Here is a 72,089-nt window from a genome sequence, read left to right on the forward strand (position 1 = left end):
AAATGAACCCTTATTTTGGCCCCTATAAACAGACCCAGAAAATGTCAAAACGTAAGCACGAATATGTCAAAGATTCAAATCGGTGTTGTATTATGACCGGATCCAATAAATGAAAAAGGAGCTTCGAAAGCGTATTAGCTGTTAATGCTGGAACCGGTGTTGACCAGTGAAATTTGATGGAATTGAAATTTCTTCCCCAATAAGGAATAAGAATTCACGGCAGAAAGCTGACAAAAGAATTTAAAAATTGGGAATATTATATAACTTTCTTTCCGCTTCTTTTCTTTATCTAAAAAAGAGAAATCACGATTGGATACTCTGTTTTGGTAAAGAATTGAGAGGAAAGGATGACCCTAATTCCTCTGTTCCATGGCAGGAAGGAAGAAGGAAAGGGGGCAGACGGTTTAGGTCTTCCTTTCTTCTTCTTCTTCTTTTTCGAAAATTTTTAATTATTGATCGACAATTCATCTCATCTCTGTTAATTTTTTTTGTTCTTTTTTAGTACTAATAATAAAATTAGTATTATCATATAAATGGCAAGTTAACAAATAATTATTTTCAATTATGTTAAGTTTATGCCCCTCCCACACTATCAACTATGTCCTACTTACCGGTAAATTAGATTCATACCTAGGGTTCTGAATAAATCGAGTCATGGTTCAATCAAAGCTGATTACATTCGGCTCGATTAATAAATGACTCGTGTTTGAACACGATAAAATTCGGTTTGAAAGTTCGCAAGCAAGTTCGATAAGTTTATGAACTAGATCGATTATAATATTCATTAACACGCTATTAAATAAATTTAGTTTGATTTTTTTTAATAATAATATTTCTATAAAGTTAAATAAAAAACCTAGTTTTTTAGGTTTTAAAATTATTTGGTTTTATATTAAATAAATTTTAAATGAATATATTTAATTAGTTCTTCGTAAGTGAAGTTCATAAATATAATTAACGAGCTGCTTGCGAGCAAACTCGTGAACAAATTCGCGAGTAGTTCACAAACAAGATATTAAGCTCGAGCTCGAGTTAAAACTCGTCAATTTTTTTTAACAAGCCGAACATGGACATATCAAAGTTTGGTTCGGCTCGGCTTGATGACAATCCTATCTATAACCTATTACCTTACTTTCTTAAACTCATTAACTTCAAAATCTCTAAACTTTATCTTTTATTAATATAAAAATATATCGATGGTATTCACCTTGTTAGTGACTGTCAAAATGAATTTGATTAGTCACGGTTAGATATATATTTATTAGAATTTTAGTAGTGTTCAAAGAATTGGTCTAGACGATGATTTTTAGAACGTCATTCGGGTTCCTCAAGTCAAGTGATATAAATCATTTTATCAATATTTGGCAGTTTGGTCGGTCCTATGTGGCCCTAGACGGCTCCAGGTGGCCTCGAGCGGTTCTCAGACGGATCCAAACGACTCTGTTAACTGGCTTTTGAATTTTGTATCAATTTTTTTTTTTTTAAATTTGAAATGAAATAGTAAATAACCAAAAACTAAAAAAGAAAAGATTTAAAACTATCAAATATTTTAATGTTATTTTATTGATACATTTTATTATAAATATTATTTTTTTGACACATTTTTTTAGGAATTTCTATAACCTGATTAAAAGGAAGAAAATACTTTAATAAAACAAAATCATTTTTCCACATTGATTAAGTTAGGATTAATAACTTTTCACCGAGAAAAGAGAGTCATTTCTTTTGTTTGAGATAAAGAATCACAAGTGGTAGTTCCTCTACACCACACACACACGCATAGACACCAACTAGAACACCTGATGTGCTAACACTATAACCGGTACAATTATGTTTATCTGATGAAGCACAAGTTTGAAACCCTCCAAAAGTTCAAGGACTTTAAAAACGAATTTGAGAACAAACTTGGTAAGAAAATAAAGACACTCCGATGAGACAAATGGGGTGAATATCTAAGCCAAGAGTTTGAAGTATTTTTAAGAGAGTGTGGGATAGTATCCCAATTCGCTCCTTTCGGGACTCCCCAATGGAATGGAGTATCCAAAAGGAGAAATAGAATCCTGCTCGACATGGTTCGATAAATAATGAGTCAAGTTTGTCTCCCTATATCCTTCTAGGGATATGCTTTGGAAACTGCTGCTTTCATAATAAATAATACACCAAGCAAGGTATTTGAAGATACACCATATGAATTGTGGACCGAGCGAAAGCCTAATGTATCCTTTATGAAGATTTGGGGTTGTGAGGCACACGTTAAGAAATTGATGGGTGGCAAGCTAGAGTCCAGATCTGTCAAATGCCACTTTATGGGCTACCCTAAGAAAACTAAGAGTTATTACTTCTACAACTCGGCTGAGAGTAAAATATTAGTAGCCATAAGGGGTGTTTTCTTAGAGAAGGAATTCCTTTCCAAAGAAGAAAGTGGGAGCAATTTTGAACTCGTATAAGTTCAAAGCTCACAAACTCCTGCAGTTGAAACTAAGGATGCTACGGGAACCGAACCAGATCCACAAGAAATTGAGGAGGATGTACCGATTGCGTAGGACCTTAGAAGGTATGATAGAACACGTCAATTACTTGAGAGGTATGGATTCCTCGTTAGTGATTAAGGGGATCTTATGGTCGTCGATCAAGAAGAACCCCAAACCTATCAGGAGGCTATTAAGAGCCCACAACCAGATCAATGGCACAAAGCCATGGATACTAAAATGCAATCTATGCACGATAACCAAGTCTGGTGCTTGTTGGATCCACCTCCGAGTGCTAAGGTGATAGATTGCAGGTGGTGCTTCAAGTTAAAAGCTGATAACACTTTTAAGGGCTGACTGGTTGTAAAAGGTTATAGGCAAATTCAAAGAATTGACTATGATGAAACTTTTTCACCAGTAGCAATGCTCAAATCCATAAGGATAGTTCTAGCCATATCGGCATGGTATGACTATGAGATATGGAAGATGGACGTTAAAGCTACTTTCCTGAATGGAAAGTTACTCGAGGATGGCTACATGACACAGCCATAGGGTTTTATCGACCCGAAGTATCCTAACTGAGTATGCAAGCTTCAAAGATCCATTTATAGGCTAAAGCAAGCATATAGGTCTTGGAATCAAAGCTTTAACAAAGCCATCACAGAATATGGATTCGTGCAGAATCTCGATGAGCCTATGTGTATATGAAAGTTAGTGGGAGCGTACGAACTTTCCTAGTGTTGTATGTTGATGACATACTTCTAGAGACATTCGTCCTAAAGTTGGGTCTATTGATCCTTCCATAAGACTCCTAGAGACATTCGTCCTAAAGTTTTCTAGATTTCTCATTAAGGTAATAACGGTATGTTATCACCATAATATTGTTTGAAGGCAATTATCCCAAACAAACAGGGTATATGCTACATTTCTTGTAATGTCAAATCATGATATCATCTTCCTCCAAGTTTAATGTCGTCACAATATTATCAGAATCTAACCAGACATCAAACCGAATTTATAGTTGGGTCACAAGATATTTGGTTGAAGCGGATGACTCGAATTAGTCGGATCAGATGACGTAATAAATAAATAATATTATATATACATAATTAATTTAAAATTATTTTTGTAAACTATATATTAACAAAAATTATAAACAAATTTTGGTTTGTTATTTTTTTTTATTAATTTGAGGCTCAAATATATAATGTATAAATGAAGTTTAGAATACTGTAACTTGAAATAAGTCGATGTATTCTATCTCATAAGATATTTTTGACAGTATATTATAAGTTCAAAACAGACAAATGATGAATGAGAAATTGATGTTCAAAGTGAACCATTTGAAATGGTTTTCAAGAGGGTAGAATGAAATTAACCTTTATCATCCGACCCAGTAAAAATACGAGAATCTCCACTAGCTTTTAAATAAAAGGCTTTTACAAGCTTTTAACAAATCACTAGAACAAAAACTCTCACACGTATAGGATGCAATCGAAACACTACCAGATTAGGAGTACACCTGCACGACATGCGTGATGCGAATCCCACATTGAAATTGAAGCCTTTGGACTGACCTACTTTTGTAGCCGATTCCAATCCAGACTGAAGATCCAGCGGATTCTTAGTTCAACCGATTGAATCAGCTGGTCGGGTCCGAAATTTAAAACCCCCTACTACATTAAACATTTTAGAAGTAAATAATTGTTGGAAGAAAATAGAGGTGTGGTTCTCACCTAGTTTAAAGAATTATTGTCTTTTAGCATTATATCTAGACCAACCTGAAAAATAAAAGAAACTATTTTCAACTCGTCCACACCAAATTTACGCTTAGCACGTTTATGAAGTTCCATTATCATCATTAATTAATCATTAAGAAATACTTTCTTAATTCCCATCTTCCAAAAATAACTTTTCTTCCCATCATAATGCTTTACTTTTCGCAAAATAAAAGCAGCCCTTCGTGTTGTTTATCATTCAACAAATAATTTATGATTTTTTTTGTTAAAATTAATTTAAAAATATTAGCGGATCCACCGATCGTTTCATTCATCTTTATTCAATATTTTAATCTAATTAAATTGTAGCATCTGGTCAAGTGTCTCAAAAAAATTTTTTTTTTTTTGAAGAAAGAACTTTATGAAGATAGACGAAAACATTTGTCCAACACACCTTGTGGTTTCAGAATAAAAAAAATATATATGTATTTTTAAAGATAACGACCGTAGATTAAGACATTCAAAAGCCATTACATTCATTTCGTCCCCAAACTAAAACTTTAAATTCAATTAGGATTCATTTAAACTGAGTAAAATTTATCAATTGAATCCTCATCTAATCCTAAAATCAGAAATTGTAGCTATTTGATGCGAACTGTAATAATCTCTGCGTTGGTTCATAATGGGTTTAGGAAATAGAGTCTGAAACTGTTCAACCGAATGATTTTGGATGAAACCCCAATAGATGAATTTTGTTTAAAATGATGACTCAATTGATGATTTTTGGTTAATTCAGGGACATGATTGATGATTGGGAAAATTACAAACTAGATCAAATGGGAAGTCCATTTACATATTTAACCCATTTACTCAACCTACTAAATATCTAGACTGATTTTGTGTGACTTTTCCATAATGCCCCTAACCTTCCCACTTCCCTTTACGCGAACGTTCTCTCCCCTCTTCTCCTTGGGTGCATGAAACGGCTGTTGGCTCCTCCATTAATGATTCCAAGACTTTTGATCTTCCTATCTTCCTTTAAATTGCATGAAATCTGCACTATTTCTTCAAATCACAATGAATTTCTCTTTTTCCTCTCTTCATCTATTGATTCTGCAATTTCTTAATCCTAGAAAACGAAGCCATGGTTCTTCATCTTCCTGTTTCTGCTCGTTACTTGGTTTCTTTCTTCTTGTTACCATCAAAGAAATGGTTATTCTACGTTATTTCCATCGTTTTCCCAGTTTATCATATTGTTATTGTCGCTTTTAAGGGTGAAAGCCGCGAAAAATGTAAGTATCTGATATTTTTTCTGCATTTTTCCATGAAATCACTTCGCGTAGTCGATAATTTCGCGAAGATCTGCGAAGAGAAAGAGCCTGAAACATGACGATCTACTTCGCGAATCGATTAGTTCGCGAAGTCTACGAGTAGAAAAGTTCATGATTTCCCCCGCAGACTTCGCGAAAGCATCAATATGCGACGTAGATCGTCACATTTCAGACCTCGCATACCTCGCGAAAACATCGATTAGCGAAGTAAAATCATCTCTTTCCCTGCACATTTACATTCGCATACTTCGCTAATCCTCATTTCGCGAAGCCAAAATCGTCTTTTTCCCTGCCTAACACGATTAATTTTTCCTGAAGGTGGTTGATTACATAACATCCCTTTCTAGAAGGCGGCGTATTGGGCTGCAGGGGAGATGACTTTCCTTCCTATATAGGGAGAAATTTCCCTCAAGATTGGCATATTCGCTTTAAAATGATTGGTTAGGAGAGATTGTGCCAATCTTGGTGTGCACCATAAGACACGTCCATCCCAAAAAGTCTGGAATTCCATTTCTCATCCTAAAAGGTTTGGACTTCCTGTAGAGAGAGAAATTTTCGTCCATATTAGTCAGGTTCACTTTGAAGTGATTTATTAGGAGTTTATTGTGGCAATTTTGTTGTAAATTTTGATAATGTTATAATTTTAATGTTGTTATTGTGGCAATCTTGTTGTAAATTTTGATAATGTTATGATTTTAATGTTAGAATCCGTTGTTGTTTGACATTTTTTGTTATATACTACTTCGCGAATTAGCTTCAAAACATATCTAGGCTTCGCATATGCTAATTAAATTCATCAAGTAAACCAAACATTAGCTTCGCAGGCTTCACATATGCTAATTAAATTCATCAAGTAGACCCAAACATTAGCTTCGCATGCTTCACATAATATCGAATCTGCGAAGTTAGACGGGAGGGAGACAGACGCGCGTAAATATTGAGGGTATTATGGGAAAGTCACACAAAATCAGTCTAGATATGTAGTATGTTGAGTAAATGAGTTAAATATGTAAATAGACTTTCCATTTGACCAATTTTTATAAATTTTCCTTGATGATTTTGATAATTTAAGGTTGTAATTAATTTTGAAGCTTTAGTTTAAGCAACCAAATGGGTATCATGCCTATTCAAAAATATAACACATTTTATTATAAATGATTCTTCAATAAAAAAAAATGTATAACTTTTTCGATTTTTTTTTTTTTTAAGATTAAACCAAATTGTAACTTCAGGCCTTGTTTGTTTGGTAAAAGGTTTTTTTTTTTTTTTTTTTTTTTTGTAAAATTAGGGGTTTAAGTCATTTAGAGGTTTTGACTAGTCAAACCTTTAATAATGGTGTTTGGTGAACAGAGGTTTAAAAGAACTTATTGGGTCCAAAAAGCTAATTTAAAAAAAACTAGTTTTAGGAGTTTTTCAATTAGCTTATTGCTCATTTGATGAACATTTTTACCCCTAATGACTACCCTTTAAACTCCAAATAGAATATAGTCATAAAATAACAATGCACTAACAACTATTAGTAATCGGCTAAGTTTTACTACACAAGTTTATACAATCAGCTAGTCAAATCCGTTAGACAATTCATCTAACTAAAAAGGTAATCAACTAAGAACTGCTAATATAATAAGTTATCAGCTAACAGCTATTTGCCAAATATAGACTTAGAATACGTACAATTGTTGAGATTTTCAAATTATCCTTATTACTGAATAAATCGAATCAATGATACAACTGTTTGCTGTTAGAAAAAACTATTTTTCCAAAAATCATTTTGTAAAAAACTACTTTTCATTAGGGGTGGGCACGGTTCGGTTAACCGGTCTATTATGAAAAAAAATAACCGAACCATTATCAACAGTTTTTTAACCATCCAAACTGAAACCGGCCCATATCAATCGGTTAACCATTAATTTCGGTTAGGTTTTTTGGTTAACGGTTTTTAACCAATTCTCACTAATTAACCAAAAATCAACGGTTAACCATAATTTTTACCCAAACCTAAATTTTTAAACAATATTAAAATACATATAATTTCAAAAATTCAAATGAAACGAATTCATATAAAATTTCAGAATTTAAACATAAGTACCGAACTAAAAAACAATCCATCAAGTTTACATTTAAGTTTCATAGTTGGTTCTAGTGATAATTAAAGGAATCTCTACATCTACTTGGTCCTATGTTCAAATCTTCATCTCTTTACTTTTCGAATAAAGTTTACGTGAAGGATTTACTTTATGGAAATTGTTACCTGAATCCCATGGCCGCCGCCTCCTCTCCGGTGACCGGCGAAGCGCCGTTCGCCATCGCACATCTCTTTGGAAGAGAAGCCTTTACTCGTTTTTCTTCTAAAGCTCACAATACCAAAACGAAACCTTTAAAAGCCTCTCCAACCTTTGCGGAAGCACTAAAGAAAGCCATCCCGGCTACAGCAATTCCGGCACCGACAACGCCAATGATATCTGAAGAGGGCGGATTTATGGCGGTTAAAATCCCACAGGAAATCTATGAAGAGAGAATCAAATCGGTTCAGCACTCAGTGATTGGAAGGATCACGTTAAGCAAAGGAGAACGTCCCTGGAAACACGCAGAGCTTAAACAGAAGCTGAATCAGGTATGGAAGAGGGACATGGACTGGAAGCTGATATCGCTTGGGAAGGGATTTTACCAAATAATCATGCCAGATGATGGAGCGATCCAGACGATATGGGGTCTGGGTGCCATTTCGATGAAGCCGGGGATAATGAGATTCTCTCCCTGGACCCCTGGTTTCAACCCAGATCAACACAAATCCACCTCGGCTCAGGTCTGGGTACGGATGTACAACCTACAGTGGGAATTCTGGGACACAAGAATTATAGCCAATATTGCTAAAGCCGTCGGGGTCCCTCTGAGATTTGATCGTAATATGGTCAACGTTGAATTTGGTCACTATGCAAGGGTGCTCGTTGATGTTGAGCTTACCCATGAGATTCAGTACAGGCTTCGTATTGACATAGACAATAATAAGCAATGGATACTACTGGAATACGAAAACTTACCAACGCTATGAAGTATCTGTTCGGCAATTGGACATTCATTTGCACAATGCCGCAAAAGGGAGATTGCGTATCCTCAGGGGCAAAAAAGCAAACAGCAAGGACTCAGAGCTGGGCGTAAGACGAATGAGGCTGAGAGGAAAGCGGACAGAGATCAAGCAAATGACAACCCGGAGAAGGTTGTTGAGGGCAAGAGTAATGACGATTCACTACAGCTGGTGGTGACCGAAACTAATATCCAAAAGAACTCCATTGCGGAGGAAATGGATAAGCAAACCGGATGGGCGGAAGGTAGCGAGGGCATCAATCGCACAGAATCAGATTCAGAGGGATCAGAATATATTGCAAACACCACAGAGGAGGTAAATTTCTTAACTGAATCTCCTGAATGGGCAAAACATGTGCGTAGAACTGAGAATAGAGTTGCTAATACTGAGAATGAATACGCTGCTGAAGGCAGTGCTTGGATTACAAACAGAAAGAAGTCGAGGGCCAGGAAAAATAAATCTCGCCTAGCGGAGCGAGGGGGTACTAATAACACTTGTTAATGATCGTTATATTTTGGAATTGCCGGGGGATACACAACCAGGGTACCCAACGGTCTCTTAGGCTTCTCTGTAAGGATAATTATCCCGATCTTCTTTGTATAACTGAACCTATGGTTAATTTTTATAAGGTGCCTGAAGCCTTCTGGACATCTATTGGGTTGTAATTGATTTCTCAAAACGCAAATAACTCTATCTGGATTTTCTCCAAACTGGGAAATACCAACAAAAGTGCCGTTATTATCAACCACGAACAGCATATCACCATCAAATACACCTTGAATTCTGACTCCTATCAAATTACTTTTGTTTATGGCAGCAACAGTGCTATTAGAAGAAGGCTCCTCTGGGATTCAATTCTAGAAACTAGAGATTGTGTGAAGAGACTGGTCTTAGGGGATTTTAATGCTGTCACCGGTGCACATGAGAAAACCGGAAGAAGCCCGTCCACAAGCAGCTGCAGAGATTTCAGGAGCTTCATTACAAATGCTAATCTGACGGAGGTGGATTGTATGGGGTTACAGTTCACATGGTCGAATGGGAGAATGGGGCCTGATCATGTAGAGTGCAGATTAGACAGAGCCCTGGTAAATGATGATTTCCTGGATTCGTGGGACAAAGTTAGCTGTTTGGTTCTCCCTCGAAACAAGTCTGATCACAGTCCGATTGTTCTCTCTTGCTCTACTGGCTCTTCGAGAATAGGAAGGTTCAGATTTCTCTCAATGTGGACAACGCACAGCTCTCTGCACAAAATGATCTCTGATCACTGGACCTCCTGCAACATCTCCCTCCCACCTGCCCAACTGTTAACCCACAAGCTGAAAATGCTAAGAACGAAGCTACGCACTTGGAATAAGGAGGTATTTGGCAGAGTTGAAAGCAACATCACAATTGCTATGTCCAGACTTGAATCAGTTCAGGCTGGAATATCCAGGGAGGGCCAGAACGACATCCTATCTAATCAAGAAATGGAAGCACAGCAAGACCTTGATCTTCAATTGTACAGGCAGGAGTTACTACTCAGAGAACAGAGCAGAGAGAAGTGGCTAAAGGCAGGGGACAGAAATTCAAGATTCTTTCACAGGTCAGTGAAATTGATGAAAATTCAATCTTCCTGGACAGCCTCTTAATTAATGACACGATTGTGAGAGATGAAAACACTATATCACAGCATGTAGTTCAGTATTATGAGACTCTTTTTACCAGCAGTCCAAGGCGAGTCGATTATGCAGCGATTAATGAGGTAATTCCACACTGCGTGAATGAGCTAGACAACAACTTACTGACTGAGCGGCCTTCGGAAGCTGAGATCAAGAACGCTGTGTTTGATATGAACAAAGAAAGCTCTCCTGGACCGGATGGGTTTGGAGGAGTTTTCTACCAGCATTACTGGGACATCGTCAGATCGGACGCCTGCCAGATGGTGTTCAGCTTCTTCGATTCTGGCTGTATGCTCCCCGGATTAAATTCAAGCCTCATTGCTCTTATCCCAAAATCTGATGGGGCGAACGAACTTCACCAATTCCGCCCTGTAGCAATGGGGAATTTCAATTACAAGATAATATCAAAAATTCTCTCCACCAGGCTGACCCCTATTGCAGCTAAGATAGTTTCTGACAATCAATTTGGCTTCTTGGCAGGCAGAAGTAGTCACCACTGTATAACCGCGGCTTCAGAAGGGGTTAACATGCTAAAAAAGAAGTGCTTTGGAGGAAATATGGCTGTGAAAATCGACATCAGAAAGGCTTTTGACACTTTGGATTGGGAATTCTTACTTGCAGTTCTGGAAGCCTTCGGATTTTCTTTGCAATTCAGAAATTGGATTCTTGAAATTCTGAGATCGGCTAGAATCTCAATTGCCTTAAGTGGTGGAATAAAAGGTTTCTTCAGATGCTCCTGTGGGGTTCGACAAGGGGACCCACTTTCCTCCACGCTCTTTGGAATTGCGAAAGACTTCCTTGGCCGGCTGATAACGAAACAGGTTAGAGAAGGCAATCTGGATCCTATGATCTACACTGGCAACAAAGCCTTCCCATCTCACCTTCTTTATGCTGATGACTTGATAGTATTCTGTCGTGCCTCTCTAAAAAACATGAATTGCATCAAAAAGCTTTTTGGAGACTATGAAGCCTGTTCCGGTCAAGCGGTGAATTGGGATAAATCTCAAGCAATCTATGGGAACTTCGTAACATCAGCTCGTAAGACAGGCTATCTGACATCCTGGGAATTAAAACGGCCTCGCTCCCCATGAGCTATCTTGGGGTTCCTCTGTTTCAAGGAGCGTCCAGGACTAGATTTATCCAACCAATTGCTGACAAGTTTCTTAGGAAATTCAGTCACTGGCGCGGGAAGTCCCTGTCATTTGCTGGATGACTCACTTTAATCAAATCCTCTCTTACAGGTGCGCTAGTCCACTCCTTCTTAATTTATAAATGGCCTGCAGCTATTATTGACAAAATCAACAAGGCGGTTAGGAACTTCCTCTGGACTGGGGATATTGACAGGAGAAAATTGATTACTGTTTCTTGGAGAACTTGCTGTCAGAGCACCGCGCAGGGGGGTCTTGGAATCAAAGATTTCAGTTTATTCAACAAAGCCCTCATTGCCAAATTCTGCTGGGAGCTCCTGCAGGGAACAAGCCATATAGCCTCTCTATTAAGGCTTCGATTCCTCGACGCCTCTGGGCTGGCGAAAAGGTTCCTTTCTACCTCCTCCATCTGGTCCTCTGTGAAGATGATTTATGAACAGATCAGGCAAGAGACGTTTTGGTGGTTTGGGGAGGGGTCTAAATTAAACTTTTGGACTGATAGGTGGATTAGCCCTGTGATTGCGGACCAGCTCAACATACCGAGGAAGCTACAATCAAATCTGTTAGATCCTATCCATGAATTCAGAGAAAATGGATCCTGGATCAACCTAGATGCCCTTCTTGATAGGGTGCAAAATGCAATTCGCGGAATTACAGCTCTAGACGATAGAGACTGCTGCATTTGGCGTCCGTCTCCCTCGGGAAAGTTGACGGCTAAAGTGTTTTACACTGACAAGCAACACGGTACTGATGTGAGCTGGGCAAGGCTCATCTGGACGCCTTTCATCCCTCCTAGTCGGGCGGTGGTCTACTGGAAGCTGCTTCATGGTAAAGTTGCAGTTCAAGAGCAGCTCCAATATAAGGGAATTTGTCTTGTGCAGAGATGTGAGCTCTACAAGGAAGACGGAGAAACGCTTGGCCACCTTTTCGTAAAGTGCAGGTTTGCCAAAGAGCTTTGGAGGCAGATTTTGAAATATATAATGTGCAGATTATTTATCCTGATGACTTCGAAACCTTCTTTAATGCAATCAGAGGGATTCGAGTGAGGAAAAGAATGAGAAACCGATGGTGGTACTCAATGGTGACTTGCTGTTGGTATATCTGGTTCAGACGGAACAAAGCCATCTTCGATGGCGAACTCCCTTCAATCCAAAAAATGAAAAATGAATTGCTGCACTTTGTATCTGAATTTGACAGATTTATTGCAGAGCGTGATCGGCCGCCTCCTGAGCCGGATTACATAATCGTGAGATGGGTGGCGCCTCCGAGCGGATGGATCAAAGTGAATACCGACGGGGCAGCGGACAGCTTTTGCAACGCAGGGGCGGGAGGAGTCTTTCGAAATTGCAGAGGATTTGTTGTGGGAAGTTTCACTTTCCCCATTCATAACTCACAAGCACATGTGGCTGAGATGAAGGCTATCATTCATGCAGTGCAGATGGCATGGGAACGAGATTGGAGATACCTTTGGATTGAGTCGGACTCTAGCTATGCTGTGCAATTACTAAAAAACAGAGTGAAAGAGGTTCCTTGGAAAATAAAAAAAGAGTGGCTGGACTGCCTCAACAAGCTCAACGGTATAACCTGGACAGTCACCCATATTTATCGTGAGGGTAATCAGGCGGCTGATCGGCTAGCTAGCTATGGGCAAGCGGCAACCGATAATTGTTGGTGGAGCTCTGCCCTGCACTTCTGTCAGGCATTCTTGTTTGAAGATCTCTGCAACGTAGCTCATGTTCGTTTTTTGTAATTCTTTAATTCTTTTCTTTACTTTTCTCCTTCTGTTTTCCTCGTGTACTCTCTATTCTTTTTATTTTATTTAATAATATTCGGGTTGTCGGCTTAGCCGGGGGTGCCAACCTAGTTGGGATGCCCGGTCCGCCTTCGCGTCCCAAAATTCATTCAAAAAAACATAAAGAAATGTAAATAATATTTCGTCAAAGTACTTATGTTTAAAAGAGAGCATATATATTTTTTTTAAATGTAAAGCAGGATAATTTATTTTTATATATTTATATTAATATATGCTATAATCTATGTTAAGGACTTTGTTTAATCTTATAATATAATCTATGTTATATAATATATTAATTTTTAAAAAAAATTATATTTATTAAATGGTTCGGTTAACCGTTAACCGCGGGTTTTGAACACTCTAACCCGAAACCGAAACCGAAATCGGCACCTATCTATTTTTTTAACCATTAAGAAAACCATCGGTTCAGTTAATCGTGTTTTCCGGTTCGGTTACCGGTTTGACCGGTTTTTTTGCCCACCCCTACTTTTCATGTATAAGAGCATCTCCAAAAGTCTCTTAGTTTTGCTCTAAGTTAAAATTTGAGAAGGGAGAGTTAAAAATCAGCTTCAACAGTCTCTTAGTGGTTCCTCAAATCACTAAGAGCCTCTCAATCATCTCTATTAATAGAGAGCATCTCTCCACCTCTTAGTACATGTTTAATTCATTTTTTTATTAATAATTTTTTATTGATGAGTCTCTCTCCTGCCACTATTGGTAAATATAACATAATTAACAATTTTAATGATAAAATAATAAATAAGGAGTCAATATAAGGAGTATGGTTGGAGATGATATGTATTAGTCACTCTTACATCACTAAGAGTCAATTATTTCTATTATTTAGGGAGTGCACTAAGAGTCTGTTGGAGATTCTCTAAGAGACAAATAGCAAGGGTTTTTTAGTTCTCCAATTTTGTCAAGAATTGGTTACGCCCGAGCAACGGTTTCGTTAAGTGTAATATGGGCGGAGCCTTGTTTCCAGAGCCGGATGCGGGAGGGACTGGAGCGGTGGTGCGAGACGAATTTGGTAACCTCCTATGGTACAGAAGTCGAGTTATCACCGGAAAATTCACCCCCCAAATGATAGAGGCGTTAGCCTTGAGGGGACAGCTTGTCATGGGCAACAGCCAACCAGTGGGAGAGAGCAGAGTTCGAGTCAGACGTGAGAAACGTGGTAAATGCTATAAATTCCCAATCTATTGATTTATCCGATTTTGCGTCTGTTATTCAAGATTGTAGGTCATTGTTATCAAAGTAACCGAAAGTATTTAGTGAATTATGTTTCTAGATTAGCGAATGGGGCTGCCCATCTTGTTGCACGATATTTTCGCTCCAATGCTAATCTCTTCTGTTCAAATATAAAGCGAATCTAGTTAACATCTGTTTTGGAACAGGACATTTTATCCTGTTAGATTTAATGAAAGGCTTATTTATCTTAAAAAAAAAAAAAAAAGCAAAAATTACTCCTAAATCTATTATATACTTTTACAAATTCATCATTGTACATTTAGGATTAATAGATTATATATAATGGATATTAAGGTGAAAATAGAAAATTAAATTATTGTGAATTTAAGAATTATTGGGTTTTGTTTAGGAGAAAGAAACATGTATAGCTTTGGAAAGTAGTCTGGTGTACTGTTTTTTCTTAAAGAAAGATATGGCGTAATGTGTTTTGTATCCTTGGGGTTTTCACTAGTCTGTTGGGCCTGCCCTTTAATAATTAAGTGGACTTGATCCATGAAACCATATTCTTCATATCTTTAGTAATCCTTTCATCACAAACAAACTTTCCAGAAAGGAATATTGCAGTATATAGTATTTAATGTAATTACATTAAATACTATATACTGCAATATTCCTTTCACACATATTTATCCTATTACTGTTACGATTAATCATTTCCTCCACTAAATTAATCGGTTACTATTAAAAAATACGTTCAAGTTTAATCATCAACTATTTTATTGATCATCTATCCTGGAAGTCTACTGCATATAATATAGTATATGGAATGGATCCATCAATTGAAAATAATTAATATATACATAGTACTGCATAAAGTACTTATTGTTAAAAATAAAAGATATACAAATCATAATTTGTTAATGGTAGGATCTAATACCTAAAATATTATAAAATTTTGTTGGAAACTCTTGAGAGCTAAATCTAACTTAAATGAATTTTGGGATATCATTCATCCTTCGCTAGCCAAGACCTTGGCCATCTGTAAAGCCCTTAATTGGATTAAATCACATGGCTACAATCAAGTCAAGTGGAAGTTCACTAAGACTATCTCTTTATTGATTATGTCATTCAACGAAATTCACTTTTCTTATCACAATCATGAAATGGGGTAAGTCTTTCCTTGCCAATTTATTTGACAAAAGACCGTTCCTAAAACTCGAACCTATGACCTTTTGGTCACACGATAACAACGTTTACCGTTGCGCCAAGGCTCGCCCTCACTCCTAATACAGAAAATAGTAAAATTTTATTATCAATATTCATACCATGGAGCAATTTTGAGTAAGTCTAACCATAGTCACCTTTTCATTAGATTGGAGTAAAAAAAAATCCAACTCCTACGTGTTGGACTTCAAAAAAACTTTATATCCTTATCCAAATAAAAACAAACTCATATAAGCGGTTGTTCTTAATGGTTGGAGGTGCGTTCGTATCTTATACCTTTTGTATTTCCGTTAGCCATTGAAATTCAAGTAAGAGTTTTGGTACAATAAATCTAAAATTGTTTGGTGTGTCATTATATGGTCTAAAATTAGATCAAATAAAAGGTATTGCTATTTACCGTCTCCTTTTTACTTATTACCGTCCTCCATTTGACAATTTCATCATCCTCATTTTTTTTATCAAAAACTGAAAATTCTCTCTTTCCCTAGCAAAACTGAGATTCTAAAAAAGTGGACCTGAGAATTCCGGAAATAAATGATTTCAAAGATGAGGAAAATGGACGATTTAGAATTTTTTTATACTCGTATTTGGTCTCGGCGGGAGATTCATCTGCCTAGTAGGCGGATGACGAGTCCGTCTCTAAATTCGGAGACAGAACTCGTGTTTTCGATGGAAATTTTAAAAAAATGTAACTTTCCAATAATATGTTGTAATTTCCCGCTATAATTTTCGTGTAGGGGTTTGTGATTTTTGAATAGATTAGAAAGAGAATAAAAAGTTTTGATTGAGAAAAATGAAAATAGCAAAAACATCAAATGATAAATAAAAACGAACGGTGAAATTCACACGTAAAGAACAAACTTTTATAGAAAGTATATTTTACCGTTCCCAAAAACATTATGCAGATTTGCATCCCATCCCATGAATTTATTAATTTAATAAATGGCTCTATATAATTATAATTTCTACACTAAAATGGAAAAAAAATGTCTTCATCAAATAAAGATTGAAACGGGAGACAAATTATAGTGGATATTGAAAAAACGTGTGGGTAGTAGGAAAAGTTGGAGCTGATTCTAATTTAAAAAGAAAAAGAGTTTTGAGTGGGCATACGTGCTTGTCATACTTTGTCACTGTTCAACTCAACTCATCACAAAAATATTCCATCTTACTTTAAATCCCTGCAAATATCCTAAACGAATTTATTCTTTTCCTTTACTAAAGCAATCTTTCTTTTTCCACACTATATAACCCTTTACACTCCCAAATTTCCCACCACCACTTAGACTCAATTCTCCAAAATGGCAACTTGCAGACTACTTGAAATTCAAGTAGAAGATCACCATCCACCCAATAAATGGAGTGTTTCTTTGACAGAACAAGTTTTCAAGACGTTTCTAGCACTCCCACATCCCATTCTCCATAAAGTTTTTGGCGACGGATCTTTCTTCAGTCCTTTGTTATTTGGGAAGTTTTTTGATCCTTCTGATGCTTTTCCCCTTTGGGACTTCGAATCTGATGTTTTGTTGTCCAATCTACGAAGCTCTTCCAAGACTAACCTTGATTGGTCTGAAACTAATGATGCTTATCTACTCAAATCAGAATTGCCAGGTATGTTTTATTTCTCAAACAATTGTGAATTTCATGAATTTTTGGGTGAATTTTGTGTACAAATGAAGTGAATTTTGAGCAGGGATTGGAATGAGCACAGTGGGAATTGGAGTTAATGGTGAAAAGGGGAAGATAATGGAAATAAGTGGGCAGTGGAAGCAGCAGCAAAGAGAAAGGGAAGGAGATTGGAGAAGTGGGAATTGGTGGGAAAATGGGTATGTTAGAAGGATTGAGGTTCCTCAAGATGGTGATTGGAAGAAAATAGAAGCACATCTTATTAATGATGTTTTTCTAGAAGTAAGAATTCCTAAAACTACTGCATCATCTGATTCTGTGTAAACTACTACTACATCATCTGCCTTTTCTCATATTGATGAAATCTCTTACATATCATGAATTATATCATGCTTCTTACCAAGGTAATTAAGTACCCCCTTTTTTTTTTTTTAGAGAAAATAAGTACCCAATTTTTATTTTTTCTAATTATATATGAACATACTTTATTTTGTTCAATTGAGAATTTTTATAAATTTTAAAACTAGTACAGTTAAAATATTTATAAGTTTTTGATTGGACAAAATTGAAATTTATCGAATTTAACTATCTATTTTTATTTATTTTTTTTTATTTTTTTCTTTAAAAAAACTATCTATTTTATTAGGCCTAATACACGAATTTAACTACTGTATTAAACTATAGTGATTCCAAGTTTCCAACTATAGTTTAGCACACAATTGCAGGTACAGTTTGGACTAGTTAGACACTATTCATCAAATACTATTAGTTGAAGTGGTAAGAAGTCCATTCCCTGAAAAAGGCCCAACTTGAGATTTCAGAGTTTTAGAGATGAAATAGCAAACCAGGGTTTCAATAAATAAATAACTATAAGTTAAAATATATATATATATATATATATATAAAAGTAAAGAATAAAGTAGAAAAATCAATTATATAAAAAAATTGGTAAAGTAGAAAATATATATATATATATATGATTTGCTTCATTTGTAAACACAGTCTTGTAGTTTAAAACATTACGAATAAAAATCTGAGGTTTACGAAGTTTGCAGTTACAGTATTTATAAGTCAATTTTTCAATCAAATAATACTTGTGGTTTAGTTGATTTGCAAAGTCAGTCTTTTAAATTGTTATAAATCGCTCTCTCGGTAAATAGCGACGACAATAATTTTTATGGAGTGTCGCAATTTGCAAACTATACAAAGTATAGACTCTTGTTTGCAAACTTTTAAATCACGAGACTGCCTTTTCAAATCAACAAAACCACTGGATTTATTTTTGTATTTTTTTCAAATGAATATATTACTCTTAACAAGGGATCTAATAAAAACATCTAATTTCATATTGAAAAAAAGATATTTTATTTCGCTTTAAGTACCGAGTTATTGATACAAAACATTGTCTATTAGTATTTCTATATGCAACATTATTAACATTGATATGATCTAAAAGTAACATTTTTATAAAAAAAAATTGCTCCACGAATTCACACTGAAACAAAAGCCTCCTACACTCTTAAACGACATGGTTCTTTTATTGCAAGAAGACCAGTAACTAGGATCATTGTTTAAAACATGGTATGATTAAATTAAATTAAGAAAGTACTTTGGAAAGATATATGGATTTAGAAAGTCATAACTTTTACAACATGAAAGGTATTTTACAATGGAATCTCGCGATGATCCTACAAAGTGAGCTAATGCCTCCTTAAGCGAGATTGAAAGATAAGAATAACATCATACCTTTCTTACACAACACACATATAAGTATTATATTGAAAGATAATAATGGTATCTTATCTTTCTTATAAAGCAAAACATAAATTTTATACCTAAATCACAATTTTTTAAGACAAGTGGCACATATGTCACTACTATAATCTGGATTTTTTTATACGTGGTTATTATGAGAGAGATTGAAGTTCTTCCAATCTTCATCATCTAAATCAATATCGTCATACAAAGATTCGTAGAAAGATCCTCTTCTTTTTGCAGGTGGGTCCAGATAGGGGTTTTAGGAATCTTAAAAGTAATGAGGTGGCACTTGACTTGCTTAAGGTGACACTTAAGTTTCTTTAGGTGGCCCTAGTCTGGAAGAAGATGTTTGAGATGGTCCTGCTCGAGAATTTTTCTTGTTTGGAGCTGGTTGTGTAGTCATGAATGGAGTGAGAGAAGAAAATAAGATGATATTGATTAGCTTAGCAGGATACAAAGTAGTGCTAAGAACTGGATGAATATTGCGATCATAACCATTATGACAACAACTATAACTTTTAAGTGTCATTTTTTCATTGCCTTTGGTTTCTTGGATTGGAGTTGCGAGTATTTCATTCATAAGCTTCATTTTGAGTCCAGAATTTTCCTTCCATATCTTGGAAGTATGGCATGTGAATTATGAAGATTGAACTAGTTGATAAGTGCAAAATTGAACTGTCCCAAAGCTTGAATCTTTCAATTATTTTTTGAAATTATTTTCACCATCATGAAAGGGGCACATACGAGGCAATAAAGTCCGTAACAGAGAATCACATTGCTGATCTTCATTGAGGTGATGAAACATTTCCATAACTGGTATTCAATGGCAATATGATAGGAAACTGTCAAACACCAAATGCAACATAATTCAGAGGAGAGGAGATCTTGTGATGGTATCACATGAAAAGGGATTAGAAAAGGGCAATCCTGGTAAAAGTCTATAGGTTAGAGAGGTTTCTTATCGAGGAAGTTTTGAAGTGAAGAAATAAGTGTTTTTTTTTTTTTGCATAACACTGAATTTCGAGGAGGCTCTTAAAATTAGTTCTAGGAGGGAAATGGTGGAGATTGATGGGATTCTTGGAAGTAGATGATACCACGAAGATGATATGTAAGGAAGTTATGAAAGTAATAAGTGAAGGTTTCCATTTGGAGAGTAAGTCACATATGAGGTTCTGCTTGCCATTTATATGTTCAATATGAAAATCATATTTCCCAAACCAGTATTTAAGTCTCAATAATTGTTGGCTAGCGAGACACTTATTTTTTAAACCAAGGATTTTGGAAAAGATGAATTTTCCATTCTAACAGCGAAATGGTGACCGATGAGATGAAACTCAAATTTTTTAATTCCATTTTTTACCGCAAGGATTTCCTTGATCGTAGTGTGATAATGTTTTTATGCATCTTTTAATTGTCCACAGTAATGAGAAGTTCCATCAGATTCTTCAATCATTACCACACTTCAATGTTCATCACTAGCGTTTGTCTGCAAAACACATCTTTCAGTGTTTGGTATTTTATTTTGGAGGATTTTTAGCAACAACTTTAAGTTGGTGAACAACTTTGGTTTGGACAATTTTTTTTCAACATTTTTTATAATTTGTTGGTGTTCTTAGAGACATGAGGGATAAATTCCCGAATGTAATTGATAATTTCCAAGAATTGCTGAATTTCCTTGAAAGGTTCTCATCAGGGAATTTCAATAATTCTTGAGCAATGTGGGGTCTAGGTTGATACTGGTCATTATGGAATGTCATGCCTAAAAACTCCACTGAGTTTTATCCGATTGTGCTCTTATTTTTAGAAAGTATAATCCCATGTTTATCTACAATGTGTTGTAATTGGGCCAAGAGACTATCGTGGGCTTGGATATATTTAAAGAAGAGTACGATGTCATGAATGTAGATGAAAGCACTCTGAATGATGAGTTCAAATAGTTTGATCATGACCTTTTGAAACAGAGATATGGTTATTTTTGCCCAAAGGGCATTACTCTTCATATGTACTAGGTTGTAGGAATACAAATGTTATCTTGTACCGATCATCTGGATGGATCCCTAGTTGCAAAAGCCTACTTTGAGATCAAAATTTTAAAAATATGAGCTTCAATAAGATGGACAAATAAGGAATTATCAATTACATCCGGGAATTTATCCCTCATGTTTTTGAGAACACCAACCAATTATAAAAAAATGTTGAAAAAGAATGCCCCAACATGGAGTCTTGTCTAAATGAAAGTTGTCCAGTAACTTAAAGTTCCAACATTAAAGATATCCAGCATTGGGATACATGTTTTGCAGACAAACGTTGGTGATGGACATTGGGGTGCAATATTGATTGAAGAACCTCATGGAACTTCTCATCACTGTAGACATAGTAGACAATTCAAAGATGTATAAAAATATTATCACACTACGATAAATGAAATCCTTGCAGTAAAAATGGAATGAAGAAATTTGAATTTCATCTCATCAGTCACCTTTTCACTGTCATAATGGACAATTCATCTATTCCAAAAATCTGAGAGTTTAAAAATAACTCTCTCCATAGCCAACAATCACTAAGACTTAAAAGACTAGTTTGCAAAATATGATTTTTATGTTGAGCATATAAAAGGCACCCAGAACCTCATCCCCGATTTACTCTCCAAACCGCAACTTTCACTTATTACCTCCATAAATTCCTTACTTATAATCTTAATGGCATCCTCCACTTTTAGGAATGTCATCAATCTCCACCTTTTTCCTCCTAGAACTAATTTCAAGAGCTTCCTCGAAATTCAATGTTATGCAAAAAAACCACTTGTTTCTCCACTTCAAGAACTTCTTCACTATAAGAAACCACCATAAACCTATAGAATTTTACCATGATCACCCTTTCATTATCCTTTTTCATCTGAAACAATCACAAAATCTCATCTCCTTTGAATTATGGTGCATTTGGTGTTTGACGGTTCTCTATCACATTGCCATTGAAATACTAGTCATGGAACTGTTTCATCGTCTCAATGAAGATCGGTAATGTGATTCTCTGTTATGGACTTCATTCAACAGGTATGCACCCTTTTAATGATGGAGAAAAGCATTTCAAGAAATAATCGAAAGATTCAGGCTTTGGGACACTGCAACTTCACACTTATCAACTAGTGCAATCTTCATAATTGACAATGCCATACTTCCAAGATATGCAAGGAAAATTCTAGACTCAAAGTGAAGCTTATGAATGGAAAACTTTCGTGAATCCAATCTAAGAAAACAAAGGCAATGGAAAAGTTGCACTTAAAAATTATCTTTGTTGTATTAATGGTTATGATCTCAATGCTCATCCAGTTCTTAGCACTACTCCGTATCTTGCTAAGCCAATCAATATAAATTTGTTTCCTGCCCATACTCCATTCATGACTACACAACTAGCTTCAGATAAGAAAACTTCTCTGCCAGGACCATATCAAGCATCTTCTTTCAGACCAGGACCACCTCAAACAACTCAAGTGCCACATCAAGCAACTCAAGTGCCACCTCCTTAATTACTTTTAAGATTCCCAAGACTCCTATCTGAATCCATCTGCAGAAAGAAGATGACCATGATACGAATCTCTGTATCATGACGATATTGATTCAGATGATGAAGATAGAAGAACTTGAATCTCTCTCTCATAGTCACCTCATATAGAAAAGATATCAAGATTATAGTAGTGACATATGTGTCACTTGTCCAAAAAATTATGGTTTAGGAATAAAGTTTATTTTTTGCTTTGTAAGAAATATATGATATCATTATTATCTTTTAATGTAATAATAATGTGTTGTGTAAGAAAGGTAAGATACTATTCTTATGTTTCGATTTTGTTTTTGTCTTGTTCCTAAGGTTTTTCCTATATAATGAGGTTTTAGCTCATTTTGTAGATCATCTTGAGTTTCCATTGTAAAATACCCTTAATGTAATAAAAATTATGACTTTACAAATCCCTATGCCTTTTCAAAGTACTTTCGCAATTTAATTTACTCATATCATATCTTAAATAATGATCCGAGTTTATGGTCGTTTTGCAGTAAAAGAACAATGTCGTGGCCATTAAAAATATAATAGGTATTCGTTTTAATGGGAATTGCAGGAATATATGGTCGTTGTTGGAATAGGATCAAGAGCACTCAATATTATTAAAGTATATAGGTATAGACGCATATCGTTAAAAAAAAAAGAAATAATGACGTTACTAGAATTTAAATCTAGTATCAATACATCCAAAATGATTCGAATTGGTAAGAAATCCCAGTAAAAAAAATAATATGAAGTTGAACTTGTCAACCCTAGAGCAACTCTAATTTTAGAGTTCTTAATTGAATGTTTGGTGAGGTGGCAGTAACGTCAGTAATTCTCGTAGTGTGCCATCTATTGAAATGATTGCGAGTTGTTGAAAATTTCAAATAATGTTGCCAATTTTTAGCAATATTGCTTAACTTTTTTTAATATAAAAACATAATTTAAAAAGCTAAGAGTTAGAGGGTGATTGTTTAGTCAATTTTCTCTTCATGTTTGCATTTTTTAATGTTAAAAATAAAAATTTTAGGTGTTTAATCACTGTTTGTCTTTCGTACATGGAAAATAACCTTTTCTAAAAATAGGGACCTCTGCTCTTTGGAAAAGCAATATTTTCCAACAACAAACATCATACCGTAACAGTAAACAACAAACAATAGATAGATAAACAGACCCTTAATGATTTATGAGGTCATAATAAATTTTTCCAAAAAAATTCTTTAACGAAAACAAACAATACAAAAAAACTCTATAATTAATTTAAGTAATACGCTAGCAATTTTGTACCCCGTTACCTGATCTTAATTGATAGGTTTTTTTTTTTTTTTTGATTAAAAGGATACCTTTCATTAGATAATTAAGTTGCTTACATCATTTAAAACAACAGAATGAAAAAAACTAGGGAAGTCTTCCCATGACAAAATCTTTTGATTACTTTTTTGAGCCTTAGATGCAAGAACATGGGCTGGATTATTTGCCCTCCTTCTTTCGTGGAGCCACACTATTGACTCAAATTCATTAGCAGCTTGCTTTATGTCTTCCACCACCGTTTCTATCCAGTTGGTACACTCGATCTTCCCAGTGATCATCTTTATGGCATCTAAAGAGTCTGAGGCGAGAATCACTCGAGACAGGCCGGCTTGTCGTGTTGCGGCAAGACTCCTTGCAATCGCTTGTAGTTCCGCGTGAAGGACATTTAGGGACTGCCCAAGCGAGCCACCACCAGCCTGCTGGATCGTACCCATATTATCACGAATTAGAAAACCGAAGGCACTGCGATTGCTATTTGAATCAAAAGCTGCATCACAATTTATTTTCAGCATCCCAGGAGGAGGGGGCTGCCATTTGATTTGTTCCTGCAGCTGTTGTTGCGCTTCTACATTACCTTGGATCCTGTTTGCCTTTTTCCTGTCTGCACCTGCTATAGCATCCTGAACACAGCTCATCGCTCTGACAATGCCTAGAGGCTTGTCCTCGTGAACAACACGGTTACGTTCGAACCACAGAATCCAAATTAAGCCACATACCTCTGTTAGCTCCTTCTTGGTAGCTTGTGCTGCTATATTGGAGATCCAGTCAAGTGTCGAAATTCCCCCAATTTTATAGGCTTTGAGCGGGGAGTTTGAGCTCTTCCAGTATCCTTTGGAGATGATACAATCCCTGAATACATGTAATAATGTTTCTGGAGCTCTTTCACATAATTGACACCAAGGGTTCACTTTCATTTTTCTTTTAATTAGAGCCTCAGCGCATGGAAGAGCATTATTTAAGACACACCAGGTTGTATGAATAATCTTGGGAGGTAGTTGGAGTTTCCACAAGTCTTTCCATATGGAAATCGTGGAATTAGAAGATGAGGCTCTCCCCCCCAAATTTGGAAAGAATGCCGAAGCAACCTCGTATCCAGTTTTCACAGTGTAATCCCCCTATTTCGATTTTCTCCAGAAGATTTTATCAGCTACACGTCGTTGGCTCAGTGGGAGACGAAGGATAGCTGCTGCCGTGTCTGAATCAAAGCACTATTGAATTAATTCTGTCTTCCATGTGAATGTATCCTCATCGATTAGACTTGACACCCATTTAGTAGGAGGCTCATGTAACATCTGCAGGGGCCTGTTGCACGGGACATCTGGTAGCCATTTATGATTCTGTAATTCGATTGATTGACCATTTCCAACCCTCCAACAGCTTCCTTCCTCAATGATATGGCGTACCTGAATTAGACTTCTCCACACAAAGCTTGGTGCATAGCCAATCTTAGCTGAAAGAAGCTCACCTCTAGGAAAGTACTTGGCCTTGAATACCTGTGCACAGAGGGATGTCGGATTTTGGATAATACGCCAAATTTGTTTCGCCAAGAGAGCCATATTAAAAGCGTAAAGGTTGCGGAATCCGAGTCCTCCTTCCTTTTTTGCAATGCAAAGTTTGTTCCAACGAGCCCAGTGGATTTTCTGACATTCAGAATTGCCATTCCACCAAAATCGAGCAAGGATTTGCTGAATCTCGGAGCAAAAAGTTTGCGGAAGGAGAAAACAACTCATTATGTATTGCGGTATTGCTTGAGCTATGGATTTAATAAGTACTTCTTTTCCTCCCCTTGATAGCCATCTCTCTTGCCACCCGCACACCTTTTTCCATATTCTCTCTTTAAGTGATCCAAAAATTACTTTTTTTGATTTCCCAATCACTGCAGGGATGCCCAGATACTTTGTGAAGTGTTGGACCTCCCCGACCCCCAGGCATTCAGTTAGAGCTCTTCGTTTGTCTTCTTCCACCTCAGAGCTGAAACACATTTCGGTCTTATCGAAATTAATCCGCTGGCCGGATGCTCTCTCATACTGCTGAAGAATCCTCTTAATATTTTCACATTCGGTTCTTGAGGCTCGACAGAAAATAATCGAATCATCCGCAAAGAACAAGTGTGAGATGGTCAAACTATGCTTGCTAATCTTGATCCCGTGAACTAACCGATTAACCTCAGCTTTCCTTATCAGTGCTGAAAGCCCTTCTGCGCATATAAGAAACAAATAGGGTGATAGTGGATCTCCCTGACGGAGACCCCTAGTTGGCTTAATGTAGCCTGTCTGAGCCCCATTTATTAGGAAAGAGAAGGACACTGAAGTTAAACAGTTTTGGACTACATCAATCCACAAAGATGGAAAGCGCATTGCCGTCATCATTCCTTTGAGAAAGGACCACTCAACCCTGTCATATGCTTTACTCATGTCAAGTTTTAGGGCACACGCCCCCTTTTTCCCTTTCATTCTGTATTTCATCGAATGGAACAATTCGAAGGCAATTAGAGCATTGTCCGTGATGAGCCGACCTGGCACAAAAGCACTCTGGGACTGGTGAATGATGGCCCCCAATGATTTCTTGAGTCGATTGGCAAGAGTTTTTGTGACCAGTTTATACACCACATTGCATAAGCTGATTGGCCTGAGGTCTTTAAGGTTGCTAGGATTCTTCTTCTTTGGTATTAGGGTAACCAAGGTATGATTCATTCCTGGAGGGAGGCACCCACCATTGAGGATATTAAGCACCAGTCTGATAATATCCTCCCCAACAACGTCCCAGAAGAAAGAATAGAACATTCCTGATAAGCCATCTGGACCCGGTGCCTTAGACCCGTCCATTTGTCGGAGTGCATCATTGATCTCCTCAGCCTCAAAAGGATATGATAGATGTTCAATCTGCTCCTCTGATAAAAATAGATCCACTGAATTCAGAATATCATCTGGCATCTCAGGTTGGGAAGTGGAGAAGAGCTCATTATAATACTGGAACACCAGTTGTGCTATATCCTCATTGCTCTCTTTCCATACCCCATGCTGATCTTGTAGCCTTCGGATAGTGTTAGACTTCCTTCTAGAGCTCGCCTTGGAATGAAAGAATTTCGTATTCCTATCTCCGCTTTGTAGCCAGTTAATCCGAGCCCTCTACTTCCACATTATTTCCTCTGCTTCCTGGAGCTTTTCAATTTTGCTTGTAATATAGGTAATTTTGTCTGTGTCTTGGGATATCATCGGCCTACTCTCCTCCTCTTCAAGCTGGCGAGTAAGAGATTTTATCTTAGAACCGAGGTGCCCGAAATGCTTTTTATTCCAGATTTTGAGGTTTTGGGCACATAGTTGTAGCTTTTGACAGACTGTGGTCTCGTTGTTTAGAATAGGGTCACACCATGATCGTTGCACCACCTTTCGACACTCCGGATCCCTCAACCACATTTCCTCAAAACGGAAAACTCTTTCTCGGCCCGGCTTACATCCTTCTGTTACTACTAAAATGGGTGAATGATCTGAAGCCACTCTAGCCAAATGATGAACCATTGCATTAGGGAATAGAAGTTCCCAATCCATTTGACAAACAGCCCTATCCAGACATTCACGAATCGTTTTCCCATTCTTCCTTCCATTGGACCAGGTAAACGGCGTCCCTATGTACTTGAGATCAAACAGATCACATACATCTAAACAGTTGCGAAATGCCTCCATGCTTCTGTAGTCTGGCTCATTACCACCATCTTTCTCCTTAGAGTACATGATTTCGTTGAAGTCTCCGAAACACAACCATGGTAGTGACTCTCGAGCATGAAGTTCTGTCATCAGCTTTCAGGTGAGGTGTTTTCGTGATGTTTTCGGCCACCCATATATTCCAGTACCTCTCCAACTGAGCAAACCATGTTCTTTCTCAATACCAAAATCAATGCAATGTTGGCTGAAACCTAGGATGCGTAACCCAATTTCCTTCTTCCACATTAGAAGTAGTCCTCCTGACCTACCTAACGAGTCGACAACAAAAAATTCATACTCCTGAAACCTGCGTTTCAAACCCTGAATTTCATCCTTTCTCAATCTTGTTTCCATAAGAAAGATCACCTCTGGGCAGTTGGATCTCACAATGTGAGACAATGCATGGACCGTCCTAGGGTTGCCCAGCCCCCGGACGTTCCAACTTAGGAGATTCATAATGTTAGGCGGGGTTGCCCGGCAACCTCCGCCTCTATAATCATAGCCTCTTCCGCATTGCTGTGTCGTGACTTCTTACCAGTACTCTTTGAGACCTTGATTGGTCCATCCTCTGTTGTTTTCCTTTTCCCTGCTGCCTTCTTTGGTGCTTTGAGACTCTTATTATCCTCCATTGATGCAGGCTGAACATGTTTTCCTTGTAAATAATTTCTGTCTTTTCCATAGTTGAGAGAAAGAGATTTTTTGGTTTTTTGCAGGTGTGTGCGTGGCTCCTGCTTTGGGTGGCTTTCTTCCAATGATACTGTTCCCACACATGCGTGTGACGTAGTTGATGTGTTTTTTGATAGGCTCCCTTGTATAATAGGGTGATTGGGATACTCACTATTGGTTCCAATATATACCCCATGCAGATTACTGCTGTAGTCATTAAAGACGTTGGCTACTTCATGCAGACAAGGGGCCCTAATTGACACCTCATTGGTTAATAACTTAACTTCGTGCGGCTTAGAGGTATATGTAGGTCCTGGCTCCATTCTATCACAATAAGTGTAAATAGGACTTACTACATTTAAGATGCTCCCAGAAGATGATGGAAGGACAATTTCTGCTTGTGTTGGAGTCAAAGATAGAGCCTTGGGGTCCACATTCTCACAAGGCAAGACAGAATTGTGAGACTCATTAATTAACATCTTGGAGCTGCTGAGAGGCGGCATTAAAAACTCTTGTTCTTTAGTACGCTCTTCTTCGTTGACCGCCGGCACTGTCAGTCCACCAGCATGTTCCACCATATGGGTTTGTCCAAAAATAGGGTTGAATTCACCAGGGAGTGCAACGTCATCCCCATGCTTCTCTCCACCGTCGGTTTCCATGTCTGTGATGCCGTTTGGTACAGTAAGTTGTTTGCCGGAGTTCACTTGCAGGTTACTGGAATTAGAACCAACAAACAGTTGTCTGGCTACACCCTTATTCGAACCTATCTGCTCTAATACAACTTTACTAGAGGCTGCATCAACTTTGAAAGTTCTTAATTTGAGAGGGGTTGCCCTTAGGTTTTGACTATAAGGCCACTCATCTTCATCAAAATCCTCTGGGACTTCAGCGCATTCCTCGTGGACATGCCCCAATTTGCCACACCAGTAACAGAAATTTGGCACTCTTTCATACTTAAAAAAAACCCATGTTACCACCCCACTGCCATTTTTAATCTTTATACCCCTTAAGAGGGCCTTATTAATCTCAACATCCACCCGTACTCGGACGAAGTTGCACCAAGAATCTATGGCCTCACTGTCTATTTCCAGCACCTCCCCTATACTGCTTGCAACTTTTCCGATAGACTCGGCATCACGGCGGTTTAGAGGAAGGTTTGAAATCCGAACCCAGAACGCACACTTATTTAAGGAAAGATCAGCATGTTGTTCGTCTCCTTGAATGCCTCTTATGATAACCAGATTCCTCTCAAAATGCCAGGGACCTTCACGTAGCACCCTATCTTTATCTCGTTTGGACTCAAATTCACATAGGAACATGCTGTTTCCCAACTCCTTTAACTGGAAAGCCTTGACTCTCCATGCTATATTAAAGGTTGCCCCATACCACGGAGGTTGAGTGGTTTATTTGAGAGCACTCTCCCTACCAGGCTAGGCTTAACCAAAACATCAGAAACTCTTTCCTGTTCCTGACAGAGATCAATGACTTTATCTTCTGGGTCTGTGAGCTTAACTCTGGCCATCTGAGCTTCTAAGTTGGAATCCATAGCTACTGCGATCAGTGACAAAAAACAAACCACACAGGATGTGGGGAAGGGAGGGCGTAGGTAGGCGAATGAATGGGGGAGAAAGAGGGAGCTGTGGAGTTTAGAGAAATGAAGGCGTAGGAAGGGAAGAAGTAGAGGAAAAAAAGCCACAATGGGAAGGAACCTAACACACAGCAAAATGAAGTGCTGAGGAAAGGAGAGAAAACGTCCACTAAGGGAAAAAGTTTCAACTCCGCTAACTCTATTAATTGATAGGTTCTTATATAATACAAGTACGCTACTAAATCCATCAACACTAAATTAGCTGTAGAAGAATATTATATAAATCAACAAGTATCTCTATATTTCAACTTGGGGATGTAGCTCAGATGGTAGAGCGCTCGCTTAGCATGCAAGAGGTACGGGGATCGATACCCCGCATCTCTATATTTTGCTTTTAATAATTTCATTTTTGGACTTCGAAAATTAGGACCCAGATTGAAAGCCTTTCTCGCCTGCTAATGGATCCTCAAATTGGGCCCGGAAACTATTTACGCAAACTCATAATATGAGGCCTTCAACCCACTCACATGCACATATGTGTTTTTATTTTTTTGGTTTTTTTTTATTTTTGAAGAACATGTGTTTTAATTTTATTTTTCAGTTGTTGCAAAATTTATGTAGTGTTACGTAGTGGAATAAATGAAAATAAAAAAAAATCAATTATGAAATAACTAGAAATGCAAAAATTAAGTATGAATAATAAATGTAGCAGTGGCCGAAGTATAATGAGTTCATCAACCAAAGAATTGGTCACATGAAAGCTATGCTACAATTTATCAACCCTTTACTCCTATTGCCATATGTCACTAATCTATTTTATATCCCCTGCACCTCATTCAATATTCTACTCTTTTTCCATAAATATAAAAAGGGTATTGCTAAATACCGCCCTTAATTTCCGTTTCACCGCACTGTTTTGACCATTTTACCCTTGCCACTTTTTTTCCCCCTAAAACCTTCAAAACTCTCTCTAGTTTTCTCTCCCGAGCACAAATCCCGGATTTGAAAAAAATGGATCAAAACATTCCCGAAGACAATGAGTTCGAACACGAGGTAATATTACGAGAATTAAAAACGTTATTTAGCATTTTTTTTATTCGATTTTTTCCTGGGCGGGTGGCGAATACCACCCGTTCCTTAGGCCGAACGGATGAACTACCCGTTCGGCCTAAGGAACAGGTGGTAATCGCCACCCGCTCCACCCATGGAACGGGTGGTACGCGCCACCCGCTCCACCCATGGAACGGGTGGTACGCGCCACCCGTTTCACCTATGGAACGGGCAGTACGCGCTGCCCATTTCCACCTATGGTGGAACGGGTAGCCTGCCCGTTCAGGCAAAAATGGGCAGAAATTGCCCCGAATTAATTTCGAACGGGAGAAATAGCCCCGAATTATTTTTTTTGTAATTTTAATGTAAATTTTTCGTATATTCAGGTACCGATAGAAGATTGGAACCCCGATAACATTGATTATAGTTCGCGTTTTATAACGGATACCGTTTTCCCCTCCAGTCAGGATGCTATTGATTGGGCAAAAAAGATAGCTATTCAGAATGGGTTTGAGCTTGTAATATCTTCGCACAAAAATGGGGGAAAACAGAAGTTGTTGCGCTGTTCACGGGTGAACGATATAGAGGTGTTGTGAAAAATGATGAAGATCCTGCAATTAGGAAAAGTAAAACTAAAGCGTGCCGCTGTAAATTTCAGATTAAAGCCTATCAACATGCAGACCTTTCGGGATGGGGGATAAAGGCTAAGGCTGGGTTAACTGGAATGCATAACCATACAATGCGTATGTATCCAGAGGGAAGTCGGCAAATGAGCGGACTCAGTATCGCATCTAAATAAATTGTGCGTGATATGTCTTCAGCTCAAGCAAAGCCTTGTGCTATTTTAGCAGCAGTTAAAGAAAAACACCCAGAGGACAACTCAGTAATTAAACACATATATAATTACAGGGACAAAATGAGGAGGGACGCGTTTGAAGGTAGAGACCTGGCTAGTCAATTCTACCATATTGCTGTGGAGAACAAATATGTCAATTACACACAGGCTGATTCAGGTGTGATAACGCATGTGTTCATGGCACATCCAGAGTCAGTTGATATGTTCAGGACTTACCACTGGTACATCGGCATTGATTGGGATGACGCCATGCAATAATAACTTCAAGATAGCGTATGCTATTGTTAAAGACGAGACCGAAGGGAGCTATCGTTGGATTTTGCAAAGGCTGAAGATTTTGCTTGGGGATGATCTTAACCCGACCGTTGTTGTTAGTGACAGGGAGCTTGGGTTATTAAAGCCGATACAAGAAGTTTTTCCACAAGCAGCGCACTTGCTATGCACTTGGCAGATAAATAAGGATGTGGAAGATCGTGTGTATAGAATCATTGGAGATAAAGGCCTTGCCTCTAAATTCAAGAATGGCAAATGGAGAACAATATTAGAATCATTAACCATTGAGGAGTACGAGACCAATCTTATGATGATGAAGGAAAAGATGAGCAGGTTCAAAGGAGTTATCTCGTATGTTGAGGAGACGTGGTTGGTGCATAAGGAGAAGTTTGTTGTTGCTTGGACAAAGGAGTTCCTACATTTTGGTAACACAACTACTTGTCGAGTGGAGAGCGAACATGCTAGTCTAAAGCAATGGCTCAATACGGCAACTGGGTCCCTTGACACGGTATGGCAGAAGGTTCACAAGCAGATTGAATCACAAGCAACTAAGGTATTTGCAATTTCTTCTACTGCGATTTTGGAATTTGCATTTAGGGTTGTATCATTTCACTAATTAATAATAATTTTGTCTTCGTATCAGGTACATGCTTGAACAGTCGCGGCTTCGTCAAGCAGTCACTTTCACCGGACGCCCATTAAGCCAACTTGTATTCAAAGTCTCTCATTATTGTCTGCAGTTGTTGAATCAAGAGTTAGAGCGTATGAGAGGGTTGAGCCATGAAGTGTACGTGCGTTGCGGTTGTGTATTGAGAACATCGCATCAGATACCATGTGCATGTGAACTGAAACGAGCTTGTGATCTGGAACAAATGATCAGTTCTGAGAGTGTTCACGTGTTTTGGAGAACACTTTTAATCAATCATGGTCACACTGATGAAAATGATGGGCGTAATGATCTGAACGAGGAGCAGCGATATTTTAAGTCCTTAGTGGACCAAGTCTCTAAAGCCGACCCATCCATAATGCGTAATATTTCAATGTTTATCCATGATCAACTACACCCTGATCAAGCTCAGTACACCGAACCCGATGTCAAAATTAACGTGCGGGGGCGACCTAAGGTGAGCAAATCCACAAAACGTATGCCGAGTTCTTGGGAATACAATGAAACTCGTCGTGGACGAGCTCGTTCTACTAGTTCATCTAGGAGTCGTGGTAGAAGTGGCAGAATTAGCTCGTCATCCTCGGTACATAATGCTGCCTCATTTAGGGAATCACTGTCAGCACTACATACGTTTAAATTTATCGCCTAACTTTCCGATGCCCCCTATAGTACACTGGTGGTTTGTGCACCGAAGCCAAAGCGTTGTAGGATGGGAGCGCTTCTATCAGGATAGGGTGACACAGTGGACCAGATTGGCCCAACTTAGGGGATATTAGTGGTTGATATTCTGTAATGTTACAGGTGAATTGTGATGAATTATGTGTGGTTCTGTAATGTTACAGGTGAATTGTGATGAATTTTGTGTGGTTCTGTAATGTTACAGGTGAATTGTGATGAATTATGTGTGGTTCTGTAATGTTACAGGTGAATTCTGATCAATTATGTGTGGTTCTGTAATGTTACAGGTGAATTGTGATGAATTTTGTGTGGTTCTGTAATGTTACAAGTGAATTGTGATGAATTTTGTGTGGTTCTGTAATGTTACAGATGAATTCTGATCAATTATGTGTGGTTCTGTAATGTTACAGGTGAATTGTGATGAATTTTGTGTGGTTCTGTAATGTTACAGGTGAATTCTGATGAATTTTGTGTGGTTCTGTAATGTTACAGGTGAATTGTGATGAATTATGTGTGGTTCTGTAATGTTACAGGTGAATTCTGATCAATTATGTGTGGTTCTGTAATGTTACAGATGAATTCTGATCAATTATGTGTGGTTCTGTAATGTTACAGGTGAATTGTGATCAATTATGTGTGGTTCTGTAATGTTACAGGTGAATTGTGATGAATTTTGTGTGGTTCTGTAATGTTACAGGTGAATTCTGATCAATTATGTGTGGTTCTGTAATGTTACAGGTGAATTCTGATCAATTCTGATTAATATATTCGAACATGTGGTATTCCAACGGCTATATTCCAACGTCTATATTCCAACGTCTATATTCTCCATCTATAAAATTAAACAATGTTGCTACTTCAGTTATCCACATTTACTCTTTACATTACGATCAACGAAAACTCTCAAACATAAATGGCTTCATCTGATTTTACCAACAAGTTCCCTAATTTTCCTCCCGAGAAAAGCATAGTTTCAACTTTGAATAAGTCTGATTGCACGACGAAGATGCTTGATTACCAATACTACGCAATCCGTGTATATGGAGAGACATTTGTGAGTCCAACAATGTTCCATCCTGAATTTCCATTTATGTTTTGCTTCAAGCTTCCGTCTGCTGGTGAGTTTCCAATATACTCACTACACATGCTGTGGTTCTTATGTTATATGTATTACATGCCTTTTGAATTTGCTCTAGAGGAATGGTTGAACAATTTGAATGAAGGAAATATTCCTAGTCATATTCAAACATTTATGAAGTGGTTTATGCCTATTGATGACTGGAAAGCTATGTTCGCCAGACTATTGCGTGATAATCAGAGGGGAATCATCCCTAAAAAAATTTTCAACTCCATCATCTTTTTAAGATGGACAGAGTCTGAAATTTCTCATGAGGTTCATCGAACTTATCCTTACTCGATCGTGAAAAATTGGGATCGCTATAAATTAGAGGTTCGAGTACTACAGAGTATCAGCGCTTCAAAGAACGATTACCTGCCAGGACGAGCTTGGCCAAGAAATAGAGGAAATGCTCCATGGAACATTTTTCCTGTGGAATATGAGACGAATATTGCAGAGGAGAAAGAGATATACCTTGCAATACAGTCAGGTGTACCAGCGACATCTTCACCAAACATTCAGGTGTACGAAGAAGATAGTGACTAATGTCTTTTTTTTTCCGGTTTATGTCGTTGTAATGTCTTTTTTCAGTTTATGTCGTTGTAATGTATTTTTACAGTTTATGCCGTTTATGTCGTTCTAATGTATTCTTAAATTTGCAATAATAACAAAACATACCACAAAAAAGTACTAAAATATCAATCCACCAAATTCAGTCAAAATAGTACTAAAATACTTCAAAATACAGTCATAACTCACTTGGCCAAATACCAAGCATCCATAATCTCCTCTAACGACTGCCTATATACAATCGCAGCATCCTCGTCCAGATGACTCATGTGATCCAACACAGTTTCACCCCAGCCAGATAATCGACTAACCCACTGTAAAAAAGTAAGGAACAAAAAACAAGGTTAATATCATTTCACATTTCAGTAAATATCATTTCACATTACTAGACCAGTAAAGAAAAACCAAAAATAACTTACAATCTCACTGTTTGAGCGAGTATAAACAGCCGGTCCGGGTGCAACAATCTCCGGAAGTAGATGAGGGTGTGAGTGACGGGTGTACCAATGCATGTACTGATCCTCACAATCTGATGGAGTATGTGCTGGAGTGAATACAGACAGTATAAGGATGGACGACTGGGGAAAAGAGTCCCAAATACCCTACACCATCACAGCTGGCACCTCTACACGATACTTCAAACTGGTCCACGGGCGAACAGCCTTAGAAGGCTGCAATATCGGTCTAGGAATGGTCTGCACATGTCCAAGCTGTCGAAGGCATCGCCCCGGCATGTACGGCTCGATCACATCCCGATACCGTATCCATCCAGAATATAGAGTCCTCGGGGTCTCAGTAATGGCATCAGGGCCATACGGCATCCACATGACCTACAGATGTATAAAATTACATTAACACATACAAGTAATACACAAATTTGTTTTAATTGAACAGTATTTATAATTATAAAGCAAGTATACCTCATCTGCTGTCAACACATCAAGCCGGGCACGAAATGCTCTCAGCCGCTCATCGCTCTTCTCCATCGATATAGATGGCCACAACGAAGCCCTAGGAAGATCCGGGTCAACTATAACTACCTTTCGATGTGGCCTGAAGCAAGGAAAATACTCATAAATCCAGGACTGGAGCAATGTCATACAACCCGTCATCTGCCCGCAATCTCCTCTGGTAGCAATACCAAGATGACGGTATAGATATGCTAGTGCAGCTGATCCCCAAGAAAGTCCAACGGCTCCAGCCGCCGAGTCCTGCACCTCTAACAGACAAGAAGGTCGGATGCGGTCACCACTCTTATCTACGAACAAGGTGGAACCGAGCATCAGCCACGTCCAAGCTATAGCCTGGGTCTCAGGAATCCGATCACCTCTATAGTGCTCCATGATGGAAGCGGCTCGTATACCACCAGAAGCATAATGACGGGCATCTAACTGAACCCGAGTCACCCTAAACAAATCCATCACGCACTCCTTAAGCTCATCAACAGTCGCATCAGCAGTCACCATGGCACCATCTACGGGGATGCGCAATATCTCCCACACATCATGCATCAAAATGGTCATCTCGCCAAATGGCATGTGAAATGATGACGTGTCTGGCTGCCACCGCTCTACAAATGCCGTGATCAGAGCAGCATCTATGTGACTGTGCATAATACCAGGTAAATGGAACAAGCCAGATGACTCGATATGCGACTGAATCGTCCGGGAAGAACCACTATACCATAATCTCAGCTTCGTGCAATACCCTGATCTGGTATGACACCTAAGGACGCCCCTATCCTGACCGGCATATATAGCACATGCAATATGTCCCAAAAAGCTCGGGATCACAGCACCATCAAATGGACCCCCGGGGACGGGGTCCTTCACAACCCAGTCATCCTCTACACTTCTCGATCGCTTGCTGCTACCTGAAATTACAGCAAACAGTTTACATTAATTTTTTAGTATATTTTTCAATAATCACGATTAACACAAATACAAATAAACACATTTTTTAATTTCTCTTACCAGAAGAAGATGCTGCGGTAGAAGAAAATCGTCCGTCTCGACCCCTCGTCACAACGCCACGATCTATGGGGATAGTATCAGCACTAGGACGATGCATAGAAGCATCCCCATCCATGTCTATATCAGCCGCCTCATCCCGTCCCTCAGCACGCTCCGCCTGTGCAGCATGTTCCCTCCGGGCGTCCGCCATGAACCGATGCTGCTCCTCCCGGTCCCGTCGAGCAGATGCAGTAACAGGACGTGAAGACGTGCGTCTAGGGTCAGCTCCCTCCTGATCCTGTAATATTATTTATTTATAAGGTATATTCAATTTAACATAATTTTTTTTTCTATACGTTCGGGTCTGCCTACGCCCGGTCCGTGCAATTTTTTTAAAAAAAAATTCAAAATTTGCCCCTTTTTGGCCTAGGCGGGTGGTTTACACCACCTGCCCTATGGTCCAAACGGGTGCGGCGCACCAGTCGGCCTTAGGGCCGACCAGTGCACCGCAAACGTTTGGCCCTTAGGCCAAACGGGTGGCGCATGCGCTCCACCATAAGGTGGAGCGCATGCGTTGTACGCGTTCCACCTTAAGTGGAACGCGTACGACGAGCGACCCACCCCATGGTGGAGCGCATGCGCCGCGCGTTCCACCTTACGGTGGAGCGCGTGCGCCGTGCGATCCACCATAGGGTGGATCGCTCGACACGCTCCATCTCCACCTACGGTGGAACGCATAGTTCATGCGTTCCACCGTAGGTGGAGATGGAGCGTGTCGCCCGCCTAGGCCAAATTCTGGGATTTTAATCCCGAATTTCGGCCCGATTACTCACGATTTTGATAATTTTTTTTATGAAAATACTTACCGTAATACCCATGTATCATTTGCCGATGCCACCTCTTTGTGCCATCTCGTTTTTGGTCGGTTTTTTTTAGAATGGAAAATAAGTTGAGAGGATTTGGAATTTTCAAAACTTATATTTGAAATAATGAAAAGGGTAAAAAGGTCAATACAGGGCGGTGAACCGGAATTTTAGTGCGGTATATAGTCGCCCACTATAAAAACTGTAAAAGGCTGCAAATTCACCCTTTAATTTTAATTTTATGTACAAAATAATTTAATGTATACACTAATTCTATTGCATTTTGTTGTACTAACAACTGAAAGAAACTGAAAGCCTACCTGCCTCTTTTTATATTCATTGTCACAAACTTCAAAATTATTTCTTAAATCCAAAGTTAATATAAAATTGTCTTTTTAAGGTAAATCAAGATTAAGAAACTTGATATTTTTGGGTGATTTAGTATTATTCATGCTAGATTTAGGACACCAATTAGATTATTTGTTTCTTTGGAATAAATTGTTCCAATCTTGTGAAATTTGGTCATAATAATGATTCATTTATAATTAATTATACCTTCAACTGTAATAAACAACAATTAAATGATGCCTTTTCCTGAAAAGGAATTCATAATATATATGGTTAATTAAGTTAAATTGGAAATACAGAAATGGTACCACTGTGTTTTAAATAGACCATGATTCCATGAAATCAACACCGACAAAAATAAATAGTTTATATAGATTGGGAACAAATGAGAAATGGTCAATTTTCCTTGTCTTACCGGCCTAACGATAAATCAATTTTATATATTCAATTTGAGGAAGGCTTCTGAAATAAAGCCAAGTGGTTTAGTTAGTACACAAATTTCTGATTTTAAAGACAAAAATTGCAATAAACAACACACGAAATTGACATTTTTTTTTATTGTGCAAATCCTACGGACTAACCAAGGATATGTGAAAGTGTCAATTTACTTTTCAACTTTAATTTTTTGTTTGACATATATTATTTTACAAGCAAAATTATTTATTTACTATTGATTTGTTTGATTTTGAAAATGTATATTTATGGTACCTAATATATGCTTTAACGTCTCATTACGCATTTAACGGACACCAAATATAAAAAGATTAGCTTGAAGATGATTCTTTTAAGTCTTTACGTCTTATTAAAATACTATTATTGACGCAATCTTACCACCTACAATTAAACCATCCATGCACTTGCTGTGCTTACATATTATTTTTTCAAAATAAAGCAAATTAATTAATACCTCATATATATCATTTACTCCAAAAATTGTTAAGGGTACAGATCGGTTTCGGGTTTGAGGATTTTAATCTTAAACCCACAAAGATAGTTTTTCTCTAGCTAAAATAAAAAGAGTTAATCCCGGGTTTTACGGACTAAAACCGTAGGAAATAGACATTCCCTATTGTTAACCTTAACAAAGTTTCAATGAAGAAGATGATAATTTCTATTAATAAAAAGTTGCATATCCTTATAAATAAAGGAGCTTATATAGCTCATCAAATGAAATGCAAAAGACTAAAAAAATCTAACTAGGGTTATAAATAATAAGGAGTGATAGAGGGTAAAGTAGGAATGAAATGTCAAAATGAGATTTAGGAAATGAAAATAAAAGGACAAACAATAAGATCAAAATAACATAATTGTAATTAAGAGATGTAAGTAATTGTGGCAGCCTTTGTCCCCTTGTCCCCTAGCCTTGTGTGTCTTCTTCTTGGACTGAAAAGCTGATTCGTCATCGCTAAAAATCAATATTCCATCACTGAAAGTGAATTTGCCATCGCAGAACAAAACCCATTGTCGCAAAAAATGGAGCCACTCGCCCAGCTCCCTTTTGAGCAGGTGTGTAGGACATGTCACACGCCGTGTGGGGCCAAATCTAACCCATTTTCCCCGCGCGCCTGATCGCCTCGTATCTTGCTTGATTCGCCGATTCCTTTTGACGCGGCTCGAACCCTTGAAGAAATGCTCCGCATCAGTTAATCCTTAATTATATATAGTAGTTAAGGGAAAATTAACGAGGTTAAAAACATAGACGTTTATTAAAATTTAGATAATGTTTAATCACAATTCATAAAATTTTATTTTGTATTTAACAAAATAAAAATAATTTATAATTGACTTTAATAAGTCATTTTAGTCAATATCCATAAAAATTTACACCGAAAAAGATAATGATGAATCTATTGACCAGTTGCCAAATCATCGCCTAATGAAAGAACTTAATTAGATTATTAACTTAATTAATATATATATATATATATTGCTTTAGTTTTTATAATTTTAGGAAAAATATCATACGTCGTCTAGGTATCACTTTTATTTTTTTACACATGGTGGTAATTTAGTCGGTAGAAGTAAGTTTGTCGTTCTCTTCACCTTTTCAGTTTGATGATTGAGATAAATCATAATATTAAGTTGTTTTGTTGGTACGAACTTTTTGTTCATTCTTAACGTTTTTGCAACGAGAATCTAAGTACAGAACCGTAATAAATTTTTTTTTGGCAAAGAATGATAATAATCTCATTCTTTCTCTCTTTCTTTTAGGATATTTTTATTTTATTATTACATGCTCAAAACTACATTATTTCACTTGGTGAAATGATATTGCTTTTAATAATATCAATAGAATTAAAAAACAGTTAAAACTACACACATTCTCCATCAAAAAAAAAAACTACACATATTCGAATTCTTTTAATATACTTCAAAAGTAATATTTTTTTAATTAAAAAATTGATATTTATTAAAAGTAATATTTTTTACCAGCAGAATTCAAAGAATAAGCCAAGGGGAAATCCTGAAACCCCGTCGGATAGCAGACATCGAGGTCACCAAGGAGCCAGCGCACCATCTGTCCCGCCTACGGCAACCACATTGCATGAACCTCCGGATGAAGCAGCGTCGCCACCTATGACAGCAGCCACGGTGCCTGGTCCGTCTTCCGCAACAGTAGCTGTAGACACAAGGCCATCTAGATCTGAACAAAACCGAGCAAACAGAGATCTTTTTCAGGCTCGAGAAAAGTTAAAATGGAAGCCGCCGGAAAGGGGGGGTCAGTGAAGTGTAATGTCGACGGTGCTATTTTCAAGGAAGCTGGTAGTTGCGGGATGGGAGCAGTGATCAGAGATGACACAAGTACCTTTCTGTTCTGTAGCAGCAGTTGCATTGCTAGTATTAGAAAACCTAAGGTGGTCGAGGCATTAGCTTTACGCACGAGCATGATCTAGCTTGCTTCTATGCGCTATACACATGTCGAATTTGAATCAGATGCCAAGTTTGTTATTGATGCAATTCTTTCCAACAAAAAGGATATCTCAGAATTCGGAACGCTCATCCATGATTGTCGAGTTATCCTTAAGTATAATCCTATTTTCTCAGTATCGTTTGTTAGTCAGTTAGCGAATAGGGCTGCTCACTTGGTAGCTAGACAAACATATTCTAATGCTAGCGATTTTTTTTATCTTCTGTTGTGCAGGATTGGCTATCTAACGCTATTTTTGAGGATGTAAATCCCATTTATATATGAATTGCATTTTTTGGGTTAAAAAAAAAAGATTGATAAAGTAATATTTTTTAGAAGAACGATAATTGCTTCATTCATGATATAAATAATTAAAACTTTATAATCCAAAAGTATATTAGAGAAGTTTGAATCTGCATCTTCAATATTATAGATCATGATAGATAGAGTAATAGGAAACAGTGTTTTGAAACTGTTTTTTGGCACAACGATGAGAAACACACTCCGTCCATAATCAACTTTATAGTTTTTTTTTCTTCCAAAAATAATTTCGTGATCTTTCAATCAACCAAATCTATGTGATAATAGATAGAGAACTCTTATAAGACACATATATATAAGGTGACATACCACAACCACATATAAAGAGAAGAGAGAAAAATAAAAAAAAAACTACAAATAAAGAAGAAACTATTGAATCTACTATAATATATATATAAAAAATTATTCAATCAATAAAAAGCAAAATAAAATAAACAATGAGTTTATTTTCCGGAACGGAAGAAATTTTCAAAATCTGAATGAAAAAAAAGAGTTTGTTAATTGCTAGGTTTAGATACTAATATTAAGAATTTAATATTACACCAATTGAATAATCAGATTTATTGCTCTAGGAGAATTATTGAATTCTATCATACTCACTATACATCAAAAAAAAAAAAAAAAAAAAAAAAAAAAAAACTATGAATGCTTGTGATTTGTGAAAAGATAAAAAATAAAAATAAATAAGAGACATGAAAAAATATATATGAAATGTGATAATGACACGATGTTTAATTGATGCATCTATTTTAACAAATGAATTAAAGAAAATGATGTTGCATCACTAATAAGAGCATCTCCTCCACTCTAAGGGTACACACCATTACTATTAATATTTTAATTATTTGTGTAGTTGTTTATGTGTTTGTTTTAAAATGTAATGTGTCAAATTATTATTGTTTATTCTTCAAGGGATTTTATTTCATTTTTAATTATATATATTATCTTAATTAATATTAATTTATGTGATACTCAATTTTAGTATGTATATTCAACCTATCAATATGCAATGTTTAAATTTCTGATGATGTAGAATTAATATACATTGATTATTATATCTATTTTTTAATATTAAATATTAATACATGTATGATACAAAACATTTAAAATAAATGTATAAGGGTGAGATCAATGGTAAGGAATCCACCATTTGGCATCTCCACGTGGATATGAATATGTTGCCATTATTAGAGTCCCATAAATAGAGTGGCAGTTGCGTTCACATGTACCCTGATGACCACGTAAATTTGATCATTCATCGTTAGATCTAGACGGATTAAAATCTTAAGGTAGAGATTCAAAACATCCTAAGACTTATATTTAATCCGTCTAGATCTAACGGTGAATGACCAAATTTACGTGATCATCAGGGTCCATGTGAACGCAACTGAATAGAGTGATATGTAAGTGTTCTCGTAAATCTTTACGTGACTTTAAAACTTTTTTACGCTACACTGGAATACCCCTTCCTCCTGAACTTTTTCTCACAAAAAAAATTAAAAAAATATATATCCAATAAATAAATTATATGATGTTGTGTAATCTGATGTATTTTCTGGAACCTTCATTGATCACCTGAAATGAGAATAGCAGTAGGTCAGAGAAGGGCTGATATCTGACAAACCCACTTCGATGCTTAAGTTAGCAATGGTGGATGAGAGGTTGAAGACAATAAGAATATCAATAAATGTTGTTTTTACATATCTCATATGGATCATATAAGTTATCTATTTATAGTGGCTATTGTTGAAACACCTTTTCACATAATTTTGATTTGACAAAATTATTTAAGTAATTGATAAAAAATATTCTAACATATTAAATTTAAATGCTTTGATTTATTCACACTAATGTGTTTGTTCAATGTTGAGTTTATTGATTTATAAGACATTAAGATAAAAAGTATAAAGGCTCATAAGTGAAAGTCAAGCCCAAGTCAACACATCAAGACCTCACGGCCCAAGAAGATAAAACGCTGTCGTATCAAGTGAAACGACGACTCAACATGAAGAAGGATCGAGAAGACTTCTAACAAAAGCTTCAAGAGGAAGCTGCTGAGTTAAGCGACAATACAGTCAGGTCAGCGGCAGATCAGAATCAATTTCTAGACAAAGTATTTCTACTTTAGGTAAAGTTCAGAAGGCGCAGGAAGCTGTTTGGAAGACTTTGCCGTAAATGTCGAAACATTCTGTTTATCTGACGAAAAGCTGCTGAGCACTGCCGTAGACAGAAGATGCAAGAATCTCATTGGCCAACGACACTGAGCACGTACTGAGTGACAACGACAGGAAGCCGTTTGCCTCCAACGGTCATTTCAAAATTCGAAATTACCGGTGCTTGAAGTGTCACTATATAAAGGCCTCTCATTTGCTTCATTCGATGCAGATCTTCAATTAGTCGAAACGCTGTCCAAATTCATACTTGAAGTTCTGTGAGAAAAGCAAAGCAAAATCTTACACCAATTTCCAATCATTGTGTAAAAGTCTAGAGTGATTTCAATCATCTAAAGTGTCTTAGCAATTGTTGTTTAGGACAAACACTTTATCATTTCTAGAAGAATAGAAAGGAGAGGCTGAGTACTCGGTTATAGTACTCAGTGGTAGTTATAGGAGTGAGTAGAGGTATAGAGGAAGGTACTCTTGTATACTCAGCTTCTATTGTAAAAGGTTTCGTGCTCTACCTTTAAAGAGCTCAGTAGAGAATTCAAAAAGCTCGGAACGCGTTCCGGGGACTGGACGTAGGCGGAGAGGCCGAACCAGGATATGTCTGCTGAGTAACATATTTCTAACCCTTAAACTCCTTTATATATTGCTTACTATAAAACTGACTAAGTAACGAACTCACGCTGAGTTGAGTGCACTAAGAAGTTGAGTTCAGGAATAGACTCTAAGTGCTATCTCCTGACTCAAGGAAAGAAACAGACTTAGTCACAAGTTGACTAAGCTTGTGTCTTAAAACTACTTAGCGCCGCTGTGTAAACCTTTTCTTAAGAAAAGAAGTCAGCCTTAACGGACAAATTTTTTAAATAGTTCCTATGCCCCCCTTGGAACTAACCTTGTCACGTTATAAGGGACCAACAAGTGGTATCAGAGCTTAACAGCTCACTGAGCAAGATATAACTATCTTGAGCTGATCCCCACAATGGCTGAGAACAACACTCATCTCCTCCCAGGAAATCAGACAACTCAGATTTTACCTGAGGGACTGTCCATTACTTGGCCTCCTCTGTTCTTCGGGTCTAACTATACCTTTTGGAAGAACAGAATAAAAAATTTCATTCAGGCAACAAATATGAGTGCATGGCTTTCTATAGTCCAAGGCCAATTTGTTCCTGTTGAAACTATTGACGGCCAAACGGTTGTTAAAGCTGAGACTAAGTGGACAGAAGATGATCTCAAGAAGCTACAAAATCATGCTTCGGCTATAAACATGCTTCACTGTGCGTTAGATGCTGCAGAGTACAACAAAATTTTAGGTTGTGAGTCAGCGCAGGAGATCTGGAAGAAACTGGAGATCACCTACGAAGGAACCAACAAAGTTAAGGAGTCCAAGGTGAACCAGCACATGAGGTTGTACGAGCTGTTTGAAATGAATGATGATGAAGGAATCTCTGAGATGAACTCAAGGTTCACAAACATTATCAACGAGATCAAGAGACTTGGCAAGATCTTTACTGAGGAAGAGCAAGTCAAGAAGATACTGAGGAGTCTTCCTAAAAGCTGGCAAGCCAAGAAAACTGCTGTTGAGGAAGCTCAAGACTTAACCACCTACAAGTATGATGAACTCATTGGCTCGCTGCTGACCCATGAGATCTCAATGAAGAACTTTGAGGTGAAGGAGAAGTCTGAAGACAAGAAGCAAAAGTCTCTTGTCATGAAAGCTGACTCCACTGACGGGAGCTCAACAGACGATGAAGAGATGACCATGTTCACTAGAAAAATGAAAAGGTTGTTCAGAAAGAATGACAAGTATTCAAAGAAGCCTTACAAGAAGTTTGATAAGTATAAAGCTGAGTCCAGCGACAGCAAGTACAAGAAGGACAACTCAAAGCCAATCACATGCTTTGAATGTCATCAAACTGGCCATATCAAATCAAGCTGTCCTACCTTGAGAAAGGAAAAGAAGAACAACAAGAAGGCAATGGTGGCAACCTGGAGTGATAGTGATGAGTCATCATCATCAGGAGACGATGCCACTAAGTCAGCAAAGATCTGCTTCATGGCAGATGAGCTTGCTGAGCCTTGTGTTTCTGAGCATGCTGACCCCTCCGTTGCATCTGACGATGAGGCACACTCAACTGAGGTAATATCACTACCCTTGCTCAGAAATGAAATGATTAATGCCCCGAGTGATCTCTACACACTTGTCAAAAAGTGTAACAAGAAGGTTAGAGCACTCAGCAAGCGATGTGACGAGATTGAGGAGGTCAAACTGAGTGACCTTCGATATCTTCTCCAAGACAACTCAACTTTGCATAGCAACGTAGAAATTATGCAAAAGTTTGTCTCTGAGGTCCAATCAGATTCCAAGAAACTGAAAAAGGACGTCACATCTATTCAGAACCAACTCAAGGTTCCGAATAAAAGAAATATTCCTCTGAACATCAGTACCGAAGTACTAGTCAGCAGAGATGGAATCATCAGCGGAATGTCCAGTGTGACTTCTGTGGGAAGAAAGGACACACCACAAAGGTGTGCTGGCATGCTCAGCACTGGGATGCTGACCAGTCAGTGAGATATCCTAAACAGAAGGTCAGCTGTGACTTCTGTGGGAAAAATGGACACACTGTCCAAGTGTGTCGTCATAAGATTAAATATGATGCTTTACCTGCCGAGCCTAACAAACAAGGACCCAAAAAGACTTGGGTACCTAAAGATAACTAGCTATATTGCAGGTAAGCCTGAGGTGTGCTGAGAAGTCAAAGATGTGGTACATTGATAGCGCATGCTCGAGGCATATGACTGGTGATGAAACTCAGTTCATCACATTTGTGCGTAAACGAGGTGGAAGTGTAAGTTTCGGAGGCAACAAAAAGGGTAAGATAGTAGGGTCAGGAACCGTTGGTGGTAATCCTACTATTGAGTCAGTCTCCCTCGTCAGCGGACTCAAATATAACTTACTCAGCGTAGCTCAACTATGTGACAATGGGAGAAAAGTTATATTTGATGACACTGGATGTAAAATATTCGAGGGTAAAACAAATGAGTTGATTTTAACTGCCCCTCGTATTGATAATGTCTTTATGCTGAACTTAGGTGCTGTTTGATAAAACTGAAAATTAAGTGCTGAAAAAATAAGTACTGAATTTTAAGTGCTGAATATTATAAGTGCCGGAAATATTAAGTGATATAATTATTATAAAAATATTAGTTGATAATGTTTAACTTAAAATGTTAAATTAAATATTTTGACTTACCAAAATAAGTGTTTTTTAACTTAATTTACTAATTTAAATGGTGGAGAAATAATTATTATCAAACGCATTTAAATTAAATAAGTGCTTAATATTTTAATTTAAGTCATTAAATGTGTTATCAAACAAGGCCTTAGAAAAGAAATTTTCAAAAACTGTATGCTTAGTGTCAAAGGAAGAAAATTCCTGGCTATGCCACAGGAGACTTGGTCATGTAAGCATGGACCTCTTGGCCAAATTAGCAAGAAAGCAATTAGTTGAGGGACTGCCAGAACTTAAGTTCGAAAAAGATCAATTATGCCACGCTTGTCAAGCTGGAAAACAAACCAAACAATCTTTTCATAGTAAAAACATTGTCTCAACTAAGCATCCATTAGAGTTGCTACACTTGGATCTCTTCGGTCTAGTCCAGCCGATGAGCTTGGGTGGTAGAAGATTTTCCTTGGTCATTGTAGATGACTTTTCTCGGTACACTTGGATCATCTTGCTGAGTAGCAAGGATGAAACCTTTGAGACATTTTCAACTTTAGTAAGAAAACTTGAAAATGATAAAGACCTTAAGTTAGCTCACATCCGAAGTGATAATGGTGGAGAATTCAAGAACCAACAGTTTGTTGAATTCTATGAAGCCAACGGCATTGACCATAATTTTTCTACTCCTAGAACGCCTCAACAAAATGGGGTTGTTGAAAGGAAAAACGGAACCTTGGTTGGAATAGCCAGGACAATGCTGAGTGAGCATAGGCTTCCAAAGTACTTTTGGGGAGAAGCTGTCAACACAGCGTGCTACATACTTAATAGGGCTCTAGTTAGACCCATATTAAAGAAGACCCCCTACGAACTTTGGAAAGGACGAAAGCCCAACATTGGATACTTTCGTGCCTTCGGCTGTAAATGTTTTATTTTAAATACCAAAGACAACCTAGCTAAGTTTGATTCAAAAGCTGATGAAGCTATCTTTTTAGGCTACTCAACAAACAGCAAAGCATACAGAGTTTTCAATAAACGAACTCAGGTCTTAGAAGAGTCAGTACACGTTGAGTTCGATGAAACTAACTCTGCAGGAAAAGACAAGCACCTGACTGAGGATGATCCATACTCAGCACCCGCTGACCAAGAAACAGCTGCTGAGTCACTACCTCAAGGGCTGACCAAAGGTAAAAGCGAAACTCAAATTGTTTTCACTGACCAATCTACACCTGCAGAGATTGTTGAAACACAACCAGCTCAAGACATCACTCTTCCAAAAGAGATCAGAATACCAAGAGGACACTCAGAAAGTGCCATTCTTGATGCTGCTGAAAACACCCTGATGACAAGAAATCAACTCAGGAGATATCTCAGCAACGTAGCATTCATCTCAATTCAGGAACCAAAGAACTTCGCTGAAGCTGAGTACGATAAGTTCTGGATGAATGAAATGCAAGAAGAACTTGATCAGTTCAGAAGAAATGAAGTATGGGACTTAGTGCCAAAACCAAGAAGCCAGAAGACCATAGGAACAAAATGGGCCTTCCGCAACAAGTTGGATGAACAAGGGAATGTGGTCAGGAACAAAGCAAGACTTGTAGCTCAGGGCTACAGTCAGCAAGAAGGTATTGACTACGGTGAGACCTTCGCCCCAATGGTAAGGCTAGAGGCTATAAGAATTTTATGTGCATATGCAAGTTACATGAACTTTAAATTGTTTCAAATGGATGTTAAGAGTGCATTCCTTAATGGAGTTATAAACGAGGAAGTCTATGTTAATCAGTCTCCAGGGTTTGAGGATCCTAAGTTCCTAAACCACGTTTATAAACTAAAAAAGGCTCTGTATGGTCTCAAGCAAGCACCACGTGCTTGGTATAAGAGGCTGACCAGTTTCCTGCTGACTAGAAATTATGTCAGAGGTAAAGCTGATACAACCTTATTTATTAAGAGGAAGGGTAAAGATACCCTACTGGCTCAGATATATGTTGATGACATTATTTTTGGTGCCACTAACGAGTCAATGTGCAAGGAATTTAGTAAGCAGATGCAGACTGAGTTTGAAATGTCAATGATGGGAGAACTCAACTTCTTCCTTGGACTTCAAATCAAACAAGGGAAAAATGGCATCTTCATCAGTCAAACTAAGTATGCCAAGGAGATATTGAAGAAGTATGAACTTGAGAATTGCAAGTCAATATCTACCCCTATGGGCACTGACATTGTCCTCTGCGCTGATGAAAATGGTAAGTCAGTAGACAGCAGATTGTACCGAGGTATGATTGGTTCTCTACTCTACTTAACTGCTAGTAGGCCGGACATCCAGTTCTCAGTATGTTATTGTGCTAGATATCAATCTAATCCTAAGGAATCTCATTACGTGATGATCTACTTCGTGAATCGATGATTTCGTGAAGATCTACGAAGAGAAAGAGCCTGAAACGTGTGGATCTATTTCGCGAATCTATTAGTTCGTGAAATCTGCGAGTAGAAAAGTTCATGATTTGTCTCGCAGACTTCGCGAAAGCATCGATATGCGACGTAGATCCTCACGTTTCAGACCTCGCAAACCTCACGAAAATATCGATTAGCGAAGTAAAATCACCTCTTTCCCTGCACATTTACATTTGCATGCTTCACTAATCCTCATTTCGCGAAGCCAAAATCGTCTTTTTCCCTACCTAACACGATTAATTTTTTCTGAAGGTGGTTGATTACATAACATCCCTTTCTAGAAGGCGGCATCCTCGGATGCAGGGGAGATAACTTTCCTTCCTGTACAGGGAGAAATTTCCCTCAAGATTGGCACATTCACTCCTAAAATGGTTGGTTAGGAGAGATTGTGCCAATCTTGGTGTGCACCATGGGACATATCCATCCCAAAAGGTCTAGACTTCCATTTCTCATCCCAAAACGTCTGGACTTCCATTTCTCATCCCAAAAGGTCTGGACAGAAGTCCAGACCTTTTGGGATGAGAAATGGAAGTCCAGACCTTTTGGGATGGATGTGTCTCATGGTGCACACCAAGATTACTCATCCGCTTCAAAATTAGTACCGGATTAGTTAGGTTCACTTTGAAGTGCTTTGTTAGGAGTTTATTGTGGCAATCTTGTTGTAAATTTTGATAATGTTATGATTTTAATGTTAGAATCCGTTGTTGTTTGCCATTTTTTTGTTATATACCACTTCGCGAATTAGCTACAAAACACATCCAGGCTTCGCATATGCGAATTAAATTCATCAAGTAAACCAAACTTTAGCTTCGCAGACTTCGCATATGCTAATGAAATTCATCAAGTAAACCAAACATTAGCTTCGCAGGCTTCGCATATGCTAATTAAATTCAGTAAGTAAACCCAAACATTAGCTTCGCAGGCTTTGCATAGTATGGAATATGCGAAGTCAGACGGGACGGGGCGAGACGCGCGTAAATATTGAGGGTATTATGGGAAAGTCACACAAAATTAGTCTAAATATGTAGTAGGTTGAGTAAATGGGTTAAATATGTAAATGAGCCTCCCATTTAACCCATTTTTTGTAATTAACCCTATAATAATTTATTTAATTTTCTAATAAGAAATATTAATAAACCTACCTAAGATTTAGGGCATTTTTTGTTATTAGCTGATTGATAATTAGTATTTGGTAAAATTATGATGAATTATTGTTGTTAGAATTCAAAATGTTTAATATAGATATGTTTTAACCAATAAATTGAATTATCTGGCTTATGTCTTTTTGTATCAATTGAAAAAACAGAAATCTTGTCATCTAACACATAAATCCCATTTTGTGATATTCCTGAAAAATAGAAAATCCCATCTCTATAGAAATCGCAATGTTTGTCTTTTATTGAAATATGAAAACCGTCGTCAACAAGACGGCTAATAGAAATAATGTTACGAGACATTTCTGGAACATACAAACAGTTCCCTAATTCTATTACAAGCTTAGAGGGAAAATTTAAAGCATAATCTCCAATGGCGAGGGCGGCAACTCTTGCTACATTTCCTACTCACAAGTTTATGCTTCCTTTCTTCGGTTCCTTAGTCTGTTTTAGTTCCTGCATATTTGTACAAATATGAGATCCACATCCGGTATCAAGTACCCAAGATTCAGACTGTGAAACTGTATTTATTTCAATATAAAACATACCAGATGTTGAAGCACCGCCTTTTCCCTTCTTGAGGGAGGCTATGTACTCCTTGCAGTTCCTTCTCCAATGCCCGTCTTTACCACAGAAGTGACACTCTCCTTTGGGATTCTTCACTTCCTTTCCCTTAGCTCTAGTGGGCATGGCTCCATTGCCTTTCTTGGGATATTTAGGATTGGGAAAATTCCCCTTCCTCTTCTTTGATCCCTCTATGACAAGAGCCAGTATTGCCTTGTCTTTCTTCATATTGGGCTCAACTGACTTGAGCATATTTGCAAGCTCTTCAAGAGAGGTTTGCAAGTCATTCATCTGGTAGTTCATGATGAACTGTGAATAACTCTCTGGGAGGGATTGAAGAATTAAGTCTATGCTTAGCTCGTTATCCATCGCGAATCCAATACTAGAAAGTTTGGTAATATAGCCAATCATCTTGACGCAATGTGTCATCACAGATGTGCCCTCTTGCATCCTGCAACGATATAACAACTTGGATATCTCGTAGCGTTCGTACCTAGTCTGTTTCCCAAACAGCTCCTTAAGGTGCATGATGATGGAATAGGCATCCATTTCCTCATGTTGCCTTTGCAATTCCGGTGTCATCGATGCAAGTATGATGCATCCCGTATGATCGTCATCAGCTTTGTGCTTCTGGTAAGCATCAATTTCTTCGATGGGAGCATCATCAGCTGGGATAGGGGGTATCGTTGTATCAAGTACATACCCTATCTTATCGAACTTCAAAACGATTTTGAGGTTACGAAACCAGTCGGTGAAGTTTGAACCGTTCAATTTGTTATCGGTAAGAATGTTTTACAGATTGGTTTTAGTCATGATTTTAAGAGTGTTATAGTATAACCCGAGAGTGAGAAAGAGTAAACGTACGTTATTCATTTGCTTTAAAATATATCAATCTAAAATTATAGGCCTTTTAGTTTATTTTAGATTGCTCCCACTATTTTGCCAAATTAATAGCCCTCCATATTAATTCGAAGAATTTCACAAATCCTTTAGTGAGCTAGGATCCTAACTCTTGAGATTTCGTCTTGAGTTTGCTCAACAAGCTAGTCTCATTCGTTAGGTAGATTCATGTAATCAATCACATCTTTAATGTGATTCCTAGGTTATTGGGTTACTAACCACATTAGTAACTAATACGCTATTCATATTAATCCCAACCATATTGCCCATTAGTTTATGACAACATGAGTTTGCTCATCCAATTATCATAATCTAATTTAAGTATTACCCCATATTCATGAAAAAATGATTTTCGATAATTCAGGTGTTACCATAAGACCCCGAGCTTGAGTTTGCTCAACAACCCAAAGGCCCCCAGTACTGCTGGCTGAATTATAATATTAGGGAGGGGCAACCGATTTTAATAACTTGCTTATTTACGTAACTTTTAATGAGGGATTTTATTTTAAGTCTCATAATCTAACTTAGTCTTGATTTGCTTTAGCATACATCAGACACATACATTGGCGTTATGGACATATCATCTAAATTATTCCGTCGAGCCAGAGATGGAATAAAAGGCCAAACCTAGGGAAATACTAACTATTACATATTTCTCTTTAGGTCCTCCGTCTTCTCCATGGCGCCTTGAAATTACATATTAATTTCTATACTACTAAAGAAAACTTCAATTAAATTGAGGGGAATTAGATGAGAGGAGAAATTACAATAGATAGTAGAAAGACAAGACTCGCAGACCCTATTTCAAAAACGCCAAAAGACTAAAAGAGGGTCCAAATATGTCCATAACTCCAAACATGCATAGACTCAATTAAATAAATTTAATTGGTTGATTACATAAGTATTTTATGTAATATTTAGGTTAATCACATTAACTGATCAAATTTACTTTCATCCAATTTTACTTCTAACAGTTTCGTATCTTCTATATTAACCTTTTAGATTAAGACAACTATACAAAACTTAATTATGCATGTCCCAATTATTTTGATTTCAATTCATTTAATACTTTTGATTTACAAATAGGTAAAACAAACTTTTAAATAAATTTTCATTCGATAATCAAAACAGAAAACTATTAATTTCTGAAACATATATATACATATACAAATACATTTAAAACTGATTTTAAAACGGTTTTAAAACAAGTGGGTCTCGGGTCGGGCCCGTCTGGCCCGCCGCTGCCTTGCGGCAGCGGCAGCCAGCCGCCGCGCGGTTGCTGCCGTGGGGCAGCAACCGTGCGACAGCAGCCGGGTCGCGCCGCGAGGGGCGACCCGAGCTGCTGTCCTTTTTTTTAAAATATGTATATATATATATATATATATCAGTTTTTAAAACGGTTTCAAAACGATTTTCAGAAAATAAAAGAACCTATTATAGATTTTCCGTTTTATCTTTAGAATAAATAAAACTGATTTTATCAATCTAACTATAAAACTAATAGATTTTGTTATAATGATTATCAACCAAAATTATTAGGAACATATGCATAATCTATTTTAATTAACAATTAATTAAAACTTATTTATCTTTAGAACTAATTAATCAAAACAGTTTTGTTAATTAACCTAACTATAAATATTTATTCAACCTGATTGAAAAACTTCTAAATTTTCATATATGAAATAACGGATTTAACGCAGGCTCTGATACCACTGTTGGAAAATAGGCTAACGTATAGCAGCGGAAATATAAAAATTTTAACCTATTTCCATTAACCCCAAGATCTGTTAATCGTTATTTCATATAAAGAGGGATAAAAGAAGTACCTTTCAGAAGTTCTATCTACCGTTACAAACGAAGTGCCCACAACTCTTAGTTCGAGTTCCCGAGCACAAAACAAAAACAATTGAAGGTCAAGTTAGAATCAACCGTTTATAACAACCAAAGTTGATTGTCTCTAATTAATCAACACAAGATCGAGGATAAAGAGAAAGAGATGAAAATCAATTGAACGGAAGGAAGCGATAGATAATCTCGTCTTCGAACAGGGGGGGTCGAAATTCTCTCTCTTGATTTGCCTTAGGGTATTTCGAAAATACCATGTAGGGGAGTATTTATAATCTCTTGTATCTAATCTCTAGTTAGATAGAATTAGGTTACTGAATAAGAATTTAATTCGGAATAGAATTCTTAATTATTATCTATTAATATATCTAAATATAAAAGATAATAATAATAACCTTATTGGATAATAATGGGAGTAATATAATCTAATTAAAACTCCTAACTTATTTATCCTTTAATTAATTTAATTCATAATCCCAATCTAATTAGAATTGATAAAATCAAATTAATTATTTATGTATCTAATATACATAAAAATCGCCCCCCCTTAATAATTGGGCCTTATTAGGCTCAGTTGGGCTTCCGTCAATTAATTAACATCTGTCTCTCTTTTGGGTTCCAAGTCTTATGTGTGACCCATTAGGTTCTTATCGCTTCTAGCCGTATGCAACTATTAAATTAATTTTCAAAGAATTATATCTAATCTTTGCATAATGGAATGATGTACAAAGTATGTGATTAGCAAGTCCGTAATCATTTCCCCAGAGCTATAAGAAGACAAGTTGATTCTGTCGTTGACCTTTCCGTATTAGTTACAGTATAATTCGATCCTTTATCAACTACATCCTTGAACTGAATCTTATGACTATGGATAATGTCAAGTCACATATAGCAAGACGTTCGTTTTACTTGTACAGGATGAGTCAACTCCAATTAGATAGGTTAAGAGAAATATGCATTTCAATCTTAATCTATCACCTTGCAAGGATTTAGAGTCAAGTCTTCCACAAGAGATCCATGGACATATCTCCCATTTATCGGGAGTGATAAATGCTCAATCCAATGTATAACTATCCTGCAATTACTTCCTGTGATACCCAACGTCTGCTGTTCACACCCCAGAGTCATCTCTGTTAAGGATCGTGTTACAACAGGATCAAAGCATCACATTCCGTAATCCAGAATTACTAATTAACATTCCTTTGAGTCTAAGGATTACTTATACCTATTAATACCTGAGATGAACATGTGACAAGGATGAATCTACCCATCCTGTTATCTCAAGTCGGGTCCCCAATCCTAATGAACTTCTTTTCATTGGATCCACGTAACTGTCCAGATATCTGTATATATAAAGCTTGTGAGATCAGCTTTCTGTCAGGACAGAAGACATTGTTACATGCAAGTCTCAACAGTGATATGTCAATCCTGAACATATTACTTGACTTGTGGTGGTTTTAAGTTTATTAGTTTATTATAAAGTTTCGTCTCACTTCATGCTTGTATGAACACTTTATAATCACTTTAAACAAACTTACGGATTTCCTTTTATTAGACTTTATTTAGTTCTTAAAGGGATTGCCTTTATATAGTTATGAAAACATATCTCATTAAAACAAACGATATAAAGAACACTTCATTTAGATTAAGTTCGTATCCTAGAACAATTTTCTATAGGACACTAAACCCCAACAACTGCTTCTCTAAACCAAGATGATCCCGAGTAAGTGCTCGAAGTTCCTGCTCCTCAACATGATGAGCAAGCTAAGGAATTACCTGCTCAGGTCAATACTAAACTTACTCAGCTTCCTAAATCCAGTCAGCTTCAGCCTGACTCTGAGCAAGTAACACATTCTGCCGATCATCCTCTTCCACAAATACAAGTGCAGAATATAATCCAGTCAACTTCTACTGGAACTCTCAACTCAAGACCAGCCGCTGATCATGCTGGCACTTCTAATATTGAGCAGAACCAAACACCTCCACAATCCGGTTCTACTCATACTCCGGCAACTGAGCCAAATAATGACGGATCCTTCTCGTATCTGAATGCCTCTGAGTCTGGTCGAAGAATTATTGACTCAGCTCAAGCTTTGCTCCAGGACCTCCATCAAACAAATATCGATGCCGCTGGGTCAGTTCCTGTTGAGCCAACTCAGCTTTCGTCTGTCACTCAGCTTCTCACAGAAATCAAAGGTCTTAAGGATCTTCTGAGTGTCATGACTTCACTTCAGTCTCAACAGCCCAGACATGAATCAATAACAAAGCTGGAAGAACTCCAGCTGACAATGGTCAATCACATAAACTCTCTATAGGGTCAACTTCATCAACTGTCAGCTGCGAACATAATGTATGCAACTTCTGCTGAAGTTCATCAACTCTTCAACCAGCTTCACACTGAGCAAGCCAGAACAAATGAGCAACTCTCTTCCTCCTCCCAATGCTCCATTGAGCAAATCAGTGAGGCTGTCCATTTACTCAATTTGAGTAAGGAAGAGATGGAAACTGACCAGCTCAAGACGAATGAAATTCTGAAGTACTCTCGAGTTACTTTCAACCACGTGCGCCACTCAAATGCTCAACGTCAGTATTTTGACACATCTTTGCTAAAGATGTTTCATCAAGCCTTTGCCATGCTCACTGACAGTATACACTGGGTTGGAAAGTCTCAAGCATATATCCTGAGTATGCTCAGTGCCACGGCTATCAGGATTCCACGTTCTGTCTTGGATGAGGGTGTTCCTGTTTTTGATGGCATTAATGAAAGCACGCGCAGGCTTAAGGCATTCTCTAAACGCTTAACTCATGCTGCCATTGACGACACCTTCATTCCTCCTCCTGCTGATGGTGGCAAAACGGGGGAGAAAGAACAAGCTCAAAGAACTCACCAATCAAGGGAAGCATCAGGAAGCCAGCAGAAATTCAAGGGAAAGGGAAAAGTTAAAGAGCATGAATAGGATTGACTAGGATTGCTAGATTTAGTTTTGTTAAACTTGTAGTCTTTCCCTTATGAATTTTGTTATGCTGACCCTGAATACAAAACTATGCATGCATCTACCTTTTCAAAATTGATCAATCTTATGTGATGCTTACTTGTGTTTTGTTATAAACTCTAACGCATCTTCATTAAATCAACTGTGCTATTTGTCTACATTGCTTTATGATTGTATGTTGTGTTGATCTATAAGTTGACCTCTTTTATATGTCTTCTTAAAACACATTGAACAAAGAAATACTCAGCGCTCTCTGATATCTAAATCTTCCGCATAAACTGAGTTAAAAAGAATATGTTCCATGAGCTGACCTATTTCTGAAAACTGACCTTAGACTTACTTGATTAAACCTTGAAATGTTTAAAGTAAAACTAAGTCAGTGGCTCAACCCTTACGGGGGAGTATCTTGAGTAATATAAGGTCAACTATCATGGGGGAGCTCAACACTGAGTTCTTCAACTGAATATTTTTGCCAACATCAAAATGGGGGAGTTTGTTGAAACACCTTTCCACATGATTTTGATTTGACAAAATTATTTAAGTAATTGATAAAAAATATTCTAACACATTAAATTTAAATGCTTTGATTAATTCACACTAATGTGTTTGTTCAATGTTGAGTTTATTGATTTATAAGACATTAAGATAAAAAGTCTAAAGGCCCATAAGTGAAAGTCAAGCCCAAGTCAACACATCAAGACCTCACGGCCCAAGAAGATAAAACGATGTCGTATCAAGTGAAACGACGACTCAGCATGAAGAAGGATCGAGAAGACTTCTAACAAAAGCTTCAAGAGGAAGCTGCTGAGTTAAGCGACAATACAGTCAGGTCAGCGGCAGATCAGAATCAATTTCTAGACAAAGTATTTCTACTTTGGGTAAAGTTCAGAAGGCGCAGGAAGCTGTTTGGAAGACTTTGCCGTAAATGTCGAAACATTCTGTTTATCTGACGAAAAGCTGCTGAGCACTGCCGTAGACAGAAGATGCAACAATCTCATTGGCCAACGACACTGAGCACGTACTGAGTGACAACGACAGGAAGCCGTTTGCCTCCAATGGTTATTTTGAAATTTGAAATTACCGGTGCTTGAAGTGTCACTATATAAAGGCCTCTCATTTGCTTCATTCGATGCAGATCTTCAATTAGTCGAAACGCTGTCCAAATTCATACTTGAAGTTTTGTGAGAAAAGCAAAGCAAAATCTTACACCAATTTCCAATCATTGTGTAAAAGTCTAGAGTGATTTCAATCATCTAAAGTGTCTTAGCAATTGTTGTTTAGGACAAACACTTTATCATTTTTATAAGAATAGAAAGGAGAGGCTGAGTACTCGGTTATAGTACTCAGTGGTAGTTATAGGAGTGAGTAGAGGTATAGAGGAAGGTACTCTTGTATACTCAGCTTCTATTGTAAAAGGTTTCGTGCTCTACCTTTAAAGAGCTCAGTAGAGAATTCAAAAAGCTCGGAACGCGTTTCGGGGACTGGACGTAGGCGGAGAGGCCGAACCAAGATATGTCTGCTGAGTAACATATTTCTAACCCTTAAACTCCTTTATATATTGCTTGCTATAAAACTGACTAAGTAACGAACTCACGCTGAGTTGAGTGCACTAAGAAGCTAAGTTCAGGAATAGACTCTAAGTGCTATCTCCTGACTCAAGGAAAGAAACAGACTTAGTCACAAGTTGACTAAGCTTGTGTCTTAAAACTACTTAGCGCCGCTGTGTAAACCTTTTCTTAAGAAAAGAAGTCAGCCTTAACGGACAAAATTTTAAATAGTTCCTATCCCCCCCTTGGAACTAACCTTGTCACGTTATAAGGGACCAACAGTTGTCAATGGTAACTACGGTCATTCTAGAAATGTTTCCTAATGACTCATCGGACACGTGTCAATCTTTGGAATCTGCCATGTCCCGACTACAATGCCATCATGTAGTGTACCCTGCCATATAGCAAACATGCTGCCATATGTCCTCATTTCATTGGGCCTAAGGCTTTTAGGTTTCTGAGGTGTCAGGTGACGAACTTTGTCATGTACCTCACATCCTTTATGCCATCATTTACCCTTTCCAAGTCGTACGACTAATGGGACAGGTAGTGGGTATTCCTCCACGTGGCCAAAGGGTACTATTCACATTTTTAGGGGAATATCTTTTGATAACTAGTGGTGAATTTCTGATCAGCATCCTTCCCTGTGGGGGCGTCGTTGGGTTTGACAGGGGGAAGCTCTGATGCCAAAGTCAGTATGGAAAATGGAGAATAAACTATATTGACAAGGTAAGGTTTAAGAGAGAGAATGAATGTGTGTGTACCTCAATAGCTTAGGGTGCAAGCTATTTATAGTCATCTGATCATAACGTCCAGTAACCCGAACGTCCCCATTAATGCCTCATTAATGGCGGTTACAGATCTTCCTTAAGTGTGGCCGTTAGCTCATTAACGTTCCATTAATTGCCTTTATTGGGAATCGGCTCTATCGTTTGGCAGACGGATCGAGGCATAATGGTGGGTCTCACGTAGGTTTGACTACGGATAACGTGTGGCGGAATCCAAGTGATCCGCCATTTGGATGACTTGTTTGATACGCCATTGCTTCCCTGGCGCTCCCAATACACTGCCGTTTTGGTAAATATCCTCTTTGATCCCGTGGAGAATATCTCGATGTTATCAGAAGCCCCCCCCAAAGTTCTGTTAAAGTCCTTTAGGTCTTTTGCACTTCCTTGCACGCCGTCATGATGAATCACATTTATGGTCACTCTATTCCAAGCCATTCATAGATCGACAGGTGTCCTAGGCGCGCTGCTCGAGGTGTGATGTGATATCTTATTCAACTTCTTTCTTTTCTCTTCGATTCATTTGCATTTTTCTCCCTCATTTTGCTTCGAGTTTTTCCAGAGCTTTTCCCGGCATCAAGAATCTTCAAAGCTTCCAACTCTCATGTAAGTGAGCCTTTTCGTCTTGTTTTCTGGGTTTTTATGAGTTCTTCCTCTGAGTCCACCATCGAACTCTTTAATCTAACCACTTCCTCTGAAACTATAATTAGTTGGACCACTTCTTCTGAGAGTTCTAATTCTTCTGAAAGTACACCTAGTTGTGATTTAACCGAGTTGTGCGACTCGGCGAGGGAGAGTAGAAGTCGTCAAACTCGTTTAGTTAGGACTCGAAATTTTCCCACCGTCGTGACCCATATTGTTCCGGCAATAGATTCTAGAAGACTTTCCGGGATGGAGGCTTCTCCCTCGACTCCATTTAGGAAGAAGTTGCCTAGGGCGGAGTCTACTTCGTCCCGTATGAGCGCTTCGGATCTAGCTAATTTGGCGAATCGTTACCCCTGGATCAAGGATTATGAGATTGAGTTGGCGGCTGCTCATCAGAGACCCGCCTGTCCGCCCATAGGGTACCTGTCTGTTTATAGCTGTCATGTGGAGAGGGGATTCCATCTTCCTCTTCCTAAAATGATGGCGGATATCTTGGAGTACTTTGGGATCACTGTCTGCCAGCTGCATCCAAATGGCTGGTTAGATATGGCCCTAGACTGTTATTTAGCTTCGAACCTGGGGGTAGTCTGTAATCCTTGAGTCTTCCGGTCTCTTCACAAACCCACGAAGCGAAAGTTCGAGTCTTTTTATACCTTCGCCAAATTCAAAATGTATTCGCCCTTCTACGGTAAGATGTCGAACGTCCATCTCTGGGACGAAATATTTTTCTTCGTTAAAATGAAAAAGGACGAACCCCTGGGATTTTCGTCGGTTTGGAATGCCAAACCTCTGCACATGGTTGGAGATTTGCGTATACTGACGGACAGCGATGAGAAAGTGGCGGATCTCATAAAAAGCATCAAGGCAGATGCTTGGACGTACGCCGGCGCTTTGGAATTCATGATGAATGACATTCCACTGATCCGCCGCGATAGGGACATGATTACTTACATGAAGTTTACACAATTGGATGAAGGTAACCTTGTTTCTTCCTTGAACTTTGATTATTTCATTGTTCCCTTGTCAGGGGTTTATCTGAGGCCAGTCGCACCCTTGTAGAGATGCGTAAAAAACAAAAGGAGTTGGAGCTGGAGGCCCAAAAGGGTACGCAGGTGGCGGATCCCCAAAAGAGTGTTGGGAAACGTCCTGCTGAAGGCGCCGCGGATCCTCCCCTGTAGAAGAAGAAGAGATCCGTCGCTTCTGGTGGAGGAAAGTTAATGGCGGATGCCATGAGAGCTGAGAAGCCAACAACGGAGCTAGAGCAGGTATGTTTGCCTCACCATCTTTCCTTTTCCTACCATGAATCTTAATTTTGGCCTTTTAATTCTTACGCAGGTGGTGAAGCCTGACTTAGGAGGGTATTGGCTCGCCAAGTATGGTGATAAGGGGTCCGTGAGGAATGAGTCCATTATCAACGATCTTGATGAGCCTCTCGGTCAGCTTGGAGAAGTACAAGTGAACCAGGACAAGTTCTCCGGGTCAGCCCATGCCAAGATGGGTAAAAGGGATCTCCTGCTGGTGAGTTTTTCCTCTATTTTATATTTTTGGATGATAGAGTGATCTTCCTTGAGAAAATTTTCGTTCTTTACACCATCCTTTGTTTTGATAGGCTTACACGCACATGCGTGCTATGGAGGCGGATCTACTCCAAAGGGTGGCGGATAAGGCGATCATAAAAAGGCTGGAGAAAGAGGTTGCCGTTGCCAACGTGACCGCTGCTTCCGCTGTTGCTCTTAATGAGAGTAAGGATGCTAAGATCCGCAGCCTGAAGGAGAAGATGGAGGAGGATACTAAAGACCATAAGGCTGCCTTGTCAAACGCGGAGATCCTAGCTGGGGAACGTGCTTACTATTATGGCAAATGGATCATGGCGTACGTTAAGCTTGCCCACCCAGAGATTGATTTTGTGGACCCTGAGTACGTGGTCCCCGAGATTGAGGATTGCCTTAAGTATCGCAAGATCCCGAACGTCAAGGACTTCATCCGCGATCATATTCGCAAGGTGATGAGCGGATCCACCGAAGAGAGCAAACCCCTTGTCAATCTCGAATCAGATGACCTCGGCGAAGCATCCCAGGGGGTGGGTGATAAGAATAATGAGTTGATAGTTGATTGTACGGTTCCTCAGGAAGGAACCATTACTGTAGAGAAGGAGACTCCTCTAGAGGGCGCATCTGTTGAGAAAGATGCTGAGGAGGATGCTCCTATAAGTGTTTAGTTTTGTAAATGTAACTTGAGTACAATTTATTTTAATCCTTTTTGCAACCATTTCCTTTACGTTACGCTTTATATCTTTCAGCAAGTAAAGTTATAGGTTTTAGGATTTATTCTGTTGGTCTGGGGTAGGTGGCCAGCCGTACCCTGGAAGGTGAGCCTTTTTGAAGGCTTTGAAGCTTTTATTCCTTTAGAGGAAGTTAAGCTGCCTTAGGCGATCAATTTGCTTCCTATCTTTGAGGTGAATTGACCTGCCATTAGGACTTTACGACTCTTCTTTGGAAAGAGTATTCGAGAGTGTAAAGATCTCACGTCTGAGAAATGTTTTAACTCTATCTCTGATGGTGATCAATTATTTCCTATCTTTGAGGTAAATTGATTCGCCGCTGAGACTGTTCTCCTATCTTTGAGGAGAAAGTAGTTATGCCTACGATAGCATTATTCTACTGTGGGAATGCGTTTGTTGCCTCCCCCCTTTTTGAATCCAGAATATTTATATTACTGCAAGGAAAGTACTCAAAGAAAGAATTTGCAAGATGAAAATATCTCTTCATTAAATGGCGATTCGCCTTATTACAACGAATTGGTCCTATGCGTGAGCCTCGTTAAAACCTTTAATAAGAAAAACCACATGGGATAAAAACTTACTAAAGGAAAAAGAGTACTCAAGACCTTGGTTACATTTTACTTTCTAGCGAAATATTTGCGGAGGTTCTGAATATTCCACGTCCGCGGTAATGTATTTCCCTCCATATCTTGGATCTTGAAAGTGGCAGGTCCGATTTTGGTGACAATTTTATATGGCCCCGTCCAGGTGACCCCCAACTTTCCTTTGCCTTCCAAAGACTGAATTTTTTCCGCCTTTCGGAGTACAAGATCTCCTGGGTTTAAGTCCACAAGTTTGGCGTGTTTGTTGTGATAGGCTGCGATCCTTTGTTTGTAGGCGGCCATTCGTACATACGCCTTTTCCCTTCTTATTTCCAATTGGTCAAGACTTTCCCTTAACTTTTGGTCGTTCCTGTCTTCGCAGTAGAATAAAACTATGTCACTAGGGACCTGAATCTCAATGGGAATCACAGCTTCTACGCCGTAGGTGAGGGTGAACGGTGATTCGCCAGTTGCAGTTCGAGGAGTGGTTCTGTATGCCCAGAGGACATTCATGAGGTGGTCCGCCCACTTTTTGTTATGCTCACCCAGTCTCTTTTTTATGCCGTTGACAATCGTCCGATTTGTTACCTCGGTCATTCCATTAGATTGTGGATAGTAAACAGAGGCGAACCTGTTTTGAATGCCTAGACTTTCGCAGAAGGCTTTGAACTCTCCGCAATTGAATTGCGTCCCATTATCGGTGATAATTGTGTGGGGGACCCCGTATCTTACTACAACATTGTCTTTGACAAACTCAACCATCCGTTCTGCATTTATAGATGAGACAGCCTCGTAAAGTGATCCACAGCTACTACCACATACCTTCTTTGTCTTTTGGTAGGAGGAAAGGGACCGACAATGTCGATTCCCCAAACTGCAAAGGGTCGCCCTTCAATGATGGTTTTTGGAGATGCCTAGCCGTGTGAGATTCATTTGCATGAACCTGGCAATTGTGATAGGATTCCACTAGCTTTTGAGCCTCAAGTTCCGCCATGGGCCAATAAAATCCCGCCAGTCTAGACTTTTTCAAAATGGAGGCGGATGCTTCATGAGCTCCGCAAGTACCTTCGTGTAGCTCCTTGAGGATCTGTTGTCCCTCTTTCGTCGTGACACACTTCAACCAGGGATGTCCAAAAGATTTTCTGTACAGACAATCATTTATTATGGAGAAATAAGCTGCTTTTCTTACCGTCCGCCGAGCTTCTTCTTTGTCTTGAGACAAAGTTCCATCTGGAAGATACTAGCGGATGGGTGATCTCCAATCGCTTTCAACGGACGTTAGGAGAGATACAGTTTCTGAGGAGAATGCTGGCGCCGTCTTGACTTCGAACGAGCATTGTAGGTCCGCCCATTGCTCCTTGCTAGAAGCCAGTTTAGCTAGATGGTCAGTTTCTGTGTTTGATCCCCGAGGCACATAGACTAGCTCCCACTTGGTTTCCTTGATCTCAAGGTAGCTCAGCAGCGTTTTGACCTCTTCTACATATTTGGCCAGGATGTCATCTTTCACTTCAAAGTTCTTGATTATCTGATTGACCATGAGCTTAGAATCGCTATAGATCACGATCCGCTCGGGTGTAATCTCCTTCAACAGGCGTAGCCCCAATATTAAGGCCTCATACTCCACTGCATTATTTGTTGCAGGAAAGTCTAACTTTGCTGTATAATGTAGTTTTATATAATGCGACCCCTTGATCACGATACCTATCCCTGCACCTTCAACTGAAGACGCCCCATCAGTGTACATCGTCCATTCTTCAACCTTAGATTTGGGGAGATTCAAGCCTTCTTCAGTGAATTCATTCACAAAGTCTGCCAAGACTTGGCTTTTCAGGGCTGATCTGCCTTCATAACGGACATCAAACTCACCCAGGCGGATTGCCCATTCCATTAATCTCCCTGAAGTTTCTGGCTTTTGTAGTACTTTCCTCATGGGTAAGCTAGTGCAGACAATGACTGCATGAGCCTGGAAATAAGGTCTGAGGCGGATTGAAGTGGTGACAACAGCCAGTGCCATCTTATCCAATTTCGAATATCGTGTTTCGGCGTCTTTTAGAACTTTGCTCACATAATAGATCGGATATTGCTGGCCATCTTCTTCCCTTATCATGACAGTACAAACTACTTTATATGTAACAGAGACATACATGTAAAGATTCTCACCGTTCAATGGTCTGCTCATCAGAGGTGGTTCCGTGAGGAAGCGTTTGATTCCTTCGAAAGCTAGCTTACAATCTTCATTCCACTCAAATGCTTTCTGTTTTTTGATCACTTCATAGAAGGGTAGGCATCTACTAGCTGAGCATGAAATGAACCTGCCCAAGGCTATGATACACCCATTAAGATGCTGTACCTCTCTAACATTTTGTGGTGTCCCAGAACAGCTTTAATTTTGTCTGGGTTTGGACTCACCCCTTTCTGGCTGATCATGAATCCCAGGAATTTTCCATAAGTCGCCCCAAAGGTGCATTTCTACAGATTCAATTTAATATTATGCTGTCGAAGGACCCCAAGGACTTCCCTTATGTCATCCGCATGCTTCTCCATGGTGGTACTCTTGATGATCATATCATGTACATAGACAGAAAAGTTGTCACCTTTTCTCCCTTCGAATATTTTATTCATCATCCGTTGGTAAGTTGCCCCTGCATTTTTGAGCCCAAAGGGCATGACCTTAAAGCAGTAGGTCGCTTGGTGAGTCACGAACGAAGTTTTGATCCTGTCAGACGGCTCCATCGGGATCTGGTGATAGCTCGACTTCACATCAGTGAAGGAATATATGGCGTGTCCCGCGGTTCCATCTACTAAGATATCAATACATGGTAGAGGGTAGTTGTCTTTGAGACAAGCTTTATTGAGATCTGTGAAATCAATACACATGCGGTATGATCCGCCTGCCTTCTTGACTAGTACTACATTCGCTAGCCATTGCGTATAAATTACTTCCTCGATGGCGTCCGCCTTCTTGAGTTTAGAGATCTCCTCCTCAATCACCTTTTGCCTTTTAGGACCATGATTCCTCCGTTTTTGTGCTATCGGGACCGCATCCTTGGCGATATTAAGTTTATGAGTAATCACATCCGGACTAATCCCTGGGAGGATCTCATCCTTCTATGCAAAGACATCTTCTGACTCAAGGAGAACCTTTGTAATATCTTCCTTAATCTCATCTTTTAGCCCTCTAGCGATTCGTACCTGCTTTCCATTTTCCATAAGAAACATCTCTGTATCTCCCAGGGCCATTGTAAAAAGTTCCTCCTCTTCATCATCCTTAGACTGTGGGCGAATCATCAAGGATGCCGAATATGTCTCCTGAGCAACTCTTTGGTTCCTTTTGACCATTACTCCTCCCTTGGCAGTAGGGATGTACATGGTTAAATGGTGAATGGATATGAGAGCAGCCGCCTCTGAGATGAAAGGCCGTCCCAAGATGACATTATAAGCCAACTGACCATCTATAATGGAGAACTCCAGATCTCCCTTCCAGACTTGATCTTCATCTGCCAACTCGCATTCCAACATTACCTGCCCTTTCGTCTGGATTGTGTGTCCTGTTACTCCCAGGATGTCTACAATGGTGGTCTCCACCTGGATAGGATCGATCTTGAGCTTGGCGAATGCCCCTCTTGTAATGACGTTGCATGAACTTCCAGTGTCAATCATTACTCTTTTCATTTCCCATCCTTCCACCATCATGGTGATGACTAGAGCATCTACGTGAGGGGGAACCTCCGGGCCTACATCCGCGAAAGGGCGGTTGAGGGATGTCCTGTCAAGAGCAGTGGTTTTTGTCTTCTTTAGCGCAGGTTGATACCCTGGTCCGCCCGCTATGACATTAATGACCCCTTTCGCCTTCTTTTTCGGATCATCCCTTGATTTATCACCATCTCCTTTCTTATTATCATTTTGGACGAACCGGTCCAACTTTCCCTTTCGATAAGCCTTTCTATCTCCCTGGCCAACTCCCAGCATGCATCCGTCTCATGACCATTCCTCCTGTGGTACTTGCAATAATTTTTGGGATTTTTCCCCATGTTTGTGTACTCCCCTCCTTTTGGTTCGGGGTATGAAATGCTCCGTCTGTGCTGGATGTTCTCTATCCACATTAGCACTTCACTTTTGGAGGCATTTAATGGTGTAAACGAAGGCATGTATGCTGATTTGTTCCTAGATCCTCTTCGCCTACCTCGGGATGATGAATCAAGGAGCCGTTCTTTTTCTTTGTCCCGTCTACGAGATTCGCCTTTATCTCTCTTGGGTGTAGATACAGACTCTCTACGGATGTTGTCAACCTCCATGAAATCCTTGCATCTTTCTATCAGTTCTGCCATATTTTTCGGTTTGTTTCGGATTAGATCTTCCTGTAAGCTTTTACATGTTGTGTTCTTCACTAGCGCTTCCACTGCCATGGAGACATCCACATCGACAATGCGGATACACAACTTGTTGAAATTGTCAACATACTCCCGAAGGGGTTCATTCTCTTTCTGTTTCAACTCAAAGAGTTTTCGCGATTTAACCACTGGAGGAATGCATCCGGCGAATTTCGCACAAAATTCTCGACTTAACTGATCCCAGCTGTCAATCGATCCTGGGGGAAGAGACTGAAACCAGTCGTAGGTAGGACCTTTTAGCGTAGTGATGAACATCCGACACAGCACCGCTTCACTGGCCCGATTAAGGCCAAGCAACATACGATACTTCCTTGCATGGGCTTCAGGATTATCCTCACCTGAGTAGACTTGGATGTTAGGAATCTTAAAGTGCCTCTCAGTTTCCTTAGCCTCGATCCACGCAGTGAAGGGCGAATCACGGTTGACGAATGGGTTATGCCTGACATTCTCCTCGTTCTGACGGCGTATCTCGGCTCTAATATGCTCCGCGATAGTACCTTGATTCTCCCTAGGACGCCTTCTGCTTGGAGGTCTACTTTGAGAAGACGAAGAGCTAGAGTCGGATGATGGATCTGATGGTGACCTTCTACCACCTCCGCCACGTCCGCCTGGAGGGGCTCGCCTATTTTCTCCCTGGTTTGGTGGTGGAGGTTGCCTATCCTGTCGAGGTGACCCAGCTTGCTGCTCACTTCTCCTTCGGTCAGATGCTGGAGGAGATCTACCTCGCCGGGGTGATCTACGCCTGGGGCAAGAAGGGGATCGAGATCGCTCCTTTCCACGCATCTTCTTACATTTCTTGTGCCTCCGACCCTCCTGACCGCCGATGGTGATTCCAGGGTTTGCGGTGCCCCTAGGAAGAGCTTGATCATTCCTTTGACTCCCTTCCGGTATCTCAGAAAATAGTCTTCGATTCAACGGTTGGCTACTGGCGAGCGCTGGATTAACAACTATGGAGTCCACAGGTTGAGAAAGAAAAAATGACGAGTCACGAGCATTGGGTCCTATGAGAGTATTCTGCCACTGTGATGGCGTAGGAGCTGGTGGAGGACGACGGAGGTTGAATGGGGGAACTGTCATATAAGACCTTAGTCGACTCTCCATGGCGGGTCTATGCTCTCTTCCGATGGACCCCGCGCAAATTTCAATGAAAGAGTCAGGTGACATGCTCCCCTCTCCATGTACGGTTGGTGCATCAGGATCGACGCGGCCACCGTTCGTAACAGGATTAGTTGATGGTGTTATGGGTGGTATTTCAGCTCCTGTTGAGGGATTGGACCCTCCGCTTGTCATGTTTAAAACGTGAACGAAATCCTTATTGGGTTAGGATTCCACCTTCACCGCACCAATTGATAACTAGTGGTGAATTTCCGATCAGCTTCCTTCCCTGTGGGGGCGTCGTTGGGTTCGACGGGGAGAAGCTCTGATGCCAAAGTCAGTATGGAAAATGGAGAATAAACTATATTGACAAGGTAGGGTTTAAGAGAGAGAATGAATGTGTGTGTACCTCAATAGCTTGGGGTGCAAGCTATTTATAGTCATCTGATCATAACGTCCAGTAACCCGAAAGTCCCCATTAATGGCGGTTACAGATCTTCCTTAAGTGTGGCCGTTAGCTCATTAACGTTCCATTAATTGCTTTTATTGGGAATCGACTCTATCGTTTGACGCGCGGATCGAGGCATAATGGCGGGTCTCACGTAGGTTTGACTACGGATAACGTGTGGCGGAATCCAAGTGATCCGCCATTTGGATGACTTGTTTGATACGCCATTGCTTCCCTAGCGCTCCCAATATGCTGCTGTTTTGGTAAATATCCTCTTTGATCCCGTGGAGAATATCTCGATGTTATCATCTTTTTCTCCAGATCGAACGGTTCCTATGAATCTTCTGGATCCGAGATGATTTTATATAATATTTTTTAGAATATCAATATATATCGAAATATATAATTATACATGCATATATAAATAAATACTCAAATAAAAATATTCTGATATTTCCTTTTTTTTTGTAATAAATATAATTAAAAAAAATTAAAAAGTATTAGTTTAATGATTGCCCATTAACTGGGGAACTATTAAATCTTGCCAAACTTCCCTAGAATTAGGGAAGTTAATGGACCCTCCCCTACTAATTATCATGAGAAAGAAAGGCAAGCCATGAAGGTCAATCAATACTTGTTTTAATTAAGCAATTTTTGTACTGCAACTCCATCAGCATACAGATGATAGGATCGCCTATAAACTTTATCATTATTATTACACTAATAAATAGTTTGGTCAGCAGTTAATTATATATATATATATATATATATTTTTGCACGAAAGAAGATCATATCATTAATAACAAAATAATTAAGCAAAAGACCTCACAAACTGAAGCTCTGAGTCCCACAAAAATGGACTGAGCCAAGAAAAAGTGAATCTGGCTAAAGCATCCACCACTATATTAGCTTGTTAATAATGTTCCAAATGAATATTATTCATTTCCAACAGTCCGGTTAAAATTTATTCCCGAATAGTGCCGAGTTAGTTAAAGTGAAGTCGGATATCAGATGAATGAAGAAAAAGAACATAAACTTTCATTGACTGTAAATTGAATACAAGATCTCTATTTATACTCTATAGCTCTAACGGTAACTAGCTTATAATTCTAACTACTAATCCACTCTTACATTAATAATTTACAAATAAACCCTTATTCCGCCCTCAAGTTGGAGTATTGATCTAAATCCAACTTGTACAATAATGTCACAAATAACCTAGTTGATAAAGGTTTGGTAAAACTATCTCCAATTTGGAAAGCAGTAGAGGTACCTAAACAAGGTTTAATAATCTCAAATACAAATTTTTCACGCACAAAATAACAATCTAATTCTATTTGTTTTGTGCGCTCATGAAAGGTAGAATTCTTAATAATATGTAAAACTAAGGCACTATCACAAAACAGTTGAATCGATTGAAGATGTGAGATCTGTAAAGCCTAGAAAGCAATAGAGGTACCTAAACAAGGTTCACTCATCTCAGCTAGAAAATTTTCACGCACAAAATAACAATCTAATTCTATTTGTTTTGTGCGTTCATGAAAGGTAGAATTCTTAATAATATGTAAAACTAAGGCATTATCACAAAACCGTTGAATCGATTGAAGATGTGAGATCTGTAAAGCCTCGAACAGGTATAGGAGCGACTAGAATTCACCAGTAACAAAAGAGAGAGTCATGTATTCTGCTTCTGTTGAGGATTTGAGACTCTTGGCTATTTTTTTTTACTTTTCCAACTAATTATAAAGCTGACAAGTAGCCCAATCAGAATAAGCATGTAGATCCATGGTTGTATGAGCTAAGTATTATAAGCCTTTGTCTGGATCCTTCTTTAAGTAATGTAAAATGTGAATGATGATCAGTTGGCTTGGATAGAAATTGACTCAAAGTGTGTACAACAAAGGTAATGTTTGGCCTGTATTGGCTAGATAAATTAATCTACCAATTAGCCTTTTATAAGAAGTTGGATCATGCAATGGTGTTCCCTTTGTTAATCTCAATGTAGGATGCATTGGTGTAGAAATCGATTTAGCTGCATGTAAACATGCATATGCTGACAAATCCAAAGTGTACTTTCTTTGTGAAATGCTAAATCCTTCTTTGGAGCTTGCAACTTTTCAAGACCTAGAAAGTATTTGAGTTCTCTAAGATCTTTAATCTTGAACTCGACATCTAGCAATTGTTTAAGATTAACAATTCATGCATGGTCAGTCCTAGTTAATATAATGGCATCTACATAAATCAATAATATTGTATGTTTTCCATTTTGGGCCTTGGTAAAAAGAGAATGATCTGCAAGAGATTGTTTATATGCATTTTGAATTAAAAACGATGATAATTGAGCAAACCATTGTCTACTTGCTTGTTTAAGTCCATATAGGGACTTTTCAAGCTTACAAACTAACCCTAGTCCAGGTAAATCTAAGCCTCGAGGTGGAGTCATATAGACTTCTTCTTCTTCTTCTAAGAAGCCATGTAAAAAGGCATTATTTACAGTGCATTGATATAACTCCCAATTCTTTATAGTAGCAATAGCTAAAACTAGCCTAACTGTCGTTAATTTTACAACTAGAGAAAAGGTATCAATGTAATCTAATCCCCTAACATGTGTGTATCCCTTAGCAATTAATCTTGCTTTATACCTTTCTAAACAGTAATCACTTTTCAATTTGACTTTAAAAATCTACCTACATCCTATAGCTTTCTTTCCTTCAGACAGAGTGGTTAAAGTCCAAGATTTTGTTTTATCTGAGGCATCTAACTCTATTTGCATAGCTTGTCTCCAATATTCATGTCTTTTTGCCTCTTTAAACTTTTTTGACTCAGGTATAACATCAAGTTTACAAATATAACCCTTATATGCTGAAGATAACTTTTCATATGTTAAAACATGAGATAAAGAATGTACAATATGATTAGACTGTTGAGGTAGATATCACCCGATTACAATGAAAGCCATGTAAATTCATAGGCGTTTGCTTCTATCTTTGTGATCTTCCCAATAGAGGTAAATCCATAAGTTCACAGTTTGTAATGGTCTCTCAAAAACCTTTATAAAGCCATTCCGAGTGGTGAGCACCACCAAGCTTATTCGAGACAAAAAAATAAAATCATTATAATCTCATGTTACACACTATGGTAGAGATGAACGATTCTTCAGTTCCCAGAGTAAGCTCCAAGATAAGTACCTATTAGAGTGGTCGGGCTGACCATAAAGACCGGTGCATCTCCAAGGGGGAGAAAGATCATTATTAAGAAAATCAATGTCCAAATGAGAATAGATCAAAATACTAACATCAACTTTATTATTCCAAAGCAACGCAAGCCCTCCATTACGACCTTCTTTATCAGCACAAAAAGATTGTGAAAACAAAGGGCACATTTAAGAGATTCAATCTTATTTTAATTTATAAAAGTTTGTATGAGGAAAATAAAAGCAAGACGCTAGGCTCGAATGAGATTCTTCAACACGACCACTGCCTGACAGTTGTCCAGACCATGACAGTTCTATGCAAGGCCTATCATTTCTCCTAACGGGGCTCCAATGGGTACCCGGCTGGTTTAACATATGTGTGTGTAGTCGCAATGTTCATTTGAATTAAATATGTGTCA

The 72,089-nt window shown here is 38.5% G+C and overlaps 3 protein-coding genes across 8 annotated transcripts in view; 2 read left to right on the forward strand and 1 right to left on the reverse strand.

Annotated features, from left to right (window-relative positions):
* LOC136218980 (formin-like protein 5) overlaps positions 1 to 457 on the reverse strand; it is a 7,086-nt gene extending 6,629 nt beyond the window's left edge. Inside the window, exon 1 of one of the 2 annotated variants that reach the window (XM_066006168.1) lies at positions 1 to 457. This exon is cut by the window's left edge and continues 491 nt beyond it. The gene's annotated coding sequence lies outside the window, so the exon portion shown is untranslated. The other variant, XM_066006167.1, reaches the window with a different exon arrangement.
* A 16,287-nt stretch (positions 458 to 16,744) lies between these two features.
* LOC136218983 (21.7 kDa class VI heat shock protein) lies at positions 16,745 to 33,503 on the forward strand. 5 transcript variants are annotated; one of them, XM_066006170.1, is made up of 3 exons: positions 16,745 to 17,229; positions 17,312 to 17,526; positions 19,243 to 20,379. In XM_066006170.1, exons 1-3 carry the CDS (start codon positions 16,920 to 16,922, stop codon positions 19,324 to 19,326), a joined length of 609 nt encoding a protein of 202 aa, XP_065862242.1. In that variant the 5' UTR covers positions 16,745 to 16,919; the 3' UTR covers positions 19,327 to 20,379. The 5 variants fall into 5 exon arrangements, with proteins under 5 accessions (XP_065862242.1, XP_065862245.1, XP_065862244.1 ...); XM_066006173.1 differs by having other exon boundaries at positions 16,747 to 17,229; positions 19,737 to 20,379; XM_066006172.1 differs by lacking the exon at positions 19,243 to 20,379 and adding an exon at positions 17,970 to 19,236 and having other exon boundaries at positions 16,747 to 17,229.
* Positions 29,821 to 33,438, forward strand: LOC136218982 (PKS-NRPS hybrid synthetase cheA-like). The gene is made up of 3 exons (XM_066006169.1): positions 29,821 to 30,861; positions 31,245 to 32,540; positions 32,631 to 33,438. Exons 2-3 carry the CDS (start codon positions 31,884 to 31,886, stop codon positions 32,640 to 32,642), a joined length of 669 nt encoding a protein of 222 aa, XP_065862241.1. The 5' UTR covers positions 29,821 to 30,861; positions 31,245 to 31,883; the 3' UTR covers positions 32,643 to 33,438.
* Positions 33,504 to 72,089: the final 38,586 nt, after the last annotated feature.

The sequence above is a fragment of the Euphorbia lathyris genome, chromosome 2 (genome assembly GCF_963576675.1).
Source record: "Euphorbia lathyris chromosome 2, ddEupLath1.1, whole genome shotgun sequence".
Lineage (NCBI taxonomy): Eukaryota > Viridiplantae > Streptophyta > Magnoliopsida > Malpighiales > Euphorbiaceae > Euphorbia > Euphorbia lathyris.

Coding starts and splice junctions, on each gene's coding strand:
- LOC136218983 (XM_066006170.1), top strand. CDS start 16,920: ATGGCAACTTGCAGACTACTTGAAATTCAAGTAGAAGATCACCATCCA. Junction 17,230..17,311: donor ACTCAAATCAGAATTGCCAG/GTATGTTTTATT, acceptor AATTTTGAGCAG/GGATTGGAATGAGCACAGTG. Junction 17,527..19,242: donor TTAATGATGTTTTTCTAGAA/GTAAGAATTCCT, acceptor TTCTTTTTGCAG/GTGGGTCCAGATAGGGGTTT.
- LOC136218982 (XM_066006169.1), top strand. CDS start 31,884: ATGTGTTCATGGCACATCCAGAGTCAGTTGATATGTTCAGGACTTACC.